Source organism: Gymnodraco acuticeps, unplaced genomic scaffold (assembly GCF_902827175.1).
Source record: "Gymnodraco acuticeps unplaced genomic scaffold, fGymAcu1.1, whole genome shotgun sequence".
NCBI lineage: Eukaryota > Metazoa > Chordata > Actinopteri > Perciformes > Bathydraconidae > Gymnodraco > Gymnodraco acuticeps.
The window spans coordinates 201868-273956 of record NW_022989799.1 but is presented as its reverse complement, the minus strand read 5'-3'; the positions used below and the strand labels follow the sequence as shown (position 1 = coordinate 273956).

The window sequence follows — 72089 nt, the reverse complement described above, 5'->3', positions numbered from 1 at the left end:
GTCAAGTGTTCATACTGGGTAGTTAGATTTCACTAGCAATCTGCTGATTTTAAAACGTCTGTTTACCAATGTAAGTTATTGTGATAAAGTATTTTTGGGACCTAATAACCACTTTCTGACCTTTAAGAAGATTTGCCTAAACGCCGGCTCACTCCCTGGGGTTGGGGGTGGAGAATGATATATCTATGAATGACGTATCTATGGCGATGGTGTGTTGCTCATGTGTTCACCTGCTTTGGACCCATTCATGTGTGTTATAGTGTCTGGTCGCTGTCTGCAGTGTACATGTAGTACCATAAACTGATAAATGATTAGTCAGCTGTTTTTACACCTGTTTCTTTCTGCCTACTTTATCTCTATCTATCTCACTTTACTTATCTTAATCTCTCTTCCTCTCAGTTTCCTTTTTTTCCCTCTCCAGGTCATCAAATAATCACACAGTTGGCCAGCAATGGTTTAACACTGCAGTGTTCTCCAAAGTTTGGAGATGTATTTGTAGGTCAGCCCCAATGCACAGGGCAGGTTGTTAATGAGCCGGGGAGAAGATCCAACTTTTCAGTCGGCTGTCAAACAGAACTGTATCTATGTGTTATTTGCAAGATAATTCCAATGCTTGTTGAATAGATTCAATAAATATATTCAAGAAACGTTGGGACTTTTGTTGCTGCCATGTTTTCTAAATCCTAGTCACAGAACATTTGACAGACAGAAAGACAGAGTTCATGAAAACATGGAGGAGAAGTCATGGGGGCCATAACACTCAAATCAACAGTGCTAGTGTTAGGCTACAATGGTTCCATCATACGCAGCATCTTATGCATTGGTCAACTCTGTTTCACTTTCAAAATGAAACTACAGCAACAGAGAGGCTTATTACTCCATAATGACTGAGTCGTTTGCTTTTGTGTGAGTGGCAGCACTCCACAGCTGAACTATATTTAATAATCACACAATGCTCTGATGGGCCATAAACTGAGCAGCTGAGGTCAAGGCCCATACACTGCCTGGTGGCCTCTTGGTGTTCTACTGATGGTTTCCTGGAGCCTACAGGTGAGATGGGGTGGTGTTGGGGGGGGGGGGGGGGGGGGTGGCTTAAGAGCAGCAGCAGTCCAGATGCAGGTCAGCAGCAGATTGAATAGAGCGTCAGATTCAGGAGAACATGTTAAGTTGTTGGTGTGGAGGGGTAAGGCATGCTATCTGTACTTGTAGCTTGAGTTGACTGCCTGAAATAGCTCACAGGCCTGTGCTCCATTCGTTTTAAACAAAGGGAAATCCACTGCTTAAGCCACTTATCAGCAACTTACACAGGTAGTACGTTTAAGGACGGAACACACAAGCTGATGTGATGAGTGTCTCTCAGCCTGTCCTTCCAACACTTCTGTTTGGGTGTTTGAGTCCTACATGGCACTGACACCTAGAGTTTTCAGGAAAGCCAGATAGACATGTATGCTGTACATAAATAACTAAAGATGAATTGAATCCAGCACATAGCTGACTTTAAAACATTATAGACTTTTTTTAAATAAAATGCACAAATAAGAGATTTTATTGGATAATGGCCGATTATGAAAGCTTTGATTTCTCGCCGCCTATAGTGTGGAAAAAATATGAAGTATCTTTCACATTAATGGAGCCAGCGTCTCACAGCTATTAGAACAACTCTTTCTTCACCACTGATGAGTTAGCAAAATACTTTAAATTAATTATTTTGTTTCTTATTTACCATTCAACCCTTTACTTAAACTGCTGGCACATTTGATGTTGTCCCTGCACCAGCCTATACAGTTAACTGGTTCAGTTCTGTCTCTGCCTCAGCCAGCACCAAGCACAATTTGTAGGTTTTTCCATAAGAAAATACTGGTTAAGTCTGCTTTTATTAAGTTTGATCCAAAACAAATCACCAGATGTGAACCCTCTCCAAGCACCAAACAGCTGGACTTTGGTCACAGGTTAAGAGGTGGTCTTGGTCCAGATCAAGCTGAAGGTTTTACAGGCATCTGGTCCAACCTCAGAGTCAGTTGAAAAAGGCTTCCCAAACTTCAGACACTTGTAGAGTTCTGTAGTCCGCTCACATCTTTGCAATGCAAACCAAGATTTACTTGAACGGCAATAAAACAATGTAAAATAATTAGGGCCGGGACTTTAACGCGTTAATTAAGATTAATTAATTACACAAAAATTAACGCGTTAAAAAAATTAACGCATTTTAATCGCACTTATTTTTGCACCGTGGAACGTTTCTCACTGGATGAGTTTCAGGCGTACCGATTATACTGGAGCACCAACTAACGTTCATGACTTCAGACAACAACAAACCACAGTGAACAACAGTGGGAAATGTTGTTTTAAAAAACGGACGGATGGAAGCGTCGATAAGAGCACGGTTGTGTGCAAATTATGCAAAAAGGAATTCGCATATCACCGCAGCACATCAAGCCTCAAGTATCACCTCAATGCAAAACATATAGCAGCTAGCGTGGAAGCTAGCGTGGACGTTAGCCTCTTTTATCGCGTTCACACCAAAAAGAGCCGGTACTAAAATGTGTTAATGAGAACCTTTTTACCCCCACGAAAGTCCCTGCTAGAGAGCAGAGAGCTGCTAGAGAGCAGGGACTTTCGTGCGGCTCTCTTGTGAGAAAAGAGCTATATTTCTGATTGGCTGGGCGGATTGCAAACCACGCCCCGTAAAACTCCCAAAAAGTTTTGTGAAGCCGCCATTTTATTATCCTCGCATTAGCATTATTAGCATTAGCCCAGCGCAGAAACGCAGAGAGACTAACTTATGGCAACACAAAATAAAACATGGGAGCGGTGGAGATGAGGAGGTGTCGGCGTTCTGGCGATTTACTCGGAAGGCTGCTGGGACTCCCAGCAGCTTCTACTGAAGCCAGTCCCTAACTCCGGGGACTTCCGGCCGGGGACTTTGGGCGGCAGTATACGCCGTGAAGTGGTTTGCGGCCTGCCAGTAAACCCAAAGCAGAAGAAGAAGAAGTGACGTCAGCGGCTTCATTTGCCTAATCCACCCCCAGGTTCAAAGAGTTCTCATGAACTAAATTCTCATGAACCTTTGTGGGAAAAGTACTGCGGTGTGAATGCGCCTAATGGTATACTAAAATCCATGTGAAAAAAAATTGCTTCTCACTGTTCTTAGGTCAAATATGTATATGCGATTAAAAATGCGATTAATTTCGATTAATTCATTACAAAGCCTCTAATTAATTAGATTAATTTTTTTAATCGAGTCCCGGCCCTAAAATAATGTAATGTAATGTAATGTAATAATGTCAACATGTCTGTACCTTCAGGTGTGTAAAGGCCCTGAGTTGATTCCATTACATTTGCAAACTCTAAATGTGTTGCAACCCCAAGCAGGTGTTTTCACTTATTCAGGATAAAAGACAATGAACCAAAAAGTGTGTATCTACATCTTCATAAAAAAAACAGCATGTGTGTACCGTGTAATGATTCTGAAATAATTCAACTTCACTATTGACCACTCAAAGATGGGTGGAAAATGTATTACTATTGCTTTTCAATTTCCAGAACTGTACAGTAAAATAATCGCCTCAAATCAAGATCAGCTGATTAGCAACTGTTTAGTACTGTGCCACATTACCTTGAGTCCCAGAGTGGTAAATAGACAAAAGTGTTGGCAATTATAAAAACGTGATGGGAGAATGTGAAGAGCTGTACATAAAAATATAATGATCTTGGTACTTCATATCCATTATGTGAATTTTTGAAGAATGCGCAGGGGCTTTTTAATCAATTGCTTCTTCGATTTGTTTTGTGTCGTTGCAATAACCTTCCCTACTATTAACACTACACCTCCAACAACATGCTGTATGGCAGTGCTTTAATGCTTCATCACATTCTAGTTTGGGCCTAGAAGTGAATGGAGAGTTGGATTTATAGAAGTACAAGTACTGCTCTTTAACACTGATATGTATCTGTCTTAGAGTTAGGAATAATTTCATTTTATAATAATTTGATAATATTATCAGCATTAATTGAATTACTTAGCAAACACAGACAGCTTGACCAGTCAAGTGGTATTCAACCAATCACTCTGATCTGTGCTGCCCACTCCAATTAGTGTCACAGAGAAGTCAGCAGCTGATAACAGTGTGTGTTCTTTAGGGAGAAAGCACCAGATCTGCAGGGTAAATCTGTGCCATTAAAGTGAGATAAGGCTGTCATAGTAGGCGTTGGTATAAACCATGCCAGAGGTGCCAACTGGTGCAGTGTGAGAGGCTATTTTCCTGAGAGCAGTGTTTGGTTTATGATAAAGTCAGGAAGTCCTTGACAGGAAGTCATTAAGCTCCTTCTCATTTTCCCACTAGAACCACATTCCTCCGTGCTGACATGAGCCTCTTACCCAGACAGCTTCACGGTCTGCTGCTGGCTCTGCCCACCGGGACCGGAGTCCGCCTGGTTCCCCATCCTGCGGGTCCGCACCGGGCCGCCGAGCTCCGCGTTGAGCTCCACGTTGTATGTGTGCCCCGCTGCACCGTGACGCGTGGAGATGGAGCTGAGCCGCGCCGGGCCGCCGGCTCCGGCTCCCGGGCCGGGCTGCAGCACGTACAGCCGCCTGAAGCCGCGCTGCTCCGCCGGCACACACACCGAGGAGAGGAACAGACCCAGAGAGAACAGCAGGCCGCATATAATCCAAGCCATATCCACACCGAACACTGAGTTGTTTAAGTTTTGGGGAAAAAATATGTCCGAGACTTTACTTCTTACACGTGAGGAAAACGGTTATATTCCTGAACATATTCCTGTAGGTATACCTCCTCCCGGTATGGTAAAGCAGTAACGGCTGGTGAATAATATAAAAACCAGGCGGGTACCGTGTAGCGCTCCTCGGTGGTCGTCGCTCCGCTCTCTGTCTCCTGAAGGCCGAGCTGCTCTTCTGCAGATCTCCGAGAACTCCAGGAAAGTTCCTCTGTTGGAGGTGAACAGACTAGGAGCAGCCAGCCTCCAGACGTGACGTCGGGGGGCGGGGGGGGGCTACACACTCACCCCGACAACATTTGCTGGGAGTTTTTTGGGGCCCAAGGGTGTCAGAGGACCCAAACCAAGACCCCACCCACCCCAGCACACACACACACACACACACACACCATGTATACATCACTTCAGGGGACATTACATTGACTTACATGCATTTCCTGGAGACTTATCCTAACCTTAACCATAACCAACACATGCCTAACCCTAACCCTTAACCTTACCCTAACCCTAATCCTAAACCTAACCAAGTCTTCACCCTAAAATGAATGATTCCCTTCATGGGGACCTCCAATTTGTCCCCATAAGGGAAGCCAGTCCCCACACGCGACTATGTAAACAGATTTAGGTCCCCACAAGTATAGTAATGCTAGACCACACACACACACATACCATGTATACATCACTTCAGGGGACATTACATTGACTTACATGCATTTCCTGGAGACGTATCCTAACCTTAACCATAACCAATACATGCCTAACCCTAACCCTTACCCTTACCCTAAACAAGTCTTCACCCTAAAATTAATGATTCCCCTCATGGGGACCTCCAATTTGTCTCCATAAGGGAGGCGAGTCCCCACACGTGACTGTGTAAACAGATGTAGGTCCCCACAAGTATAGTAATGCTAGGCCACACACACACACACTTTCTTCAGTCACTTTTCTGTAAATTGATACAGGCTCAGGCTTGGGGAGTAATGGAATGTAACGGGATAACGTAGTTAGAAAGGTAAAAAAGGTTACTGTATTCCCTTACAGTCACAGAAAGAAGGTGCAGGCTATCAGATTTCTGATGCCTTTTTGTAAAATGGGGATTATTAGCAGGGTTAAAATGTTACGATACATTCTAAAAAAAGAACAATATATTACAAAGCACATACATACATTGCAACACTAAATGAATTAAAACATATGTATCTTCTAATGTATTAGTTCAAATAATGTGTTTGGGTTGAAATGTTGCCAAAATATGTTTTCATTAAGCTAATACATCACCGGCAGGGGCTCAGTCAGTAGGGCTTGGACTGGGAGCCGTAGTGTTGCCGGTTCAAGTCCCTGACTGACCTAAATATGTATGGGATTAGTTTTGTATCATAAAGATAAAGCAACACTTTCTCAGAATAAAGCAAAACTATGAGTTTAAAAGAAGAAAAAAACTGAGTCAAGCAAAATAAAATATATTTCAAAAATAAAAATAAAAGTTGCAAACAAATCATTTGTGTAATCATGTAAACTATAAGTATTTTTTCTTTGTTTTAACATAGGTTTTTGTTTGCAGTTCTTGTTTCTTCTTTCTCAATGATCAGACTTTTGCTCTCGCTGCAGCTCTTCTCATTTGCGCTCATTCACTTTTTGTTTGAGATGCTGACACAAACGTCCCAGGTGGGCGGGACTTTCAGGGGTGCGTTGGCTACTCGGTTTTTGAGTGATAGCCCGGTCCTCCAGCGATTGTACAGTGCAGCTGCGGTGCGGTAGCTGCCTGAGCGTAGATAGAACACCCGCAGAAGAACCAGCATTTCAATTATTTATTTTACTACAAGTGAAAATATATGTAAGTATTGATCATTTGTTTTGTTTGTGCTGTACTATACGGTCTGTTTCTATATTGTGTTAAGTGAGAAGTAAAGAAAAGTTGTGCTATGAAAGTTAGCTTTTGCTAACTTTAGATCCATAACAATGCAAGCTAAGTATAGCCTAATAGCAGGGACAGTTAGCTACAAAGCGAGCAGTGAGTGAGCGTTCAGACACCGGCGCACACACTCAAACGGACTCATGTGCCTGACTCTACCAACAGGCTTTCATGATTCTGTTTAGATATGCAAGTATAAGCCATGAAAGCTTATTTTATTAACACGCTAATTTGATATGAAAATCAATGGAGGCTGAGTTAACTTTGTAGGAAAACCTACCGTCCATGACTGCCCTTGAGCTGTGTTTTATTTGTTAACTTCATATTTTTCATTTCCTAAAACATTTATTTTCCTCTCATATTTACAGTGTGGATCATAGAGACAGCGTGGCGTCCAGAGTCTTATCCCGTTTTCCCACTTTCTCTGACTGAGGGGACAGCATCAGATCCTAGGAGGGGGGCATGAAGAAAGACCTGCACCATCTTCATCCATGCTGGTCGTTGCTGTTATCACTGGCTCAGTGTCATTTCATTTGACCAAATGTCTTTACATATACATTTAATAGATATTATTATCCACCTTTTGTTTTATGTCCTTTTATTTAAAATATTCTTTGAGACTTCATCTTCTGGTTCAAATTTCAATAAATGTAATTTGTATAATCTCTCTTTTGTCTTTATTCCACATGAAAATGTTAGAGATTACATTCAAATCCGTTTGTAGCTGCTCTCGGCAATAATCACAGCAGAGTCTCGACGGATGCAATTTCTTTGATGGTCTTTCAATCATCGTGAAAACTAAAATATATACAGACATAGAACAAGTACAAATCATTGATTAAATCACAAATATATATTCACGGATCAAACAAACACTTGTAATACAGTCCCTGTAACGTACCTCGCTCCGCTCACCGAGGGTGCAATATGTGCGACGTTAGGCATGGCAGTCCTGAGCCAAGGAACAACACACACAGTTTCAATTAAAACCTATACAAACCGATTATATAACACAATGTTCGTGGCAATTCAGTAACTTACATGTATGTTTGAGAGGTCCGTAGCACAGGCTGGACCTCGTTGCCTGGGAACAGTTTAAATCAGTTATGATTCCGGGGTTCGCAGCGTCACACCCATACCTACGCCCGCCCCTAACCATGCATATTAAAATAACGTAGCGGTCAGTTACACTCCCACCATATCCTGTCCTGATGAACAAACTTAACGAGGTAAACAAACTGGGTGAATCATACAGGATTTCTAGACCGTCAAAAAACAAAACACACTTAAAGGTATGGTGGTTCACACACAAATAAGCTTTGTCGCCTAAGCAAACATGTTTACTAGTATGTCTGATGCAAGTGTATTTTAGCCAATTATTCACCTTCAATGAGTAAAACTAGCTTCTGAATGGGACGTTCTATGATTGAGGGTTTGGAGGTGTAATCTTGGTTCTTTGTTGATTTCCGATCTCCAACTTGCACCTTGACTCGACGAACCAAACCATCGGTCCCTTCAGTTGTCTCGACCACTCGACCTAGCTGCCACTGATTCCTTGGAAGCATGTCTTCCTTGATCCTTGCAACCACCTTAACGAGCGTAGTCCATGAAGAGAACCGACTCAGGCGACTTAGAACGTCCTGCTGCTCGCTGACTTGAGTTGCGAATGCTTGAATCGATTTAACTTCTGGATCACCAACTAGCAGCTCAGTTGAAGGGGTAGGTGATGGAAGCGCCTTCTGTTCCCATAAAAACGTAGGCCCTAATAACCAGATAGTTGAAGTGATGTCCGCTGCATGAAGACCTCTGGAGGCATGGTCAGCTGGGTTTTGTGTTGTATCAACGTAGTGCCACTGGGTTGCTTGTGTATTATCTCTTATCAGTTTAACACGATTTGCAACGAACACATGAAACCTTCTTGCTTCGTTGTTGATGTATGCAAGCACCACCTGAGAGTCAGTCCAGAAGTATTCTTCGTCAATTTTCATCTCAAGCTCAGTTTTCAACAAAACGCTCATCCTGGCTGAGGTGACCGCGGCTGAGAGTTCAAGTCTGGGAATGCTGGTGATCTTAGTAGGTGCGACTCTTGCCTTTGACATTACGAGACTGCAATGGATTTCGTCTTTGTCATTCTTGTACCTGAGGTAGGAACATGCACCGTATCCGACATTGCTAGCATCTGAGAAGTGGTGCAGTTCTACTCTCACAATTTTACCAAAGTCTTGAGGGTGGTAGCATCTGGGTATAGTGACTTCCTTTAGCCTTTGAAGACCGTTCTTCCACTCCTCCCACCGTGAACGTAAGTTCTCAGGAAGTGGATCATCCCATCCGATGCCTCTGCGGCACAGCTCTTGCAGAATGCACTTTCCCGTCAGGGCGAAGGGAGAAACAAAACCGAGTGGGTCGTAAAGAGAGGCAACGACTGACAGAAGGCCACGGCGGGTTGGTGGCTGGTCCTTTGGTTCGATGTTGAAGCTGAACGTGTCGTTTTCCATTGAATGCCAAGAATGTGTCCTTCTGTTGTTGCATCAGGGTTAAGATTGAGAGGGTCAGTGGTTACTGCTCTTTCTAAGGGGGCTATGCAGGACAGTGCTTCCTTTTGATTTGAGTTGAACTTGTGAAGACGTAAGCCTGCATTTTTGCAGTTCCTGCGCTTGGACTATCAGTCCTTTTGCCGCTACGACTGATGGAACACTGGTTAGCCCATCGTCCACGTAAAAGTTATTCTCGATGAAAGCTGATGCTAACGGGTAGTCACTTTTGTGGTGCTGAGCCAGGTATTTAAGTCCAAAGTTGGCGCATCCAGGGGATGAGGAGGCACCAAAGAGGTGGACTGTCATTCTATACTCTTGCGGTTCTGTTTCCAGCTGTCCGCCCTCCCACCAAAGGAACCTCAGGTAGTTGCGGGCTTCAGGTGAGACGTGGAATTGGTGAAACATCCTTTCGATGTCACAGATCACTGCCACTGCTTCCCTTCTAAAGCGACAAAGGACTCCCACCAGTGAGTTGATTAGGTCGGGACCTGTGAGTAGAGTATCGTTTAGAGAGATACCGCTAAACTTTGCTGAACAGTCGAAAACAACTCTTAGTTTGCCTGGCTTCTTGGGGTGGTATACCCCGTGATGAGGAATGTACCAAACTGTCTCTCCTTCGGGAGCTGTGGACGCTAGCTCTGCATCGCCTTTGCTAATTATTTCTTTCATGAAGGCAGTATAATGATCGTAATAGTTTTTGTTGGCTTTTAACTTTTTCTTAAGGTGTTGCAGCCGGATAGTCGCCAGCTTCTTATTGTTTGGTAGTGATGGTGGACTAATGTCCTTGAAAGGAAGAGGCATCTCGTAGTGTCCGTCTTCCTTCTGCCTAATGTTGTCACTAAGGAGTTGCATGAAGCGAACATCATCTTGGGACACATACTTGTCTTCGTAGCATTTTTCATTGAAGTCTGATTCCAAGAATTTCAGCACGTCGGTGGCTGATGGTGTTGGCATCTCTTTCACTGTGACTCGATGTACGAAGCTTTGGTGTCCCTGTCTATCCAAATGGGGATTGGCTGAGCCAATGATGCTCCATCCAAGCACGGTTCTTTGTGCGAAAGGTTCGTTTTCGCCTCCTGTGACAACTTCCAAGGGAGCCAACGCTGATGGGCAGTCATAACCAATTAGCAATCCTACCTCGCAGTCTTGAAGTGGTGGTAGCTTGTTTGCTAAGTGTTTGAGATGAGGCCATTGGAGTGCTGTTCTTTTAGTGGGGATATGAGACCTTTCAACTGGTATGAAGTCTCGTGTGTAGGTCTGCTGTAGTTTGACATAGGCTTCAGAGTTGAGTCCCCGAACTTGAAGACCACTGGCAGTCTTACTTGCAATGACTGTGTTAGCCGCTGTCATTGTACTGAGTTTCAGCTGCACTGGTTGAGTGTCCACGTCTAGTTCAGTAACTAAATCTTCCAAAATGAAGGTTGAATCACTTTGTGTGTCCAGTAGGGCATAAGTGAGAATTTCTCTATCTGGATCCATTGTTGACGACACCAGAATTGGAACAATGCTAGAGGTGGCAGAAGTATGCTGTGTCAGTGCATGGGACATAACTTTGTGGATCTCCTTACTAGTATGTTCTCCTGTGGCAGCAGAATATTTGCCTGATGTCTCTGCAGGTCTTTTGTCTGTTTCTATGTGTAAGCAGGTTGGGTGACGTCGACTGCATGTGCTGCAGGTGTGTCGCCTTTTGCAGTCTTTGGAAATGTGCCCCTTTCCTAGGCACCCGAAGCAAAGGTTATTTTCGTGAATCAAAGTTTTCTTCTCGTCTGTAGTCTTTGCTGTAAAGGTTGGGCACCTTGCAATACCATGTGTTTCCTCCTTACAAACTAAACAAGGTGGCCATGGTTTTGAGTTTGAAGTTACAAATGTCTCTGAGGTGGGTTCATTCATTTCAGTACTGGTGTTGAGTGCTTTCGTTCTCCTGAGAAACCTCTCATCTGTGGTCTTGGTGTTTTTCATCAGGAGGGGGAATACGATGGGATTACAAGCTATTCTAGCTTCCTTTTGTGTAAACTCTGTAAAACGTGCAAAACTTGGATAGTCTCCAAATGTGTCTAACTCTTCAACAACAATCCGACTCCACCTGTGAACCATCCACTCAGGCAGTTTTTGGAGAAGCTTGTGATTTTCCTCGCAATCATTTAGGATGGACAGGCCCTTTACATGGGGAATAGCTTCAACACAACCTTGAAGGAAATCTGCAAACTCTCTGAGTGCTATGGGGTCGTTTAAATCTATCTTGGGCCACTTCATGAGCTTGTCTCTGAAAGCCTTTTGGACAATAAAGGGGTTTCCATATCTATCTTGCAAGACTGCCCAGGCACTGTGATATGCATCTTCTGAGTTTCTGTAGAAAAATCCTTCTACAGCCTTGCGCGCCTCCCCTGCGAGGTAACTCTTTAGATAGAGCATCTTTTCACCAACTGGGAGGGGCTTATTTCCAATGAGGGCCATGAAGGACATCTTCCAGTCTATGAACTTCAAAGGATCGCCAGTAAACGTTGTTGGTTCTGGGACAGGTAGACGATTCATAGTAAAAGAGCTTGCAATTGCCTGGGTTAGGATGACTTCTTCCTGAGACGTTGGCGCTTCAGGCGGCGCAGGATGAAGCCGGAATGGCTTTGCTTGTGGATTTAGTGGGGGGGGGGGGGGGGGGGGGGGGGGGGGGGGGGGGGGGGGGGGGGGGGGGGGGGGGGGGGGGGGGGGGGGGGGGGGGGTGGGTGTTTGTGGTCGGTATTTCGGCCACCATGTTGAGATGTGTGGTCGACCTCTTCTTCACAACTTTCAAACCCATCAAAATGTCTGTACGCTCTCACTCAAGCTGCTGCTACTTTTACTATATTATCTACATGTAGCTGTTGTAACCTTGTTTTTTCCTCTTCTAGCTTTAACTTCATTTCAGCCTCCTTCTGTTTGATTTCTGCCAGCATTTGTGTTTCCTTGAGTTTCCATTCACTCTCCAGTTTATCGAGTCTTGCTTGTTGGCCATGTAAACTTCGTGTAGCTTTTGCCTGTTCTTGTTTGGCTGCAAGGTCTGCTTCTGCATCTGCACGTTTACTAGAGGAGCTGGAGGTGTTACTTGGTTCTCGTGATGACTGAGATTACAGTTTCTGTGTTCGTGTTTCCAAAGACAGAGCCATACTCATTCTTATTTAGCGCCGCCCTCACTCTCTCCTTCTCAAGTTGGTCGTTGAAGAACTCATCTATATTCTCTTGCCTTTTACTGAGTAATTCACGAATCTCAGCTGTAAGAGTGACACATGCATCCATTTTCTTGGCAATATCTGGAGTAGTGGTATGGTTGCGTCGAATGGGCTCATAATGTTGCTGTACTATGACATATTTGGATTCTGTGTCCTCTGTGCATCTATTTAGGTCTTCAGCTGAGCAGAAATCTTTCAGTCTTAGTCTAACCTCTCTTGCTGTCTGCTTCCAGAGTCGTACGCTTTATTGAATGCCTTTTTGTTTTTCTTAGCTTCATTTTCTTGCAACTCTAGGGCTTTTTGTGTTAGACTTCGTTCACGAGAGCTGGACCTGACTTGTGTCTCTGGGGGTTTGTCTGTTTCTTTAGCAGGTAGTGACATTTCGTTGCCCTTTTCCTCTGTTTGTGCTTTAACTATAGTCTTACAGTGTTGTATGTCTAAACTCAATTTAAGTGAATGGTGACTTTAACTTTACCTTTAACTATATACCACTCACATCAGACATTTACACTTGGACACGCTAAGATGAGCAAAACATGAATGATACAAAATGTCACAAACAATAGTACTGCTAATGCTCTACAGTCAGACCATTTTTTACCCTTTAAACATTATTACACGTTCGGGAATTAAGTTCTCATGAAATGACATAGATGGTTAAGGGCCCTCTTTAACTATATAGCTCTCTGCTTTACGACTGTACGATATGATATGGCTGTTCTTGAGCTCATTAATTGTGCATACAATGAATTAGCTTAGCAGACAGCTTCAAATCGATTTACCACCTTAACATTGACTATTTTCTTATATTTATTATTGGCTTTAACTTTTAGTCCGCCAAAGTCTCCTACTGCAGCATTGGCCTCCGTACGTTGATGTGCAGGACGTCAGATGATCTCGTATCCGCTGGCTGAGCCGGCACGACGTGGTGAATGGCTCGTGCAGTCGAGTTTTCACTGTAGCTGCCCTCGGCAATAATCACAGCAGAGTCTCGACGGATGCAGTTTCTTTGATGGTCTTTCAATCATCGTGAAAAATATATACAGACATAGAACAAGTACAAATCATTGATTAAATCACAAATATATATTCACGGATCAAACAAACACTTGTAATACAGTCCCTGTAACGTACCTCGCTCCGCTCACCGAGGGTGCAATATGTGCGACGTCAGGCATGGCGGTCCTGAGCCAAGGAACAACACACACAGTTTCAATTAAAACCTATACAAACCGATTATATAACACAATGTTCGTGGCAATTCAGTAACTTACATGTATGTTTGAGAGGTCCGTAGCACAGGCTAGACCTCGTTGCCTGGGAACAGTTTAAATCAGTTATGATTCCGGGGTTCGCAGCGTCACACCCATACCTACGCCCGCCCCTAACCATGCATATTAAAATAACGTAGCGGTCAGTTACACCGTTGATTATTCATATCTTCCTCAGGCTAGGAATAGTATGTTGAGTTTTTAATGCTAAATGTATATCATTTTCTCACAGGATATAGCATGAGACAACACAGTGTTTATCCATTGTGTATGAATGCTTCAGCTCTTCAGACCAACATAGTGAGATGTGAGCATGTTCCTAATTGTGTTGGTATGCAGCCTAGGTCTGGTCTGTTTCATAAAGAAAATCTGCCACTTTTATATTGCAGAATTTGTTAAATTAAAGCAGTCTTTAATTGTTTGTCCTAAACATAGCAATATATGCTTTTGAAATGTCTTTGAAAAAATAATAGTATACAGTTTATATTGTGTATTGTAGTGCCGTGAAAAGAGAGTCGGAGGCGGTGTATTAAGAATGGAGTTCCAATCTTTATTATCCATTCCTTTCAGAGAGGTTAACACATGCACTGCTCTGCCTGATGAGCTAGCAGGAATGGCAGCTAAAGCTACAGGTGTTCCCCACTAAAGGGTCCGTGTGGCAACACAATAAGCAAGGTGAATTATGTCCAATAACGTGTCACCACACAAGCCCCCCCAGAATTCACACATAAACAAAATCAGCATGGCGGGGAGGAACGACACGCCGACCCCCACGACTCCTGAGCACGGGAGTCGGAAAAGTGACTCCCGCCTGTGCGGCCCCCGGAAGGGGAGGGACCGGAACAACAGGTCTTAAATCCGTGACAGGGGACGAGGCCGGGGGGCGGCCCCGTCGCGGAGGTCGAGCCAGCACCACAGGCTGGTCCAAGTCCAGGTGAGCAGCCTTCACCCGGTCCACCGAGACGTGCTCGGCCTTGCCACCCAGGTCGACCACAAGGTGCTTGTCCCCGTGCTCCAAGACCCGGAAAGGCCCATCATAAAGGGGCTGCAGGGGGCCTCTGTGCGCATCGTGCCGGATGAACACGTGCTCCGCCGAGCGGAGCTCTGCGGGAACCTGGGACACCTGAGTACCGTGCTGAGTAGTAGGGATCGGAACAAAGGCCTCAGCGGCGTCACGCAGGAAAGCCCGCTGGGCCGACTCCTACCAGGGAGCTGATGCATTTGGGAGGAAATCCCCCGGAACTCTCAGCGGCTGACCGTAGACCATCTCCGCTGTAGAACACTGCAGATCTTCCTTAGGTGCGGTCCTCAGGCCCAGCATCACCCAGGGCAGCTTGTCGACCCAGTTACCGTCCGTAAGGCCGGCCTTGAGGGCCGCCTTCATGGAGCGATGAAAGCGCTCGCAGAGACCGTTAGCCTGAGGGTGGTAAGCGGTAGTCCTGTGCAGCTTAACCCCCAAACCGCCTGCCACAGCGTTCCAGAGCTCGGACGTGAACTGAGAGCCCCTGTCTGAGGAAATGTTTGACGGGGTGCCAAAACGACACACCCACGTTGCAATGAAGGCCCGGGCAACGTCTGCGGCTGATGTCGAAACGAGCGGAACCGCCTCCGGCCAACGGGTCGTCCTGTCCCTCATGGTGAGGAGGTAGGAAAACCCCTGAGAGGAAGGCAACGGACCAACCAGGTCAATGTTGACGTGATCAAACCTCCTCTCAGGCACCAGGAAACGTTCCAACGGGGCCTTCGTGTGGCGGTGCACCTTAGCGCGTTGACAAGCCACGCACTCCCTGGCCCAAGTCCTCACGTCCCTTTTCAGTCCTTGCCAAACGAACTTCGCCGCTACCAAACGGACCGAAGGTTTAACGCCGGGGTGTGACAGGCCGTGCACAGCCTCGAACACAGGGCGCCTCCAGCTGGCAGGGACGACAGGCCGCGCCAGGCCCGTAGAGACGTCACACAGGAGAGTAATGCCCGCGTCGCCGAACACCACGTCTTCCAAGCGCAGCCCCGCGCTCTCCACCTTCAGGGCCTGGACGCCGGGATCTGTGACCTGGTCTGCCGCCATGCGAGTATAGTCCAGGCCCAACTGGACGGCACCGATGACGACCCTGGAGAGGCAATCAGCAACCAGGTTCGACTTGCCAGCCACGTGCTTAATGTCCGTAGTGAACTCCGATATGTAGGACAGCTGCCGCTGCTGACGTGCCGACCAAGGCTCCGCCACTTTTGACATGGCAAAGGTGAGCGGCTTGTGGTCGACAAACGCCGTAAATTCACGGCCTTCCAGCATGAAACGGAAGTGCCGCACGGCCAAATAAAGTCCGAGGAGCTCCCGGTCAAAGGCGCTGTATTTGCGTTCTCTAGGCGACAGCTGGCGGCTGAAAAAGGCGAGCGGCTGCCAAGCGCCCTCCACCCACTGCTCGTGCACTGCGCCGACCGCGTAGTCTGACGCGTCCGTGGTGATGGAGATGGGAGCCGTAGATGATGGGTGTGCCAGCAAAGCCGCCTGAGCCAACGCGGTCTTGACCTCAGCAAAAGCGCCGTCCGCCTCTGCTGTCCAGTCGATCTCCTGGACGGGGGTCTTGCCTTTCAACGCTTCATACAGCGGCCGCATGATGTGTGCGGCCCGGGCGATGAAACGGTGGTAGAAAGTCACCATCCCCAGAAACTCACGGAGCGACCGGGCTGTGAGCGGGCGAGGAAACGCCGCAACAGCCTCCACCTTCGCTGGCAAAGGTGTCGCACCGCCCTTGGTGACGCGGTGCCCCAGGAAATCGATGTCCGACACCCCGAACTGGCACTTTGCAGGATTGATGATTAATCCGTGTTCGTTGAGCCGTGTGAAAAGGGCTCGGAGGTGGGACAGGTGCTCCTGCACTGAAGCGCTGGCGACGAGTATGTCGTCGAGGTAAACAAACACAAACGGCAGGTCCCGCAGCACCGAATCCATCAGGCGCTGGAACGTCTGAGCGGCATTCTTGAGTCCAAAAGGCATCTGCAGGAACTCAAAAAGTCCAAAAGGCGTTATCACTGCTGTCTTGGGAATGTCCAGGGGGTGCATGGGCACCTGGTGGTATCCACGCACCAGGTCCACCTTGGAAAACACCCCCGTACCGGCCAGATGCGCCGAAAAGTCCTGAATGTGCGGCACCGGATAGCGGTCAGGCGTAGTGGCGTCGTTGAGTCGGCGGTAATCCCCGCACGGGCGGAACCCGCCGTTCGATTTGGGAACGACGTGCAGGGGGGAAGCCCAAGGACTGTCGGAGCGGCGGACAATGCCCAGGCGCTCCATGGTTGCGAACTCCGCCCTCGCTACAGCCAGCTTAGAAGGGTTCAACTGCCGGGCCCTGGCGTAGACAGGAGGCCCTCCGGTAGTGACGTGGTGTTCCACGCCATGCTTAGTGGTAAGCGCAGAGAAGGTGGGGTAGCGACAGGTCTGGAAACTCGGCCAACAGTCTGAGAAACGTGTCTGCACCTGACAGCGAGCCTGACAGCCCGTCGTACGCTGCGCTGCCAAGTGTGCACACGAGGGAAGAAAACGTTAAGGCATCAACCAAACGCCTATTCTTAACGTCCACTAAGAGTCCATGAGCACACAAAAAATCCGCTCCGAGGAGGGGAAAAGAAATGTCCGCTGTCACAAAATCCCAGCTGAAACGCTGTCCTCCGATGCACAAACACATAGGCCTCACGCCGTACGTGCGAATGGGACTGCCGTTAGCCGTCGTCAATCGCGGTCCGTGCCCCCCACGGGCGACGTCTTCACTCGACGCTGGAACTACGCTCCGTTGAGCGCCCGTGTCACACAGAAACAGGCTCCCCGAAACGCTGTCGCTGACGAAGAGGAGCCTGCACGTGCCGCCGACGCTCAGAGCCACTACTGAGCGCCGGCCCCTCCGTTTCCCGGGGGTTTGTAGCTGCACGGAGCGATGCATCTCTTCGCCCTTGTCGCGAAACGTGCGTGGTAAACGCACTCTCCGGCGTCTCCACGCCGGCTAGCCACAGCCGTGTCCGGCCTCCGCCACGCTTTCTTGACTGCCGGTGGGCCGCTGAGCGTCGCGGCTAACGTCTCTGCCCCAGGCTGTTGCGTAGCCAGGAAAAAACGATCCGCTTCCTCAGCCAAAGCACGGGGCTCCGTGACAGGCGTGTTGGCCAGCGCCGTCTGTACCCGGGGAGGCAAGTGACGCAGGAAAATCTCCGTGAATAAAATACGGGGATCTTCCCCCCCTAGCAGATTTATCATTTTCTCAAGTATCTGGCGGGCCCTCTCCTTAGCAGATAAGCTAAATGTCTTAAGGAGAAGGGCCTTAATCGCCTCATATTTGCCATGATGTGGGGGGGCTGCGATGAATCCCACCAACCTGGACGACGTGGAGCTCCCCAGCGCTGCTACCACATGGTAGTATTTTAGGTCCCCGTCACGGACCTGTCGGCAGGCGAAATGTGCCTCCACGTGTGCGAACCATGCCTCCGCGGTGTGCTCCCAGAATTCCGGCAGCTTTATGAAAACATCGCGCTCAGCCATGTTCGTTAATTTTCCGGAAACTTTCTCGGAAAAGTCAGGGTCACCAGTGTAGTGCCGTGAAAAGAGAGTCGGAGGCGGTGTATTAAGAATGGAGTTCCAATCTTTATTATCCATTCCTTTCAGAGAGGTTAACACATGCACTGCTCTGCCTGATGAGCTAGCAGGAATGGCAGCTAAAGCTACAGGTGTTCCCCACTAAAGGGTCCGTGTGGCAACACAATAAGCAAGGTGAATTATGTCCAATAACGTGTCACCACAGTATCACCTTTAGCTTGAAAATACATAGATGTGTTTTTTTAATCTATAAAATAAACAGACAGACACTTTATCAATCCCATATTGGGAAATTATTTGTACAGCAGCAGTGTGTTCAACTTCAGGTATTAAAATATTTAAAGTTGGAATAAAGTATAAACTACACAACACAAGTGTAATGCACAGCAATCCATAAGATAAGTCCGATATGTTCATGAAACTCCCCAGGAGACACCGACACTAACGTGGCCGAGTGGACTCCGGAGTTTGCTGCATGAGTTGCACTGTATGATCTGTGGTGTAGTGGGCTGTCACTCAAAAACTGAGTAGCCAATGAGGAAAAACCCCTGAAAGTCCCGCCCACCTGGGACGTTTGTGTCAAAATCGAAAACAAAAAATGTGGGAGCGCAAACGAGAAGAGCTGCAGCGAGAGCAAAAGTCTGATCATTGAGAAAGAAGAAACAAGAACTGCAAACAAAAACCTATGTTAAAACAAAGAAAAAATACTTATAGTTTATATGATTACACAAATGATTTCTTTGCAACTTATAGTTTTATTTTTGAAATGTATTTTATTTTGCTTGACTCAGTTTTTTTTTCTTTTAAACTCATAGTTTTGCTTTATTCTGAGAAAGTGTTGCTTTATCTTGATGATACAAAACTAATCCCATAAATATGGAGTGTGGACTTCTACTTGGAGAGGTCCCAGCTCACCTCCTGCGCTGCCGTGGTGCCCTTGAGCAAGGCACCGGACATCCCCCCACTCCCATTGCTCCCCAGGCGCTGTATAGCTGCACACTGCTCCTAGTACTAGACTCCTGGTAGGATGGGTTAAAAGCATTTCACTGTGTGTGCTCTGTGCTCTGCATGTGTGACCATTAAGCTAGAGCTTGTATATGGGCTCAGAACAGTCTCATAATACACACATGCACACAGAAGGATTCACACTTGTATTTCATGATCCACACTTGTGTTTTTCAATGCACACACAAATGTGTTCCGTTTCATGTAAATAAAATCCAAATGCAGAAAAAAGTTTGACATATGTATTTTTGATCCTCACATATTTGTTTTCCGTTTAAAACCTCTGAACCTGCTACAAACCGCTTTCTGTGCATGGATCGCTGTGCATTCGTGTGTGGGTTTTTTGAGACTCCCCTGACGGTCAGCCGATTCCTACTTGTAATTTTGTCTATCTATAGCCAATCAGATGTCTCCTTTATTCTAAGCCAATCACATGAGCGCGCCCCCACGAGGGTCTGATTTCTTGCATTCATGACACTTCATATACACATTTTTGCGCAGTCCGGTCAGCTCGCTAAACAGAGGGCGGAGCATCAGGTGATCATGCAGAGCTGGTGTCTCCGTCAGACTCAGCAGCTGATCTGATCTCTCTCTCGCGTCCGGTGTCAGTACCAGATATGTTCGGGCTACCAGATATGTTCGGGTGTATTTCCGTCGCATCCGTCATCCGTCATATCCGTCATATACTCACCTCCCTCTGCTCCCAGCGCTCTGCTGCCACACACCGGCCGTCTGCGGAACTGCAGCCGGAGGAACTCGGGACAGCTTGTTATGTGTGGGGTGCTATGGTGGGGTCCCATGTACTTGTGCACATAAATAATGTTTCTAATTATTTACAATTAAAAAATATATATATTCTGCGTTACTTTAGCCAACACTTTTATAAGGCCACTAGATTAGATAATTACGAAATGTGTAGATAGAATACATATCTTTCAGGTTGTTATTTTGTCATTATGTTTAATGTTTTATTTACCTTTTAGTATTTTTATATAGTATCTGAACTTTGGAGAGGAGTTGGGAGACACACGACACATCAAATCACATCTACAGATCAAGGCGAAGCGAATGGAAGTACTCCTAGCGTGAAAATGTTTGTGAAAACGTGTGCAAAGTCTCCGAAAATCCTAAAAATAAGCTCATATTTGAATTCCCCATAAAAAAACACATCATTCAATAAAAACAAGGCCCCACTGATCATCTACTCTCTGAGACGATTCCAGGGATGTCTGGCTTGAGTTTCGACCACCAGGGAAAGTGGACAAAAGTGCCCGAGATCAGCCACTTAATTTACCCAGGGCCTAGTGCTTGGCTTTGGGCATGAAAATTCAGGAAACTCCCCTGAGTATTTTATTAAATATCTGAACTTTGGAGAGGAGTTGGGGGACACACGACACATCAAATCACATCTACAGATCAAGACGAAGCTATTGGAATTACTCCTAGCGTGTGAAAATGTTTGTGAAAAACGTGTGCAAAGTCTCCGAAAACGGAGCAGTGGCTGTGATGCTAGCTTTGCGGCTAGCGGTTAGTTGTTATTGTTTGAAGTTGTTGCTATGGAAACAACATGACGGAGAAAAAATGTATATCTTCTACATATAATAACGGACAAAGTAAAGAATAAAGTGTAGGCTATGCCTGTTTGAAGTTGTTGCTAAGGAAACAACATGACGGAGAAAGAGTATAATCTTCTACATATAATAACGGACAAAGTAAAGAATGAAGTGTCGGCTATGTTTAAATGTTCGGAATTTGACCGTGATGGCCCTCTTGAGTTGCCGTAAAATATGACGAATATGACGGATGACGGATGCGACGGAAATACACCCGAACATATCTGGTAGCCCGAACATATCTGGTACTGACACCGGTTGTACTTCACTCGCGTTTATGTCCATATCGATCAGATCCAGCTCTCCTGATCGGCCTTTATAGAGAGCACCGATCAAACTATTAAGAGTGAATATCGGCCGATAATGACCGGCGGGACTCCCCCCGTTGACAGTTAACTGTCGAGCACTGGCTTCGTAGTGCATTTGATCGATTAGGCTAAACTAACCTGTAGCTGCTCCCTCCACACTCACAACAACTTCATACAGACATAAATAAAGCAGATGTATTCGCCATACAGGAAACACACATTTAAAACGGATTTGCCTGCCGTTTTTGTGTACACAAGCATTCATCAATGGTTCGGAAAGTGGCGCTGTACCTTAATAATATAAAGGCTTGTATTTGCGTGCATATCCTGTTCGGAAAATGGCAATGTACTGAGAGTGGAGGTGTCCTGAGATTAGCGCCTGCAGGCAGGCTCCATGGACCTGTCAGCTCCGAACTGCGCAAAATGTGTACATGAAGCGCTACGTCATGAACGCAATAAATCTACCCTCGTGGGGGCGCGCTCATGTGATTGGCTTAGAATTGAGGAGACATCTGATTGGCTATAGATAGAAAAAATTACAAGTACGAATCGGCTGACCGTCAGGGGAGTCTCAAAAAACCCACACACGAATGCAAAGCGATCCGTGCACAGAAAGCGGTTTGTGTTTGCAGGTGCAGAGGTTTTAAACGGAAAACAAATATGTGAGGATCAAAAATACATAAGTAAAACTTTTTTCTGTATTTGGATTTATGTATATGAAACGGAACACATTTGTGTGTGCATTGAAAAACACAAGTGTGGATCCGGAAATACAAGTTTGAATCCTTTTGCGGATCATGAAATACAAGTGTGAATCCTTCTGTGTGCATGTGTGTATTATGAGACTGTTCTGAGCCCATACTTGTACTGGCATATGATTTGATTGGCTGACACTTCCGTCGAAGCTTCAAAAGTTGACACGCTCAACTTTTGAAGTGAGCAACGCGAAGCGACGGAACCACAATGCAGTTCGGCAAAGCGTGACGTCACCCCATTCAAAGTGAATGGGCAGAAGCGTTGAAGCTTCAACGCACACCGCCGTGTGGACGGGCCAGTGAATATTCTTATTGAAAGGCAGATTTTAAACACCTTTAGAGGCTTCTCAATTCTTAAATTTCCCCTCCCCTCCTCGACTCCCCTCCTCGACTCCTATCCTCGAGACTTAGTCCCACCCACAGGAGATGCGAGCGGAGGACTGAGTCACCGGTCATTTTAAAGAGACGTCCATTAATGATGACAGGAGGCACAGCAGCCCTCTGTCTGATGGACAGATGTGTTCATGACCACTTATATATTTACTTTGATTCATTCACAGTGCGGTATAATGAGACAATAACAGATACGGACACACACAAATATATTTATATAAATATATACAATTTAAAGTATGAGAGCACTCTCATAATAACATAACACAATCAGAGACTGGATATATCCCCCCTCTCCCCCCTCTCTCTGGTCGCTGAAATGGGGAAATAAAATTACGGGCCAAAAGTTGTATTTACAAGTATTAAAAGTAAGCAGAGGACACCAAACCAACTGAGACCCGTCTGTCCGCCGCATCTACGCACTGTACAACCAGTGGCGACTGGTCATTAGGGGCAGGTGGGGCACAGCCCCACTTAGTGTCAGCAGAAAGTATTAAAATAATGATTACAACAAAATGCAAAAAATAAATTAAAATATATTTTAAGATCATGTTTAATCATCTGATTCGTCTGTACATTGCGGTTTTAGTATGTGTTCTTCTAATTAGTGTCTACAGTGTGTGCCTATTGAGCTGTTTGTTTAGAGCCATGTGGGACAAAATCCGATCCTGCCCCTCCCTCTCACTGTCTAAGTGAACGGTGATTGTAAAAACTACACTGCGCATGCTCAGAGTATTTTCCTATTTAATGTGTGTGGCAAAAAATAATGACCATAGGGGCATAGAGAACCGCAATGACGCGTCCTAAAACCCGGAAGTAAGTTAGCATTTTTACCACGTCCGGTTCCTTCGATAAAAAGCAATGCAATTTCTCCATAGGATTTTGGAAAATAGCTCCAAATAAGGTCTGTGTTTGACACAAATTGAAGAGACGGATCACAATTTGTTCGACGACATTAAATACATCAGCAGTGATCATCAGCTGGTGATTTTTGAAGAGTTTACGTGTCTGAAAAACGATGGTTGTTAACAAGTGGCTGAAAAGGACTACAGAAGTTGTCCAGGCCGTTTTACGTCATTACACCGAACACGTAAAACACTCCCGGGAATTTTGTTTGCCCTGTTCTGCTTGAAAGCAAGTACCTGCCTCCTGCAAACTGTTCAAACAAACACTTCAACTTGTACCATTTACAATCTGTATGTTTGAATATGGATCTTAAGTTGGCGTGACGTTGAACCCCTGCTGTAGTTCCTTTATAGCATAACGTTAGCATTTTGCTTCTTGCGACTAGATTTATGCTTCGAAAATTATAAAAGTAGAATAGACATGTGGATATTATCGTGATCCGTCTCTTAAATGTGTGTCAACCACAGACCTTATTTCGAGCTATTTTCCAAAATCCTATGGAGAAATTGCATTGCGTTTTTGACGAAGGAACCGGAAGGAGTTTACATCCGGGTTTTAGGATGCGTCACTGCGGTTCTCTATAGAGTTGCCCAGAGCCCTAGAGATACTAAGAGTTACGACACTCCCATAGACCTCCGTTGTAAAAAATGGCGGCGCCTACTTCCGGGGTATGGACATCGAAATAGTTCCAAATATTGTCATTTGGGCGTTGGACCTCATTCACTTCACGGTGCGTCGATTAGTTCCAGAGGTAAGTTGCTGAAATATCTAACTCTTTTGAATTGTCAACTGTCTATATTGTATCAGAGGCCCTTTATGATGCTTATACTGGTCTTCATTTGTATATGCACAGCGTAATTATCTATATTTTATCTTGGTTGTTACAACCAATTTTGCTAGCATTGCCTGCTAGTTAGCTAGCTCGACTTCGTCAGCTTTGAAGGTAAGATTTCAGTAATGAATCGCTAGCAGCTTATATATCAATGATGCTGGGTAACTAACAAGCAGGATTTAGATTGATTATGTGTTTTTTTTGTTATTTTGGTTTTTATCTGCTGAATCAGCTTCCCTGTTCCCAGATGCAGCTCCACGCTAGGGGTGATGGACATCTCATCCAAGGTGAGCAGTGAGCACACATTTCTTCTCCATCTCACTCATGCCATCTGCCTTAAGCCTCAGCATATCAAACACCTCCCCCAACACTCCTGGCTCCAGTTTGACGTGCTGCATCCTCCTCTGAATGGTCCTGATGTCAGGCAGAGGCATATTCATGGCTTGGAGGGTTTTATATCCTGTAGTGCCACAACAGAACCTTAGTTGTATTTCACGGTTTCTTTCCTCTACCGTATCCCACCTTTTTTTGATTGCCCAGTGCTGTAATTTGGTCTGTGTTGAAGATTTTTTTAAACTTTAGATTAATCAAATTGTGTTTTTTTTAATGCGGAATTAATCCTTTTCTGGTTTACCAGAGCCCTCTCTGCTCTCTTTCTTAGTAATCTCTCCCTTCTCAGTTGCCTCATTAGATCCTCCACGTGAGCCCGGTCACAACTGGCCCTTGGCAGTCTGGTCCCTGGAGCACCTGACCCTGGCAAACTGGCCTCTTCATAGCTGACCCCTGACTGACTGGCTCCTGGCACACTGATCTCTGGTAAGGTGGCCTCTTGATTGTCGGCCCCTGACATACTGGCCCCTGGCAGTCTGCTGACATCTGTCTAACTCTGTCTGTTATGTCCCTTTCATTCCCTTGGAACTCCACATCAATATCTCCCTGAATCTCTGTAACAATAACAAAGCAATCTTGCTGTTATATGTGTATGCTGCCTTTACATGTGCACCTATTGTCATTTAAGGGTACACTACACTCCTATAGTGACATTCATCTAAGTTCGTCCATTGGCAATGTTAAAGTATGAAGAAATCTATAGATTATCTACATGTGGTATATGAGTCTTCAGAGAATCCCTGAACCCTGGTAGTTTTGAAGCTGTATAATCTGAAGGTTACATTAGGAGTGTAGTCTATCCTTGAAATATATAACATGGGAAACATTGTTAGCTTCATATATCATACCAATGTTTGATGTGCCATAATAGGTGTGGTCATCATTCCTGACATTAACAGCTGGAGGCATACTCCTTGACGTAGATTTCCTCCTTTTCGGCTGAGGCCGATGTATAAATACTGTTGGAACAGCATCTGGCCTCAACCTCAAATTTCCTCCTGATTTGTTGCCAATATATTGGTCGTCTTCAAAGTGTACCTGTAGGTAGGTAGGTTTGATCAGTTTCCACTGCACACTTCAAATGTCATTGAAGAGTCATAATTCTCTACACTTGGAAATATGATGCCCTTTAAAATATTAACAAGTCATGTCACCTCTGTGAACATTACTTACATGACAGAGTTGTCTGCTGTTGTTGTCCTCTGTCAGACACAGGTTTTGTCTGTTGACCATTGCCATCCATCTCTTCCTTGGCTCTACATCCTTAGGGAAGCCATACATCCGGAATCCCTTCTCGGATCGATTAGAGCATCCAAATGCTGCACATCCAACCATGGTATGACAACTGATCTATTAAAATGCAATATAAACAAAAGTGCCATAATATTTGTTGTGCAAACATTTTAACATGAATATTGCTATGTCCTCTGTTCAGTCTGCTCCCAACTGTATTCTCTCCCCTTATTCACCACTGTTCCTATTCTTGCTCTGCTTTTTAGGGCCCAGGAAACAGATGAAGAGGATGTCCCTTTCACAAAGGAACCTTTTTGTTTTTTTCAAAATGGTTAGGCTCCTGGATGCCCTAGAGTTCTGTATTGCTTTTTTGTAAATAGTATTGCTTTTTTGTAAATAGTTGCTTATCCTAACCCTTTTTTGTAAATAGTATTGCTTTTTTATAAATAGTTGCTTTTTTGTAAATAGTTGTTTGTAAATATTTTTAAAATGCACCCCCCCCCCCCCCCCCCCCCCCCACCCCTAAAATTGTTGTTCGCACAATTATGCTTCTGTTTTTCACTTTTTGGTGTCCATTGTTCAGCCGCTGTATTGGTAAGCAACAATTTGTTTTGGCCAAAATGTGTTATTCACACTCCTGACTCCAGTTTGATGTGCTGCATTCTCCTCTGAGTGGTCCTGATTTCAGGCAGAGGTTTTTTATTGTCTCGTCGCTGGATCACCTCCCCCTGGCAAAGTGGCCTTGTCATTTTTATTTTTATTGTTGACAAACCTGTTTTTGTTGCTCTGTTGAACCATGTTTCAACAGGAGCTTCTGTAAATAGTTTTGTAAATAGTTTGAATATTTATCATAGTAATCATTTTCAGTCTCCCACTCTCTCAATTTAATTTATCGTTTCTTTGCCCCACCATATGTTTTGTTAATTTGGTCTGTGTTGAAGATTGTTTTACACTTTAGATTAATCAAAATGTGTTTTTTGGCTGAATTAATCTTTTTCTGTTGAACCCTAACCCTCTTTGTTCTCCTTCTCATTCATTTTACTTTGTGTTGTTCTAACACACATCACTTTTTCCATACACTGTTCTTAATACTTGTTCACACATTTGTTCATCCCTTTTACTTTGTTCTTCCTGTTGTTCTTGTTCAAACACATATATCAATTGTTCATCCACTGTTGTGGTAACATGATATTCCTAGTCTTAACATGATCATGCTACCCATGCTAACATGAACACAAGCGTTTCCCTCCAAAAATGTAAAACGTATCTAAGTAATAGGCTACCAAGCTTTCCGTTGTCACCCTGCCTCTCCAAATGCAAAACTGTCAATAAAAAGTATGCAATAATGCAATTACAGCTGAAAAAGTACTTGGGTGTGTGTTTTATTTATATATATTTACCTTTCAATAACGCAATCGCTGCTGTCTGTCTGTCCCATAGAAGAACATGACAGCGCAGCGCAACTATACTACGGACGTGACTGCCCTGGCGCCTCATTTATAACGCCATGTGTAGGATTCACGTGGGAAGGTTGCTTACGTAGTAGAAATCCAAAAAATAGGTACAGAAATGTTCCGACATTTTCCGATTCACCAAACATTGCGTACCGGCGAGGAAAGTGCGTACAGCACTTCCTACGCCTGTTTCCCTTTATAAATCACAATCGACTCGAAATGCGGTGCAGCTTTTGCGGGCTTCACGTAACGCCCATATTTGCCTATAAATAGTCAAAGAAACGCCCATTCATTCATTCATTTTGACTGACTTTATGAAGAAGATAGCAGGAAATGACGACAGAACAGCTAAAAAAGACATCTCACACCGTGTCAGATTTTGGTTATTTTGGGGAGGTCGAGATAAATCATATTGTTTGGTGGATGCCGTTTGAACCAGAGTAGCAGCATGGAGGTCGGATCGTCACCAAAATAAATAAATAAGTGGTCCGAAAAAGGTTCATGACAAAAACAATACACATAGCCTTCCTCAGGCAGTAGGCTTGTTTGAGACACATTGCGGCTCGCCTCGAAAGTAGACGAGAATAGCCAATCGCAGCCGGGGGAGGTCTCAAAAAGCTAGCCTGAAGTCGAACAGCTCGGATTCGGCTTCGTCTTCTTCTTCTTCTTCTCTCGGTTTTTTGGCGGATTGCAAACAACTTTAAGGTGCATACCGCCACCTCCGGAGTCGGCTGTCAGGATGGCGCCAGTGTATGTGGCTTGCCGTCTGTCGCTCGCAACCTGGTTTATGTTTATACTGTTTATGTCACTTGTCACTGATACTGTAAGCTCCCTACTGGCGTATGATCGTCAAACACTCCTGGATATTCGCCTCTCTGCCAAGAACCTGTGGGAGTTTGATCGTTGTGATCAAAAAAACGTTCTGTCCCCCGTTCCTGTCTGGGATACCTGCTCACTTATACCGGGCTCCGCCTCAACCTCCTCGTGGGAAGCGCCGCAGGCGCCGGGGCATCCGCGGAGGCCAGCTGGTGAAGCTGAAAGCTTGGTTGGCGCTATCCTCGTCCCTCCGGACTGAAAATGGAGCGGTTCAACGACTCGTTTTTTCTCGGCGTTTACTGGATCCTATCGACCCTTGGCTGGTACCTGTCGTCGGCTCTGCTGAGGAAACCCACCCCCCCCCGCCGCTGTCATTCCCGTCTAGGCAGACGTGGAGTGAATCCTCTGAACCTGCGGCCGCTGGATCGGGCCCCCCGTGCGGCTATTGCTCCGGCTCCCACCAAGATGGCACTGGTTAATGCTAGGTCGATAGCAAATAAAACTTTTATTCTTAACGACTTCTTCATCTCCCGTGGATTGGATTTCCTTTGCGTGACGGAAACTTGCCTGAACGTCGGTGAGTCCAGCGCCTTCTCTGAACTGTTACCGTCTGGCTGTAGCTACCTGAATTCCCCGAGGATAACTGGTCGAGGAGGAGGAATAGCGATTGTTTATGAGTCAAACTTTTATTGTAAACAGTTGCCGGCCTCGTTCCCTAGTTTTGAACTGAACTCATTTGAGTTGGGCCGCTCTGATCCGGTCCTGTGTGCAGTGATTTACCGTCCCCCAAAGTACAACAAGGACTTTATTAATGATTTTTCCGATTTCCTGACCAGCATTATGCATACATATGACCGGGTTCTTATCTTGGGGGATTTAAACATACATGTTTGCTGTCCTAACAAACCGTTGGCTCGAGACTTTTTAAATCTTATTGATGCCTTTAATCTTGTTCAATCGATTTCTGGCCCCACGCACGAACACGGGCATACTCTTGATCTTGTCGTGTCTTATGGTCTATCAATATGTAATGTTGAGATATGCGACCCAATCTTCTCCGATCACATGCCTGTTCTATTTGACGTCACTATCCCTTGTTTTGTTGGTAAACAGTGTCCACAGTCTGCTCATTTTCGTCGCATGCTTAAACCCTCCACCGCTGTTCAGTTTTCTGCTGCCTTCAAACATTTTGTGGATGACAGAGCATATCCTATTACTGGTGATACAGAGGAGTTACTTTCTTTCTTTAACTCCTCTTGTCAAGACATCCTTGATACTATTGCTCCACTAAAAGCTGTTCGCCCTAAAGTTAAGTCTGAACCATGGTTAAATGAGTCCACTCGTACTGCCAGACAGGAGTGCAGAAGGGCTGATCGCAAATGGAAAAAAGACAGGCTGCATGTGTCTTATGATATCTTAAAGGGCTTCTGGGGCCTGTACTACGAAGCTGGTTCAACCTAACCTGGATATGTTTGAGTTAGCCGGTTGGCCTAATCCAAAACATACGCGCTCTCGCTAAACTGTACTACGATGCGGGTTATCAAGTGGATCGCTCAACCCAGCCGTGTCCTATCTAGTTAGGTGCGCGTTCACATGAAAGGGGTGGTATCTGGAGCATTCGACCAATCACAAACATGGAGAAGCGTACTGACAGCGCAGCGTCATACTTCCTGAATGAAAAGTGAACTTTAATAGGCTACTAGTCAAAAATGAAGAAGTTAAACTTTAAACATCCATGACTTAAACGCTTTATCCAGGATAAAAGCCACATAGTCTGCACCTGCAAGGTGAATACAGCTGGCAAAAGAAAAAGCGTTTGAATGCGTACATTAACAGGTTTATGATATCACTGCCCCGTCTAAAACACGATTTGACTTTAATTACATTTGTCTCGAGTGTTTCGTCAACTTAATGTGTTGCTTAAAATAATACTTCTGCATACAGTAGGCCTATGTGACACTGTGAGTGTTGCACGGCCAGATACGGCTCAGCTGACTCAGATAAGAAAATATGATACATTATGAAGTGATATGCCGCGGACTGTACTTAATGTTACTCTGATCCGGTTACTTATGTTGTGGCAGATATGTAAGTAAGCTTTCTTAACGCTAATGTTATAATAGTCAGATTGCTCTGAAGATGGGAGGTGATATTCTATTCATGTTCACGTTCACACAGTCGGTGATTTTTGCCGGCCGTCTTTCCTCCAACGGCAGCTTTTCTGTATTTCCTTTCTCCTGTAATATGACTTGATCGCTTTAAACTCCTCACACTGAGCTCTGATTGGTCAGCAGGCAGTGCTTTCACTGAGTTGAGCTCTTAGCCTGCAACCTAACCTGGTCCCGACCAGGTTAGCCGCTAAGCATAAGTTACCATGGAGATCTAGCCTGCTAAAAAGAGAACCAGCTTCGTAGGACCGGAAAGCCGGAGTTTTCCCTGAATTTAGCCGGCTAAGCGAAAATCCTGCTTCGTAGTATACCCCCCTGGTGTAGATATCAGAAAGTTGTTAAAGCGGAAAAAACACAGTATTTTTCAGATGTTATACGTAATAACTGTCATAAACCCTGTGTTCTTTTTAGCACTATAAACTGTATACTAAATGTCCCACAATCCATCAACTTAGTAACCTCCACTGAGACCTGTGAGGCTTTTCTTCAGTTTTTTATTGACAAGGTCGCTGCCATCAGAGCAAACATCTCACTTCCTTCCCATGATCCATCTGTCATGGATACTTGCTCAGCTGCTATGGGTCAGTTTGAGCTTGTGTCACTTCCTGCTCTAAAGGAAATTGTTGCTCAATTGAAACCCTCGGGTTCTCCAAGCGATGTTGTCCCTACGCGATTTTTCAAAGAAATCTGGGACATTGTTGGACTTAACGTTCTTCATATAATTAACAGCAGCCTGACTACAGGAATAGTACCAAAGTGCCTAAAACATGCTGTGGTCCAGCCTTTGATTAAAAAACCAAACCTGGACACCTCTGTTTTTGACAATTTTCGACCTATCTCTAAACTTCCTTTTATGTCCAACATTTTAGAAAAAGTGGTCCTGAAGCAGTTGAAGTCCTTCTTAAATGTGCATGGCATTCTTGAGGTATTCCAGTCTGGGTTTAAACCCCTCCACAGCACTGAATCTGCTCTTTTAAAAGTGTTTAATGACCTGTTTTTAGCTACTGACTCTGGGAACAGTGCTGTTCTTATACTTTTAGACCTGACAGCTGCCTTTGACACTGTAGATCACAGTATTCTCATTTCTCGCCTGCAACATTTTGTGGGAATCAGTGGTACTGCTCTAGACTGGTTTAAGTCGTATCTGTCTGAAATAAGTTTTAATGTAAATCTTAATGAATTTACTTCCTCCTCTGCTCCTCTCCCATACGGGGTACCCCAAGGCTCCATTCTTGGGCCGATTTTATTTTCCCTGTATCTGCTCCCCCTGGGCGCTATCATTAAAAAATATAGTGTCTCATTTCATTTTTATGCAGATGACTCGCAAATCTACATTCCCCTGAAAATAAATGACCCAAACCCTCAGCAACGCCTGTCTGACTGTCTGCAGGACATCAGAGCCTGGATGGCCTTGAACCTTTTAAAATTCAATGAAAAACAGACCGAGGTGATAATATTTGGACCCAGTGGTGGCCCCAATGCCCCGCCTGGGCTGGATTCTCTTGTCCCATATGTGAAACCCATTGTCACAAACCTGGGTGTACGGATTGATCGTGATTTTAAACTAGACAAACAGATCAATTCTGTGGTAAAATCCAGCTTCTTTCAGCTAAGAGTTTTAGCAAAGGTCAAGCCTTTCCTTTCTTTTAATGACTTTGAGAAAGTAATAGATTGTTTTATATCCACTAAACTGGATTACTGCAATGCTCTGTATATTGGAGTAACCAAGGCTTCCTTGTCACACCTACAGCTGGTCCAGAATGCTGCTGCACGCCTCCTTACAAGAACAGGCAGGCGTGAACATATTACGCCAGTACTCGCCTCTTTACACTGGCTACCAGTCCATTTTAGAATACAGTTTAAAATGTTGCTGTTCGCATACAAGGCCCTGAACGGTTTAGCCCCACCGTACTTGGCAGATCTTTTAAAACCATACACAACCACACGGTCACTGAGGTCTGCTGACAGACTCCTTCTGGTCGTCCCTAAATCGAGGCTAAAGCAGCGAGGAGACAGAGCCTTTGCTGTTGCAGCTCCAAAGTTATGGAACGAATTGCCCCTCCAGGTTAGACTTGCTCCAACTCTGCCTGTTTTTAAATCTCGCTTAAAAACCCACTTATTTTCCTTGGCTTTTACAGGCCAGGTGACACTTGTGCTGTAAAATGTGGTTTTTATTTATTTATTTTTTACCTTACTAGTGTTTTGTATTGTTTTTACGTCATGTAGGAGAGTTTTTTCAGTCGGTGGCTTCTGATCTTATGAGGGGCCGTACAGGCCGTAATTCATACTGGTCCTCTCACGCACATACATTCTCCTTTTACATACATATATTTTTACTCTTACATACATACATTCTCCTTTTACATACATATATTTTCACTCTTACATACATACATTCTCCTTTTACATACATATATTTTATAATATATGCATGTCTGAAGAGAATATATGTATGCAAGAGAAGAATGTATGTATGTGTGAAGACAATATATGTATGCAAGTGAAGAATGTATGTATGTGTGAAGACAATATATGTATGCAAGTGAAGAATGTATGTATGTGTGAATACAATATATGTATGTGAGAGAAGAATGTATGTATGTGTGAAGACAATATATGTATGCAAGTGAAGAATGTATGTATGTGTGAATACAATATATGTATGTGAGAGAAGAATGTATGTATGTGTGAGAGAAAGTATAGTGGAAACGGAAGGAGTATGGTTGAAACGGAAGGCAGGTCATTCTTGCGCTGTGATTGGCTCAGAAGGTCGAGCGGGGCGGGCTCATGTTCAGAACTTCTGATTCAAATCAACATGATGGAGGGAGAGGGTTAGGGTTAGATGACTCCGTGTATCTACGGACCACTTGTTTTTCTTTATTAAACAAGTAAACGGAAGAGTGTCTGCGAGGCGTTTTTGCTTTTTGTTTTTTACCTTACTAAATGGTCTAATGGTCATTGTAGCGAGGGGGGGGGGGCGCGATACTCGCGGAAGTGATTTCAAAACAAAAGCACTCGTTTGCTTGGAACGTTGAACATAATTATAAACAAGGGGAAACAAGGTAAATTTAGCGATCACAACGAAAACGGCCAAGACACACATTGAGCCCAGAAAATGAATGTTATTAAGGCTGTAAATATAATAAGCATGTGTCTAAAATGGACAACATTGTTAGGAGATTTAAACTATACAGCGATTCTGCACTGCGGGCACTCAGCCGTCTCTCGCGTTTGTCTTTTCAAATCAGCTGCTCTTCATATTTTACAAATATTTTTTACAGAAAGTTCTTAATAAAACTGACACTGTTGGACTCGAGGGGAGAAGAATAAATGGACAACATTGTTAGGAGATTTAAACTATACAGAGAGCCGTTTTTTCAGATCAGTAGCTCTTCATTTTCTTTTTACAAATATATTTTACCACAAGTTCTTCATAAAACTGACACTGTTGGACTCGGTACTAGTTTTGACTGCTACTAACAATACATTGAAGTACTTTTACTGTGTACTTTGTGAGAAATACTCTGTCAAAGTCCCCTCCATATAGCACATAATCTAATGCATCAGTCCGTCCCAGGAGGGAGTTTATAAACCAAAGAGTAACCGCCCTTACGGCACGCTCTGATAAGTAAGCGAACACACCCGCAAGGACACCTGGCCAGGGATGTGACAGTTTCAGGGGTTGACAAAATGTTCCTTAAAACCCCTAATGCTTGCTGCAATCTACGCGATTCATCTCCCTCCATCATGTTATGTTGATTTGAAATCAGAAGTTCTGAACATGAGCCCGCCCCGCTCGACCTTCTGAGCCAATCACAGCGCAAGAATGACCTGCCTTCCGTTTCAACCATACTCCTTCCGTTTCCACTATACTTTCTCTCTCACATACATACATTCTTCTCTCACATACATATATTGTCTTCACACATACATACATTCTTCACTTGCATACATATATTGTCTTCACACATACATACATTCTTCTCTTGCATACATATATTCTCTTCAGACATGCATATTATAAAATATATGTATGTAAAAGGAGAATGTATGTATGTAAGAGTGAAAATATATGTATGTAAAAGGAGAATGTATGTATGTAAGAGTGAAAATATATGTATGTAAAAAAAAAGGTCAATGGAAAGATCATATATGACCTTGAGGCTTTGCTCAGCTACTGGTGGGGGGCAAAAGATGAATGGAGCTCTCTGCCCTCTTTGACAACGAGCTCAGACAGACATCATCATTGATGTTAAAAAGTGAACAAGTCGGTGTCGTCCAACGTCTTGGAATGGTCTCACAGCCCTTAAGCCCTTAATCATTACACTACACAAACATCTCCTTGGACTGGAGAACAAAATAAATCCTGGCCTGGATATCTTCCTGTGCTTTACAAACTGCTGCCATTCAAGCATTCAGAAGAAGAGGGTGCAATTAAACAACATGACACCAGTACAGATAGTGCCGTCTTTGCTCCACACTGATCTTATGATATTACAAAGAAAGTTAAACTAAAATAAAACTTTTTGAGAGAAATATGAAACAAGACACCGACACAGAACATGTCTTCTATGCCTTGACCATGCCGTGGTTCCAGCTGCTGTAGAACTAAATGATATTACATTGCAGTTTTGGGGGCCTCAGACGTTCCCCTGCGTCAGCCAATAAGGCTCTATTGTAAATCATGTTGGTATTTCTAAATCAAAGAATTTAACAAAGAAGAATGTTTTCACTTTCCATTTTAATTTAATCTGCATGTGCAGAACAACATAATAATTATACATTCAGTATAATCACACCACTCCAGATGTGGCACTTACAAATGCGGCACTTACAGATGGGATGTTAGAAACAAAACTGGACAAACCGTGGAAAAATTGTTTGGATCAACAGAAATAGTTTTTATTTGCATGACAATTAACTCAACAGCACCGTTTAGAGCAAACTGCAGGCATTAACCCTTTTCATTCACTTCGTAAGTGTAATCTCCAGTAGTGCTACAGAAGAGGTAACGGGTGCTTTACTAAAGGTTCCTTTTCATAACTGAACATCCCATCAGGTCAAACATATAAATCAGGTAGAGGCTTCCTGCGAGGTGCCACCTGCTCCCCAGGAGAGATCAACATCACTTGCCCATTATCGGCCGTGGCATCAGGCGCCATTTGTGGTTGAGATTGTCAAACGACCCTGCTGAGTGACAAACACCACACAAGTGTTTCTTTATGTAAAACACCCACAGGTTTAACGGAATGTTCTCTTCACTGGAAAGCTGAGCAGGTGAGTCTTGACTTTGGGCCTGTGCCCAATGTTGTTTAAATCGTTTCCAATGAGGATAGTGGGTATGACGCCAAAATATTTTCGGTACGTTTCAGAAGAAAGCTGGTGACATCACAGTAGAAGCTTGTTTTAGTTTTTTTTTTAGCTTGTGTCTTTGAGACAATACAAAGGCAAGGTAAGGCAAGGCAAGTTTAGTCTTTAGTCTGGATTTAAAAGTAGTAAGAGTTGCAGCGGACCTGCAGTTTTCTGGGAGTTTGTTCCAGATATTTGGAGCATAATAACTGAACGCTGCTTTACCATGTTTAGTTCTGACTCTGGGGACAGAAAGCTGACCAGTCCCTGAAGACCTGAGAGATCTGGATGGTTCATAATCAGGGCCGCCCCTGGCCAACTTGGGGCCCCAAGCGACATTGTGAGATGAGGCCCCCCCCCAACCGACAGGAGTGAAACACATTATTTTGGAAACAAAGTAGGCTACTTTGCAAATATAATTCCTGTTTATTATTAGTATCAACAGTTACTTTTGTATACAGTGAGGTAAATGGTAAATGTGCATGTACGTCTGCATTTCCTGCCAAATACTAGCCTCAAAAAGATTAAAATATAATGAATGCAAATAAACTACTTCTACTAATAATAATAATCATAATCATAATCAATAATAATATAAATACTATATTATTTTATTATAATTTAGTTGTAATATAGTCAAGACAAAACATGCTTATGACATACTCAAAAACTGATATTTCTTAAATCTGTATTCATAGTTCCCTCTGTCAGCAATGTATCAACAACTACACACACATTTCTATCAGTATTTCTCTGTGTTGTGGTTGACATGATGACTGTTAGGAGTTAAGGGGAGAGGCTGAGCGTCACCATGATGATGACTGTTAGGAGTTAAGGGGAGAGGCTGAGCATCACTATGAAATGTGCAAATTGACATAAAAATGAATAAAAGGGGAAAAAATGCTCCATGTTTTTTTAGGCTGTAAACTTTAACTGTTATGTAAGCCAACTAGACAGACAGTGTATCACTCTTCCTCCTGTACATTAGCAGATAAAAGGCATAACATACTTGAATGAATGTTAAATAAAGAATGCTGGAAACAACTGCATCTCCATTAGCCTATATGCTATGCAGAGACTGCCTTCTTCATGTCGTGAATTGCAGCTGATGTTTTAATATGGCAATTTGACTTATACAACATTCGCAAGTTGTACATTTGACTCATACAATAACCCACCTTCGAGTGATGCTCTAGTTTCTTCATGTTTTGTTTTTTTCCCCTCTTGCTTTGCGCCGGACTGAAACTGTCTTTTCACCGACATCTCTTCACCTGCACTAGTGGCCGTATCAAAGCCGTGATTGGTCAGATGTCGATTCATTGCAACGGTGTCGGGTTACAGACGTGCTCTCATTAGCCGCTTTCACACTGCAGGACTTGCCGTACTTTAGTGCCGGTACTAAAGTAACACGGCACTGAATCAGCCAGGGGGGTAGTGCCAATCGCATTCACACCGCAGTACTTTTCCTGAGGCAAGATTACGCTGACGTCACTTCGTCTTCTTCTTCTCTGGGTTTACTGGCAGGCCGCAAAACCACTTCACGGCGAGTACAAAAAAAAACGAGAGAAGAAGAACTACACGGGGGAGGGGGTATAAAGCCCAGGCGTTTGTTTACTTTCCGACCTCAGACATGATGGAGTTCATAAGGGTAATTTACAAATAAAATACCCCATTATAACAATGGACTTTATCTTTATGTATTTATTATATATTACCCCCTCAGGCTGATTTTGGAAAAGGACATTAACCCTTGTTTGGTGTTTTTCCCTTATTTATCTAAACAAATGACATGATAAATGACTTGTGTTTATGTGTGTAAGACTTGTGTTTCTGCCCCTGCCATTGCTGCACAAGGTTGCAACATTGTAGATAAATTCAACCACCGACACCTGTCTGCTCTCACATTCTTCTATTCTGCAAATTTGGGGTGGGACACAATAAATAAAGCTTTGCCAGTTTGTTTGTTTTATTGCACAGTCAAGACATAACAATAACGGCATCACGCTGTTTCAGGTGTATCGTATGCAGACCCGGCGTCATGGGCGGGCCCCATGGGGCCGGACCCGCCCATCCAGGATTTGGGCCCGCCCATTCAGGATTTGGGCCCGCCCATTCAGGATTTGGGCTCGCTGTTTTAATCAGGGCTGAATACAACATTTTAACTGTTTCATTATTATGTTCAGTGGCGGCGCTACAGCCATACCAAGAAATGGCTTAGCCCCACCATGAAAAAAAGATTTTAAAGTAAGCAAAATAAAGTCCGCCAACTCGCGCGGAGTAAATTGCACAGACAGCAGTAAATACCGAAGACTAGAAACGGTTTGAAATTTGTTGTCACGTAGTGATCATCTTCTCAATAGAACATCTTTGATAATGTCTTCTGGCCAATCAGAATCACCATAACGGCGTGGTGTTGTTGCAGGAAGTCCCGATGGAGAATACTTTTGCTGTAGTACATCTCTATATACATCGATACAACATTACGTGTTGATAGAAATCAACACATAATTAAATGAGACTCCACGGTTTGATGATTCATAGGTGTGTGGGCTGTCTTTCATTTTGACACACAGAACAATGGGGGCTATCCACCCTTATCCACAATGTAAAGTAATTCACAGCCTCTTCCCTCTTCTCTCTGTGAGGAGCAGCAGGTTCAGCTTTCAGAACAAAGTAACACAAAACTAAAATGGCATTCATTTTTTTTAAATATGTCGCGTAGTAATAGATTTATTTATTTTTATTCTCAAGAGAGTACCAGAATGTGTATTTTATGTTAGTATTTCAAAAAATCTCCTGGGGGAGAATCCCCCCAGACCCCCCTACAGAGGTTGGGTTTTCAGCATGTCAACTCTTTCACCTGTGGGGAAATTGCAGGATTGGCTCCAGGTCGCCCTTTTTATTTACTACAAGACAAATGTGCCTTTTTATTTCATACAGTTCAATTTGGATTGAGACAGGGAAATAATCTAAACCTCACGCGTGGCGTTTCACTGTCAAGGGGAGCGTGTATGTAATTACATTGCAAATACTGACTTGAGCCCCACCACTGTATGGGTTAGCCCTACCATAGATTACCCAACAAAAACACTCTGGAGCCGCCACTGATTATTTTTATTGTTGTTATATTTGTAGGGCTTTGTGTTAACTGTGATGGTTATTCTCGCGTCCAGGAAAGAGAAGCTTAAAAAGGAGACTAAATGGAGTCTCTGAGATGTTTTCAAATTGGTACTTTAATTAATAAAAAGGCGCGGTACAGTCACAAACAGGATATTGTCCGACAGAAAAGCAGCTGTCTCTGGCCCTCGCTAGCAGAGAAAAGAGGCCGAACCGCTCAGGTGCTGCTCTTATATAGCTTCTGTAGGCTCCTCCCTGCGGGCCGGCCCTCCACATCTTAATGTCCATTGTTACGTTTAAACAGAGGATTCAGGCATTGTACATTCAATATATACTTAAACACGCCTCTTCTCCTCATATTGTCTTTCATCACTTTTCCTTTAACACATTCTAAACGTTGTAGTTAATATTCTAAAAAATACAGAAAATACTTCACGGCTGGTTTGGTTTCTGGTCATTCCGGAAGTTGTCACATCTTACCCACGTCTGTAAACAATAACTGTATTCAAATAAACTATACCTTCATTTAATATTCAGCAATAATAATACGTCTATAGTTGCAGTGTTAAAATCAGTAGGTTTCGGTGTGCATCACTCCATGTCATTTCGCTACTAAATTAACCTCTATAAGAAATGGTAAACTAGCCACATGCTAACCGGAGATGAAGGATTTTCAGAATAAAAGCTTAACTGGTTGTGCACAATAATTTTCTGGTTTTTCAGTATAAAACAGCATTTAAACTGAAGGTACATTTAAGGTACATTATGCCATCAAAACATTGATTTTAATTTCTAACATTTGTCCTAATATTTATTTTTGTTTTAAACTATGTTGAAAGATTAGTTTAATATCATTTTTTTTATTTTGCTATGAAATTCTGAATGAAATTCTGAATGAAAGGCTGCGCGCGCGACTGGTTTTTTGCTGGGTTGATTCGTGTGGGGTCTTGAGTGAGATGCGGCACAGCAGCCTGTCACTTCACTCTTGCTAGGTTAGTTTGGCTATTATCATTTATATGTATCTGCAACAATGGATATCAGAAAGTGGTTCATGAAAGGAATATGGCAACTCAGCGCCAGATGCAGGCACATTAGAAGACATCAGTTACGTTACCAACGAGTTAGCAAGCCAGCCAGGGACAAGGGAGGCTGGCAATCAATTATATTTTGAAGAGAAATTGACTCTCAAGCCGGCTCTCTCACAAACTCCTGCTCTGTGCGCAAGCAGACCGCTGCACATGCTCTCTGCCTCGCTCAATATCTCTCTCTCTCCCTTTCTCTCCATCGCTCAACCTTACTCCACCTCTCCACCCTGTGTGCTGCCCAAGTTGGCACAGCGTTACAAATGTGCCACAAAAACAACCAATGGATGTAGCCTATAATAAGACTGTCAACAGCCTTGGCAACCTAAACCCCCCCCCTTGACAAATCTCGAGATTTCCCGGGAAACGTACGTTTCGGGGTGGGCCCGCCCTGGTAAATCAAATGCCCGCCCAGAGACGTATGTCTGCCGCCGGGTCTGGTCGTATGCATGTAAATTGAAGTTAAATAAAAGTGTGAAATGTAAAATAAAGTGTAAGTAGTTTCAAAACAATGTAACAGTGGCAATATAGCAGCAGACACACCTTAGTGCAAGTTAGGTGTCAGTATTAAAAAACAGTGGCAATATATATATATATATAATAACAATAGAAAATCGTTACCACTCTTATTATTGTGGTCTTTAATTTTTTTATAGTCCTGCCTGAGTTTCTTTATTTTTACCCGGCATCCGTGTGCACTGTGCACGATTCCCAGCTTAAGTAGCTTTTGCGAACATCGTGTGGTCATAACTGCTTTAAAGTACAAAAAAACTACTCGCTCAGTTGTGGATGTGGTTTTGTAGCGAGGAAAAAAATGGCTGCCTAACAAAAAAAATTCAGAGTCTTTGCAATTCGCCCAGCCAATAGAAATAGAATAGAAATTGGCACTCTTTTATCACCAGGTTCGTACCACCTCTCTAGCAGGGACTGAAAATGGCCAAAAGAGTTCCCGGCACTGAGTAGTCCCGGCGGTGTGAACGCGACATTATTGGTACTAACGGAACTAAAGAACCAAAGTACCAGGGAAAGTCCTGCGGTGTGAATGCGGCTCTTCTCACCTCTCACTCTCGTGGGGGGTGCAGGGAGAACTGAGCGGAGAACTGCGCACAGCAGCTGAGGCCCTCTGGGCGGGGCCCCCTGCGCAAGGCGGGGCCCCATGCAGCCTGCGTGATTGGCCTGTAGGGAGGGGCGGCCCTGTTCATAATTTAGCAGTAGGTCAGAAATGTATTTTGGGCCTAAACCATTCAGTGCTTTATAAACCAGCAGCAGTATTTTGAAATCTATTCTTTGACACACAGGAAGCCAGTGTAAAGACTTCAGAACAGGAGTGATGTGATCCACTTTCTTAGTGTTAGTGAGGACTCGAGCAGCAGCGTTCTGAATTAGCTGCAGCTTTCTAATAGATTTTTTAGTGAGACCTGTGAAGACACCATTACAGTAGTCCAGTCTACTGAAGATAAAAGCATGGACAAGTGTTTCCAAATCCTGCTGTGACATTAGTCTTTTAATCCTAGATATATTCTTTAGGTGATAGTAGGCTGATTTAGTAACTGTTTTAATGTGACTGTTGAAACTCAGGTCAGAGTCCATGACTACAACTAGATTTCTGGTTTTATCTGTTGTTTTGAACATTGCAGACTGAAGCTCAGCGCTAACTTTTATACGTTCTGCCTTGGCTCCAAAAACCATTACCTCAGTTTTATCTTTGTTTAATTGGAGAAAGTTCTGACACATCCAGTCATTGATTTGTTCAATGCACTTACTCAGTGTTTGAATTGGAGCATACAGTAGTCTCCTGGTGAAATTGTTACGTAAATGTGTGTGTCATCCGCATAGCTATGGTAACTTATTTTGTTGTTTTTCATTATCTGAGCCAGTGGTAGCATGTAGATGTTAAAGAGAAGAGGCCCCAAGATGGAGCCTTGAGGTACCCCACATGTCATATTTGTCAATTCAGATGTGTATTTACCTATAGAAACAAAGTTGTTTCTGTCCTTTAAGTAGGATTCAAACCAATTTAGAACTGTTTTCGAAAGTCCCACCCAGTTTTCTAGTCGGTCGAGTAATATGTTGTGGTCAACAGTGTCAAACGCAGCACTGAGATCTAATAATACTAACACTGAAGTTCTGCCACTGTCTGTGTTTAAGTGGATGTCATTGAAGACATTACATTACATTGCATTTAGCTGACGCTTTTATCCAAAGCGACTTACAATAAGTGCGTTCGACCAACAAAATACAAACTTGAAGAAAACAGAATCATATACAGTAAGTACATCAGGCTTCATAGAGCAACAACATTTCAAGTGCTACTCAACTGGCTTTAGATAAGCTAGCCCTTTATTAGTATATAAGTGCTTTGTTAATAGTTCTATCGCTCGAAGTGGAGTCGAAAGAGATGAGTTTTCAGTCTGCGCCGGAAGGTGTGTAAGCTATCTGCTGTCCTGATGTCAATGGGGAGCTCATTCCACCATTTTGGAGCCAGGATAGCAAACCCACGTGTTTTTGCTGATGGGAACTTGGGTCCCCTTCGCAGCGAGGGTGCAGCGAGCCGTTTGGTTGATGCAGAGCGGAGTGCACGTGCTGGGGTGTACGGTTTAACCATGTCCTGGATGTAGGAAGGGCCAGATCCATTCGCAGCATGGTACGGCAAGTACCATTGTCTTGAAGTGGATTCTAGCAGTTATCGGAAGCCAGTGAATGCAGCGGAGGAGCGGCGTGGTGTGGGAGAATTTAGGAAGGTTGAAGACCAGGCGAGCCGCTGCATTCTGGATGAGCTGCAGAGGTCGGATGGCACATGCAGGTCGACCAGCCAGGAGGGAGTTGCAGTAGTCTAGGCGTGAGATGACGAGAGCCTGGACCAGAACCTGCGTCGCTTTCTGGGTCAGCTGGGGACGCATCCTCCTGATGTTGTAAAGCGTGTATCTGCAGCAGCGGGTTGTAGCAGCGATGTTTGCAGTGAAGGACAGGTTGTTATCTAGGGTCACACCCAGATTCCTTGCAGTCTGAGTCAGGGAAACAACAGAGGTGCCAATGTTGATAGTTAGGTCAAGAGTGGGACAATCTTTTCCCGGAAGGAAAAGCAGTTCAGTCTTGTCAAGGTTGAGCTTGAGGTGATGATCAGACATCCACTGAGAGATGTCAGCTAGACAAGCAGAGATGCGTGCGACGACCTGGGTCTCTGAGCGGGGGAAGGACAGAATGAATTGGGTGTCGTCAGCGTAGCAGTGGTATGAAAAACCATGCCGGCTAATGACTGATCCGAGCGAGTTTGTGTACAAGGAGAAGAGGAGGGGACCAAGAACAGAGCCCTGAGGGACCCCTGTAGTTAATTGACAAGGGTCGGACTCGGACCCTCTCCAAGTAACCCTGTAGGTGCGGTCTTTGAGGTATGAGGTGAGGAGGGAAAGTGCAGAGCCTGAAACTCCAAGTTCTTGGAGAGTGTGAAGGAGGATCTGATGATTCACCGTGTCGAATGCAGCAGACAGGTCCAAAAGGATGATGACAGAGGAGAGGGAGGCTGCTTTAGCAGTGTGCAGTTCCTCAGTGACAGCAAGGAGGGCAGTTTCTGTGGAGTGACCTGACTTGAAACCAGACTGGTGCGGATCCAGAAGGAGGAGAGTTGTTTAAAGACAGCGCGTTCAAGTGTTTTAGACAGGAACGGGAGGAGAGAGACAGGCCTGTAGTTTATAACATCAGACGGGTTGAGAGTGGGTTTCTTTAGGAGAGGGTTTACTCTTGCCTCCTTGAGACTGTTTGGAAAGTGACCAGAAGTTAGAGAAGTGTTGATGAAATGGGTGAGAAACGGTAGAATATCAGGAGCGATAGTCTGAAGGAGGTTTGAAGGGATAGGGTCCAGAGGACAGGTGGTAGGGCGGCAGAGGTAATGAGGGTAAGAACCTCACTTGGAGAGAGAGGGGAAAAGGAGGTCAGTGTGTGGGTGAAAGGAGGGTCTGGTGAGTAGAGGTGAGTCAGAAAAAGAAGAGCGAATATCATCAACCTTTTTTTCAAAGTGGTTAACAAAGTCGCTTGACAGAAGGGAGGAGGGGGAAGGGGCTTTGGGGGGGTCCAGGAGGGAGGAGAAGATGGAAAATAGTTTTTTGGGATTGGAATAGGAAGATTGGATCTTATCTTGAAAGAAAGTGCTTTTTGCCTGAGAGATCGAAGCAGAGAAAGAGGAGAGGAGAGCCTGATAGGTTAGGAGGTCGTCACGGTGTTTGGATTTCCACCATTTCCGCTCTGCTGCCCGAAGGACGGTTCTATTAGCACGCAGTGCATCATTTAGCCAGGGAGCAGGAGGGGACTGACGAGCCTGCCGAGATGTGAAAGGACAGAGAGAGTCCAGAGAGGATGAGAGAGTAGAGAGGAGAGTTTCTGCAGCAGAGTTTGGAGGTAGTAGTTGGAACGAGTCCGAGGAAGGGAGGGCTGAGAGCACCGATGAGGCAAAGGTAGAGGGGGAGAGGGAACGAAGGTTACGGCGGACAGGTGCAGGATGAGAAGAGATTAGTTTGTTATGTTTGGAAAGGGGTAGAGAGAATGAAATGAAGAAGTGATCGGATGTGTGGAGCGGGTTTACAGAGAGGATAGAAGTAGTACAGTTCCTTGAGAATATGAGATCAAGAACATTGCCAGCTTTATGAGTTGGTGGGGACGGAGACAGTGAGAAAGGAAAGGCGGTTAACAGAGATGTTAGTTCGTCTATCTTCCCTGTCTGGAGGTTGAAGTCTCCGAGAAGTACAGCGGGAGGACCAGTTTCAGGGATGTGTGAGAGGAGATTATCTAATTCCTCCAAGAAGTCCCCCAAGGCGCCTGGTGGACGGTAGAGAACAACAATGGTTAATTGTATAGGATGGGGTACTGTGACGGCATGGAATTCAAAGGTGGAAGGAGTGAAGTTAGGTACCTTGAAGAGGGAAAAGCTCCATTTGGGAGAGAGCAGGAGACCAGTGCCACCTCCTCTGCCAGTGGGTCTGGGTGTATGGGAGAAGGAATATGCTGTGGAGAGAGCTGCTGGGGTGGATGTGTTGGATGGAGTAATCCACGTCTCAGTGAGAGCAAGGAAATCCAGAGACTGCAGGGAGGCGTAGCCAGAGATGAAGTCAGCCTTAGGAACAGCTGACTGGCAGTTCCACAGGCCGCCTGAAACTAGATGTTGGATCTCAGTGGAGCATGTGGGATAGACGAGAGCAGGCCGGTTATATCGATTACGAGATACACGGGGCCAGTGATAATTGCGAGAAGACACATAAACAGGAATGTAGAAAATACACATGATTATAGCATGAGGGGCTAAACAACCAAATAAAAGAAAACACCAGCGATACTTTAGCTCAATCAAAGTAGGATTTGCCTCCTCTTTGCCTCCCTCGTGATTCCCGCAGGACTCCAATGTCTTTGTCAGTCTTACTCCCGCAGGACTCCAATGTCTTTGTCAGTCTTAGCCTGTCTGACGCTGACGCTCCAGGAAAGTGCTACCTAAAATGGACACCTGATTGCTGAGTTCTCACAGCTGTGGGGCCACGTCCCTTTAATTAGTTAACTCTCTGCAGCTGGTGGCCCTCAAAAGGAAATCTAGACTGGCTCCCTCCTGACTTGTTATTGTATTTTAAGTGGCCCAATGGTTTTACAATTACATTAAACCCTAAGTTATAAAGTTATGAGTTTAACCCTTAATACAGTTACACCTACTCAATAAAGCTCTTAGTATTCTACAAATGTTTAAATCAAAGTTAACCCTAGCAGTCAGTTAGTTCAGTTTTAAGGTTTCAGTCAAATTACTTGTCCCAAGTTTATGCCTGACAGATACTGTAGCGGTTTTGAGATTTAAAATCACAATTTCAGTCAGATCAACTACAGAGCATTGATACAGAGTACACACACTGAAACAGAGAAGTCTAAAAACAGAATGTTACTCACACAATTCTAGAAGTCTCCAGTTGCGTTCCTGTCAAAATCGAGTTGCACACTTTACAAGAGCAGTCTCAATGCTGTGGTTTGGACGAAAGCCTGACTGGAAAACATCGAAACAACTATTTAAATGCAAGAAATTACTCAACTGTTGAAAAACAACTTTTTCAATGATTTTACCTAGAAATGGCATGTTTGATATGGGCCTGTAATTGTTCATTACTGAAGCATCTAGATTATTCTTTTTTAAGAGCGGTTTAATGACTGCAGTTTTCAGGGCCTGTGGAAAAATACCTGAGTGAAGAGATTTGTTTACTATATGAAGTAGATCTGAGGCCATGCAAGGAAAAACATCTTTGAAAAATCCTGTTGGAATAATATCAAGGCAGCAGGAGGAGGATTTCATTAGTTGAATAATGTCCTCTAGGTTTTTATCATTAATCTGATGGAATTGTGTCATGGTGTTTGAATTGATATTAGGTGGACATAGGGACAACACATTTGCTGTACCTGATGCAGAGGCACTGACTGCTTGTCTGATTTTCTGAATTTTGTCAGTGAAAAAGGCAAAATCATTGCATGCCCTGGTGGATAGAAATTCAGAGGCTACTGACACTGGGGGGTTAGTTAGTCTGTCGACGGTAGCAAACAAGGCACGTGCGTTGTTTTTGTTTTTGGTAATGATGTCAGAGAAGAAAGACTGTCGTGCGTTTTTCAATTCCAAATTATAAAGGCCAAGTCTCTCTTTATAGATTTCAAAGTGAACCTGGAGATTTGTTTTTCGCCACCTACGTTCAGCTTTTCGACACTCTCTTTTTTCTGCTCTCACGGTCATGGCCTATCTCCATGGAGATATTTTCTTCCCAGTCACTTCCTTTACCTTAGTTGGAGAAATGGCATCTATAACATTTTTAATTTTTGAATTAAAATGATCTACTAGCTCATTTACTGAGATGTTAGCAGGGGCAAGTGTGGAAGAAAAATTCTGAGTAAACATTTCCCTAGTATTTTCAGTTAAATATCGCTTTGTGGTTATCTCTTTTTGAACATTTTTGTTTACAGAAATAGAGCTCTCAAAGAAAACACAGGAATGATCAGAGAGTGCAACATCAGTCACCACAACCTTAGAGATATTCAGACCCTTTGAGATAATTAAGTCCAGAGTGTGCCCCTTATTGTGCGTGGGCTCCGTCACATGCTGAGTCAGTCCATAGCTATCAAGAACACAAAACAGTTCTTTAGCCCCTCTGTCCTGGGGGTTGTCAACATGGATGTTAAAATCACCAACAATGACTAGACGATCAAAGTCAATACACACTATAGACAGCAGTTCAGTAAAGTCATCAAAAAAGCTTGCACAGTATTTGGGTGGTCTATAGATATTTAGGAACAGAGCTCGAGAGGAGCATTTCAGCTGAAGGGCCACATATTCAAAAGAAGCAAAGTTCTCATAAGATGTCTTCCTGCATTGAATGGAATCATTGAACAAAATAGCAACTCCACCCCCTTTCTTATGCATTCTTTCCTGACTCAAAACTAAAGTTGGGAGGGGTTGATTCGATAAGAACAGCTGCACTGTTATTTTGTTCAATCCAAGTTTCCGTTAAAAACATAAAATCGAGATTGTGCTCAGTGATAAAATCATTGATTAAAAATGTTTTTCCTGCCAGAGACCTGACATTTAATAAAGCTAGTTTAAGTTTGTTAGATACACTATCAGTAAGATGTTTTGTGACAAGCTGTGGCTGAAATGGAATCACTGCTAAATTTGATAAACTCACACGAACGTTTGAGCACTTCCTGTTTCTAAGCTGATTCACCGCTCTTAATCTATTACCTATCAACACAGATATCGGCATCAACACAGATATCGACCAAAAGGCCCATTTATTTGAGCAGATGGTCTGAGAAGATCCTGGATATTGCTGCCAGTGAGTGTTGTGCTTCTGTCGCCTTGCTGTCAGACTGAGAGCTGAAGCTCCTTCATTCCAAATATGAGAGCAAGAATCTTCTCGTGGAAGTACATGGTAAAAAACTATTGAAACAAATATATTGTAGCACAAACCCGTTATAAAATCCAAAGGGTCGATGCTAGTCCGTTACACAACAGCGGTGATGAGTTGTCCAGATACAGTTGTGAAATTAACAATTTAAAATAAATGCTGTGATTTTTTTTTGGTATGGAACGCCAGGAGTAGGCTCTCCTTATTGTCCGGCCATGCTCCTTTTTGACAGAAGATGCTCCATGTGGCCACTCCTCCTGCTCAGCTGAGGGCCTCGGGGCAGGGCTGCAGGGCCCTCAGGATGTGCTCCAGGCTCCACTGCTCCTCCTGCAGGGCGTGCTCCTCCAGGGTGAACTGGCCCTGCTTGGTCCGGGTTAGCTCCTTCACATGAGCACATGACGACAGAGCTGCAGCACACAGGCACACACACAGGTGTTAGCAGGGCTGGTTTCTGATTGATTAGTCAACTACATCACTCCAGTTCTGAAGTCTTTACACTGGCTTCCTGTGTGTCAAAGAATTGATTTCAAAATACTGCTGCTGGTTTATAAAGCTTTGAATGGTTTAGGCCCAAAATACATTTCTGATCTGCTAAATGATGAACCATCCAGATCTCTCAGGTCTTCTGGTCTGTTTTCTGTCCCCAGAGTCAGAACTAAACATGGAGAAGTTCACTTATTATGCTCCAAATATCTGGAACAAACTCCCAGAAACCTGCAGGTCCGCTGCAACTTTTACTACTTTTAAATCCAGGCTGAAGACTTCTCTATTTGCCGCTGCTTTTAATTGAACTATTCCTATCTTATACTGCACTGTAAATTGTATTCATGTATTTTTTTTAATGTTTATTTTATTATCTTTTACTGTTTTTAAATGCCATTTTCTTAATGTCTTTCCTTTTTGTAAAGCACTTTGAATTGCCTTGTGTTGAAAGGTGCTATATAAATAAACTTGCCTTGAGGAGTAAATGATTCAATCTCTCGAAATACAATCTCACCTTTTCCCAGGTCATCCACCAAACTTCTGACATAAAATCCACCACCGCACTCAATATCTGTCAGAGAAACAACATGTGGGAAATACAAAAAGGGAAAAAGAAGGAAATGACATTAGATAACAGAAAGTCATAAGTCAGTATTGCGGAGATGAAGAGAGCGTGTGCTGACCCAGGGTGAAGAGCGGGGCGGTGAACTCCTGCAGGGTCAGGTTGTACACGGTGACAGCCCGCGCTGGTTTGGCCTCCACCTTGTGGCCCTTCTTCAGCAGGACAGACAGGCGCTGGCCGTCCTTCTTCAGTGCAGAGTAGCTGGGGTTGACAGAAATGTATAAATCGCATCATGCTGAAGGGATGAGCTGCAATTAGAACATATCAAATACACATTTTAAAATCCTTCAACTAGTATACGAAGCTCTGAATGGTCTAGCATTCTTTTATGTCCTCTATCGGTTATATCCCTGATCAAACACTAAGGTCCTCTGCAGCAGGCTTTTCAAATATTCCCCAAATTCCCCCCCAAAAAACACCTAACCTGAAACTATACGAGGGTGAAACAGCTGGAAATGTACTTTGATCAATTAAACGATCTGTATTTATTTATATAGGCCTTTGTTTTGCATTTATATTTCTAAATGCATAGTATTTCTTAAGGCAAGGCAAGGCAAGGCAAGGCAAGGCAAGGCAAGTTTATTTATATAGCACTTTTCAACACAAGGCAATTCAAAGTGCTTTACAAAAAATGAAAGAGATTAAGAAAATGGCATTTAAAATCAGTCAATTAAACATTAAAAGAAAAAAAGTACATGGATAAAAGTTACAGTGCAGTCTAAGATATGAATAGTTCAATTAAAAGCAGCGACAAAAAGAAAAGTCTTCAGCCTGGATTTAAAAGTAGTCAGAGTTGTAGCGGACCTGCAGGTTTCTGGGAGTTTGTTCCAGATATTTGGAGCATAATAACTGAACGCTGCTTTACCATGTTTAGTTCTGACTCTAGGGACAGAAAGCTGACCAGTCCCTGAAGACCTGAGAGATCTGGATGGTTCATAATTTAGCAGGAGGTCAGAAATGTATTTTGGGCCTAAACCATTCAGTGCTTTATAAACCAGCAGCAGTATTTTGAAATCTATTCTTTGACACACAGGAAGCCAGTGTAAAGACTTCAGAACAGGAGTGATGTGATCCACTTTCTTAGTGTTAGTGAGGACTCGAGCAGCGGCGTTCTGAATTAGCTGCAGCTTCCTAATAGATTTTTTAGTGAGACCTGTGAAGACACCATTGCAGTTGTCGAGTCTACTGAAGATAAAAGCATGGACAAGTTTTTCCAAATCCTGCTGTGACATTAGTCTTTTAATCCTAGATATGCTCTTTAGGTGATAGTAGGCTGATTTAGTAACAGTTTTAATGTGACTGTTGAAACTCAGGTCAGAGTCCATGACTACACCTAGATTTCTGGCTTTATCTGTTGTTTTGAACATTGCACACTGAAGCTCAGTGCTAACTTTTATACGTTCTGACTTGGCTCCAAAAACCATTACCTCAGTTTTATCTTTGTTTAATTGGAGAAAGTTCTGACACATCCAGTCATTGATTTGTTCAATGCACTTACTCAGTGTTTGAATTGGAGCATAGTCTCCTGGTGAAATTGTTATGTAAATTTGTGTGTCATCTGCATAGCTATGGTAACTTATTTTGTTGTTCTTCATTATCTGAGCCAGTGGTAGCATGTAGATGTTAAAGAGAAGAGGCCCCAAGATGGAGCCTTGAGGAACCCCACATGTCATATTTGTCAACTCAGATGTGTATTTACCTATAGAAACAAAGTTGTTTCTGTCCTTTAAGTAGGATTCAAACCAATTCAGAACTGTTTCCGAAAGTCCCACCCAGTTTTCCAGTCGGTCTAGTAATATGCTGTGGTCAACAGTGTCAAACACAGCACTGAGATCTAATAATACTAACACTGAAGTTCTGCCACTGTCTGTGTTTAAGTGGATGTCATTAAAGACCTTTACAAGAGCAGTCTCAGTGCTGTGGTTTGGACGAAAGCCTGACTGGAACACACCAAAACAGTTATTTAAATGCAAGAAATTACTCAACTGTTGAAAAACAACTTTTTCAATGATTTTACCTAGAAATGGCAGGTTTGATATGGGCCTGTAATTGTTCATTACTGAAGCATCTAGATTATTCTTTTTTAAGAGCGGTTTAATGACTGCAGTTTTCAGGGCCTGTGGAAAAATACCTGAGTGAAGAGATTTGTTTACTATATGAAGTAGATCTGAGGCCATGCAAGGCAAAACATCTTTGAAAAATCCTGTTGGAATAATATCAAGGCAGCAGGAGGAGGATTTCAAAAGTTGTATAATGTCCTCTAGGTTTTTATCATTAATCTGATGGAATTGTGTCATGATGTCTGAATTGATGTTAAGTGGAGATAGGGACAATACATTTGCTGTTCCTGATGCAGAGGCACTGACTGCTTGTCTGATTTTCTGAATTTTGTCAGTGAAGAAGGAGGCAAAATCATTGCACGCCCTGGTGGATAGAAATTCAGAGGCTACTGACACTGGGGGGTTAGTTAGTCTGTCGACGGTAGCAAACAAGGCACGTGCGTTGTTTTTGTTTTTGGTAATGATGTCAGAGAAGAACGATTGTCGTGCGTTTTTCAATTCCAAATTATAAAGGCCAAGTCTCTCTTTATAGATTTCAAAGTGAACCTGGAGATTTGTTTTTCGCCACCTGCGTTCAGCTTTTCGACATTCTCTTTTTTCTGTTTTCACGGTCATGGCCTTTCTCCATGGAGATATTTTCTTGCCAGACACTTCCTTTAACCTAGTTGGAGCAATGGCATCTATAACATTTTTAATTTTTGAATTAAAATGATCTACTAGCTCATTTACTGAGATGTTGGCAGGGGCAAGTGTGGAAGAGAAATTCTGAGTAAACATTTCCCTAGTATTTTCAGTTAAATATCGCTTTGTGGTTACCTCTTTTTGAACATGTTTGTGAACAGAAATAGAGCTCTCAAAGAAAACACAGGAATGGTCAGAGAGTGCAACATCAGTCACCACAACCTCAGAGATATTCAGACCCTTTGAGATAATTAAGTCCAGAGTGTGCCCCTTATTGTGCGTGGGCTCCGTCACATGCTGAGTCAGTCCATAGCTATCAAGAACACAAAATAGTTCTTTAGCCCCTCTGTCCTGGGGGTTGTCAACATGGATGTTAAAATCACCAACAATGACTAGACGGTCAAAGTCAATACACACTATAGACAGCAGTTCAGTAAAGTCATCAAAAAAGCTTGCACAGTATTTGGGTGGTCTATAGATATTTAGGAACAGAGCTCGAGAGGAGCATTTCAGCTGAAGGGCCACATATTCAAAAGAATCAAAGTTTCCATACGATGTCTTCCTGCATTGAAGGGAATCATTGAACAGAATAGCAACTCCACCCCCTTTCTTATGCATTCTTTCCTGACTCATAAAACTAAAGTTGGGAGGGGTTGATTCGATAAGAACAGCTGCACTGTTATTTTGTTCAATCCAAGTTTCTGTTAAAAACATAAAATCGAGATTGTGCTCAGTGATAAAATCATTGATTAAAAATGTTTTTCCTGCCAAAGACCTGACATTTAATAAAGCTAGTTTAAGTTTTTTAAACACACTATCAGTCATGTTTTTTGTAACAAGCTGTGGCTGACATGGAATCACTGCTAAATTAGATACACTCACACAAACGTTTGAGCGCTTCCTGTTTCTATGATTCACCGCTCTTAATCTATTACCTATCAACACAGATATCGGCAAAGCTACTGGCAGGCAGGGCCCCGACATGTCCTGGAAAGAGTTGAGAGTGCCATACGCCCTTGAGCCTGGACCCATCACATATCAGTAAGAGTTTGTTGTGTTTTGTACACACACATCCTTATCAGGCTTCGGAGACTGCAGATGCCCCCTCGAAGGGAGGGGAGGTGGTCGACGTAGGCACGGTGATGGAGACGGGCGAGATGGTGCGGGGGTAGAGGACATGCTGCCAGGGGGGGGAGGTGGTTGACGTAGGCGCGGTGATGAGGACGGGGGAGATGGTGCGCGTCTCCGCGGTGATTTTGGTGGGCTTCGTTGAGGAGCGGGGGTAAAGGACATGGTGCCAGCCCTGCGTATCGCCTTCGTTTGGTCTTTGAACTCCAGGAAGGAATCGGTGCCAACCCTCTGTATCTCCTTTGTGTGTTCATCGATCTCCAGGAGGGTGGGCGAGGGTGAAAGGGTGAACGGAGTATCCTCAAAGGCGTTGACAGGGGGGGGGTGACGGGCAGTGGAGACTCCTCCATTTGTCTCATAGGTCTCCCATAATCAGAACATTCCTCAGGCGGGTGCAGTGATAATTCTTCAGGGTTTTCTGTGTGATGTGTTGTGTCTTTCTCCTGTTTTGATTCCTCTTGCCGCTTGTCCTTGGCAGAGGGAACAGATTGATGACGCAGGCAGTTGAATATGTTAGAGATAAACAATTTCACTCCTGACTTGTTCAGGCAAACTCCATTTGCCTTGAAAAGATGTCTGCGATCCCAGAAAAAGTTAAAATTGTCAATAAAATGAACAGAATGGTCAGTACAGGCCGTTGAAAGCCAGGTGTTCAGTGCAAACAATCTGCTGAATCTCTCCACTCCTCTTCTGACTGGCGGTAGAGGGCCACTGATGAACACCTCTGCATTTAGAGAGCTGGCAGTTTCCAACAAACATTTAAAGTCTTCTTTCAGCACTTCTGACTGTTGTTTCACAACATCATTTGTTCCAATGTGCAGTACCACATTCTTCACAGTCGGATGTTCAGCCCCAATATGCAGGATCTTCTCAGCCAAGTCAGAGACCATATCCTTGGGAAAACAGAGTACTTTGGTGTTGTTCTTATTACACAGACCTTTTACATCTCTTACAGCAGAGTCACCCCACAATCAGAGTTTCAGGCCCAGTCGTTAGCTTTCCCTCTAGCCTTTTACTTTTAGAGTAGCTATTGGTCCTTACCCTGCTGTGTGAAGAGGACAGGTTATCCAGGTCATCAGATCTCCGGTTCTCGGTCAGCGGAGCGTATCTGTTCTGGATTGGCACACTTGGTGGTTTAGGAGGATTGTTTGTAATTCTCCCTTTAGCAGCTGTCCACTGCTGTTTCCTAGTATGAATAGGGGTTGAAGAGGCGCTCTTCCTGGGTGATAACAATGCAGGCCAGCCGGTCGCATCACAGATTTCGGAGCTCTGGGCTCTGCCTGTTATCCGTCCTCCCAAATCCCATGGAAATGATTTACTCTTAGGCTTTGCACCCAGAGAGCTCCAGGGAGGACTACCACTTGTAGATTTATTACCCGGTACACAGCCCTCCTGTTCCTTGGAATCCTTGTAGCTGCTAACTAGCTGTGAGTTAGCATACCCTTCTACATTATTTTGCAACACTGGTAAAGTCGTGTCATTCCCACGACATAGTCCATTCACTTCCACGTTAACTTCCAACCGTTGAATTTTCATTTCCAACACAGCCATCTTCTGTATAAGTTTCTGGAAGTCATCTGTAGAGAACGGAGGCATTTTGCTACCAACTAGCTAAATAGCAGTAGCCTACCAGGCTTTAGCTGTTGCTAGGCCACGCTATTGTAAGACTGACGTCGTCGTAAAAATGTTGAAATATGGCTGAAACCCTCCGTCTATTTACGAAGATGAACTGTCCCAGTGATAAGTTAATGTCCAGGAGCCGCTGCTCGAAGTTTTCAGAGAATAAGAATAGGAAAATCAGCATAAAAAGTAAGCAGAGGCAAGAGCAAGCAGAAAAGCGTCTGCACTGTAAGAAAGATAAGCAAGCAATTGTGTCTTCTTTCTGTCTTGGTTTTACTGAGTGAGTTATCTATTGTTTTTAATCTTCTGCTTCCCATACTTTTGGGGAATTATGTTTGTATTATGTAAACGTGCTGCATGTGTGATAATGTGTTTTATCCTCCATCTTAAATTGAATGTGTTATTTTCTGTTGCAAAAAGTGCTGGACAAATAAAGCTTATGACTATTTACAGAGTTATATGTAGCTACATGAAGGGATCCTGCTGGTGGCAGGAGGTATTCAGTTTCACAATACAAATCTAAAGTGTGACCTCTAGAGGCTGCGAGGTTCACATCTTTTCTTCTGATGGTTTGATCTCTTCTTAGAGACTACGCAGAGTTCAAAACACTCATTGCTCCTATCAAAATCTGAAATTATATTTCTGTGGAATCTTGAATATCTTTAGCAGCATTTTACACAGGAAATGAAGTCCTGTTTACATCAAAAAATAATAGGGCCATTTATTTGCATGCCGTATGTACATTTAAATTAAAAAAATGTTTGAAATATACTTGTGTAAGTAAAGTAAATGTTGGCCGAGAGAGTTGTGCACTAGGTCAATATAGTATAGGCACATAGTCAATAGGTGTGTCTTTGTTTTAGTACAACATTAATGTGTAAATATGTTTATGTCTTATCTATAAGACAGTAGTCCAGACTCTAGAGTCCAGTCCCACTTTTTTCTTATGGGGACAATAAAGTATATCATGACGTATTACATATAAGGCTCTGCAGCAATGCAACATTTATTACATCTGCTTCACGTTCAGTTTTCTCCAGTGATAAGAAAACTCATGAAGGGTCTATGGTGGCTACATGACTTTAGGAGCATGAACATGAAGGGTCTATGGTGGCTACATGACTTTAGGAGCATGAACATGAAGGGTCTATGGTGGCTACATGATGTTAGGAGCATGAACATGAAGGGTCTATGGTGGCTACATGACTTTAGGAGCATGAATATGAAGGGTCTATGGTGGCTACATGACTTTAGGAGCAGGAACATGAAGGGTCTATGGTGGCTACATGACTTTAGGAGCATGAATATGAAGGGTCTATGGTGGCTACATGACTTTAGGAGCATGAACATGAAGGGAGGGTCTATGGTGGCTACATGACTTTAGGAGCATGAACATGAAGGGTCTATGGTGGCTACATGACTTTAGGAGCAGGAACATGAAGGGTCTATGGTGGCTACATGATGTTAGGAGCATGAACATGAAGGGTCTATGGTGGCTACATGATGTTAGGAGCATGAACATGAAGGGTCTATGGTGGCTATACATGACTTTAGGAGAAGGAACATGAAGGGTCTATGGTGGCTACATGATGTTAGGAGCAGGAACATGAAGGGTCTATGGTGGCTACATGATGTTAGGAGCATGAACATGAAGGGTCTATGGTGGCTACATGACTTTAGGAGCATGAATATGAAGGGTCTATGGTGGCTACATGACTTTAGGAGCAGGAACATGAAGGGTCTATGGTGGCTACATGACTTTAGGAGCATGAATATGAAGGGTCTATGGTGGCTACATGACTTTAGGAGCAGGAACATGAAGGGTCTATGGTGGCTACATGACTTTAGGAGCAGGAACATGAAGGGTCTATGGTGGCTACATGACTTTAGGAGCATGAATATGAACAGTGAATGGCATTTCTTTCGTCTCATTAGATCAGCAGGTTGAACCCAGTTTACGCTAACATTTACAAATGTAACTGCTATGACTACATCTTCTCAGATAGGAGGCTTCACTCACAATGGAGGAACTTGCATGATGTCACCAGTGAACGTTTTCAATTTCTCCTCAACTTCCAACCAGGTTACGTGTTCTGTGGACAAACATTTTATAAACATATTTCACTGTTTATATGAAAAGTGCAAAAAGGGGGGGATAACAACACAAATAGACTGCTGAATTGGGATAACTGCTCCTTTGAAATTATTATACATATATCAAATCAATATTTACCAAAGTCTTTCTCCATCACCACACTGCCAGTGGCATCAAGAGTGTCTGTTGCTTTGCCCAGTTGCCCCACAGCAACATATTTCTGAAAAACAAACTATCACTATTAAACATGTCATGCTACTCATTTTAAATACCTCATATTAGGTCAAAAGGTAGGCGCTAGTTAACCCAGTTTATCTTTATTTTGTATAATATACCTATAATATCTTTATATAAAATGATATGAATATCTGGTAGGGTTTAAATAACTTTTCACTAGGGATGGGTATCGTATTTTTCCATACTCTTATCGATACTTTTCAATAATTTGGTGCTAAAAATTATAGACATGAATGCAAGATGTGAAGATTAAACAGTCATTTTATTGTAATTTTCTTGCAGAAATAACTGTATAACGTATACATTAGCTTCTCAGAAGCAGAGAAAAATAATAATAATAACTTAAAGGGGCCTTTAAGAAAAAAACTGTAGATCCTACACATCTACTGGACGTAGATTATAAAAGTACAATATACACTTCTCGCTAGAAATCTAATAAAAAAGCATTTTAATGGCCAAACTATTCCACAATTTAGGATTTTCCAGAGAGGGTTATTTGTGAATAAACGACCCTCCGGAGCGTTTGCAATCGACGGGAGCATGTTGTTTCTTACACGACCACTAGAGGTGCTACACTTTAAAACGTGACTCTGGGTCGTATTTAGCTGCTGAACAATCAACCTATATGGTCGTTTTTTGTAGGAGGACAGGCTGTCTGCATAGCAGTATGAATAGCCTTAAAAAAAAAAAAACACTGCGGTAACGAGAGTCATGTATCTGACCCAAATGCCCTAAGTGAAGCCGTTAGTCTCATCTGACTGACCCAAGGGTTGGTGCTGGTGTGACAGGGAGGCTTCCAAGTGTTCAAAGCAGAGGTCAAGCTTTCAGTTCATGGCTCGGTGGGGGGAGCAGACCCACGTGAGACAGTATCAACGGCTGTAATATTCAGTTTTCAGTCATTCTCTCTGGGAGCAGGAAATGGTGTCCATTCTCGGATCAGACCATTAATGTCATGTAGAGCAGCCATAGCATCTCTGTGACTGCACTCAGCCGGACTTTAGCAGGGTAGAACTGGGTGACTCTTAGTGAAGCCGTCCAAGGCCATAGACAAAATGGAACCACGTACCAACAAAAGGGACACAAGGTCATCAATGTCTCTCTTTACCTTTGGCCTAATAATAAAACAAATTAGTGGGAAAAATGTGGAACACTAATCCATCATAATGTGAAATTTAGAGTTAATTTAAATAATTATTTATGGGTTGAAGTCAAACTCAAGTTAACATTAGAACTAAAGTCAGTCAAAATTGGACATGCACGGATCAGAATCTAAGCAATACACCATTTTCCCAGCTCTGTAATGAAAAGGATAACAAGATTAGGTACATTACGGGAGTGTTAAAACACCCACACATGCACACGTATCTTATTCTAGTAGAGATTAGAGGACAGGTCTAATGTTGTGAACAAAATTATCAAGTCAAAGTTATTTTATTTATTGTATCTTATGTACCACATTTAATTTAATAATTAATCTTAAATTACTAATAACTCTAAAGAAGGCAACAATGTACAATGTGGATAAGGGGAATACTCATCCAAAGAGTGAGTGTGTGTGTGTGTGTGTGTGTGTGTGTGTGTGTGTGTGTGTGTGTGTGTGTGTGTGTGTGTGTGTGTGTGTGTGTGTGTGTGTGTGTGTGTGTGTGTGTGTGTGTGTGTGTGTGTGTGTGTGTGTGTGTGTGTGTGTGTGTGTGTGTGTGTGTGTGTGAACAGCTTGTCTGCCCAAGGTTAAAACATTTGGGACAGCAGTGAGATTGTTATGAGGAACAATGTGTTGCTTAGACTGAACTCGAAGGAAGCTAGACTGGAACATTTTAAATAAATCAAAACACTTGTATTAAATACATTTGACATTTAGCTTGAGCTGGGTTCAATACTTTCTTTATGGTATTTCAATTGGGCTCGAGTAGAACCCCTATGGATTTGGCCTGCAACACAAAGTGATACTGATCTCTGTCTGTTATGATTTGAAAGTCTCATGATTTAAAGTGTAGGCCTGTGAAGGAGAGGCCCTTGGAAAACAACATCTATTTTTTTAACTAATTACTTATTTCAAAGAGATTGCAACATTATACTTTTTAAAGAATTGCTCAATTAATTTAACACATTTATTATGCACACAATAAAAACTTCAACACATATATTGATCCTGGCTTAACCAGCAACCTTTACTCTTTTGTTCATAAGCTCAGTTTCAGAAAACCTGTCAATAGTTTAACAACTATTAGAATTTTAGTAATGTCTATGGAGACCAATTGGTTGATACGAGAAATAATTTGAAGCAGTTTAATAAAGAATGTTAAACTATTTTTAAATCTGTAATTGAACTTCAACTTATATTAATTATCTGATTCCAGTGGCCAGTTGGAACAGATAACCAACAAAGTTTCCATTTTGCAGCAACAGCGCAAAAGGTTTCAACAACAATTAGTATTATGTCTGAGTTTACCCACATGGAAGGAATATATATGAACCTATATATTTTTAATATATGTCACATATATGTTTAACATATATGTGACATATCTGAAATTGGACCCCTACATATATGTCTCTGAACATATATGTACATATCCATATATGCACATATATGCACACACATATATGTACATATATGGGTGCATTGTATATGCACATATATGCACATATAGGTTTCACATATATGCACATATAGGTTTCACATATATGCACATATAGGTTGCACATATATGCACATATAGGTTTCACATATATGCACATATATGTAAAACATGTATGTGCATATAAGTTTCACATATATGCGCATATAAGTTTAGCCTATATGTGCATATATGTTTATTTACACCTTCAAGGTTTATACATATCCTACCTACATAAAAAAATACAACACACAAAATGTATAAGTCATTAACATACATTTATTGTCAATAAATGTCAATTATTTTGTCTGCTTTTGGCGAGCCCTAAGCTCTGTCAGCTTGTTGTTGATGGCTGTACCCAGCTGGCCCTTCGTTGTGTGTGGCCACTTCTTCATTGTTGCCTCTACAGAGAAAAGAAATGGACATAATGAGATGACAGTGTAAAAATGCTCCAAGTCTTCTACAGACTCCAAGCATTCCACTCCAAAGTTTTGCCAAACCACCTGGTGTAGTGTACACGAGCTCCCCTGTGAGTTTATTGGCAGATAAAGCCCAAATCCTTTATTCAAACAGATGATCTATTTTATTAGTGATTTGTTTCATATATCATTACTATTATTTTTGAATTATCTGAAAAGTCAGTGCATTTACAGCTGCTAAGTTTACAATTATTAGTTAGAATTAGGTAAAGTTTGGCTTTTCAAAATACTGTTTTTAAAAAAAATGACATCACATGAACTTCACTTGTATACAAACAACAGAGTCACAGGTTGTTTACCAGAAGAGCAATAAGATATGCATTGCAATCAAGAAAATTAATTAAAGACATGATATGGCACAAACACAGTACAAAGGGCATGGTCATTGATTAAGGGTGAAGATGCTGGTTATTTAACACTGCAGAGGAGAACAATTAGTGTCATGGGGTTATTAACGAATACATATTCTATAACACAGAAGGCCACCACAGTGGAAGCACACTAGCCCAGAAAATGGGTTCTATTAGAAGAGAGCTGTGATCAAGAAGTGAGCAATTGAAAAGTTAGTGATCACCCTACAGTAGGTGCTAATCCGTGCAGATACCATTAATGGGTGTCCTCACTTACCTGATGCTGATCCTGATCCTACCATTGATAGCTAATAAATAGTGAAACAGGGATGGTTAAAGTAGTCAACTTGAGGCATCTCTATTAACTTTTATTTTCCTTTCTAAATTCATTCGTTTTTACTCACCGATTATGGCCGCCTTTTTTCCTGGGTCCAGGGCTTCCAGCTGCTCCCCATCACCTCGCTTTGGCTTGCCACCTAAAGTAATATTTCATAATTATTATTTTGCAAATGAAAAGTGGGTAATCCTGCTGATCTGCAGCAGCTAATGTTTACATACTAATGGCCCACACTTTAGGCTAGAGTGGTTGTCCAGGGACAAATGACACTCAAGGTTCCTTGGGGGTGTTCCAAATAGACCCATACACATTTGGTTTCCAATCATACACTCTGAGTTATGGGGGTCCTTGAAATGATAAAGTTTGAGAACCACTGGGCTAGAGTGTGGGACAATTGTAAAAAAAACATTACTCTCAACAAATTGCAGCAGCGAAAACAGAGAGTAAGAAAATAGTTCAGTTTTTCCATTCTTAGGTGAATCAGTTTAGAAAGAAAAACACATGTGTAAACTGCCTTTCTTTATTAATGACAGGATTGATTTAAAGAGATTTTGAACAGTAGCTTTTTTTTTTACCGTTGAGGTTGCTCTGAAGCAGGGTTTCAAGGGGAAATGTGCCGAGGAGGAGAGTTCGCACCATTGCTGTGCCAGAGGTGGTATGGATGGATGCCTTCCACGCATCTCTTTTGCAAAAGACTCCTGACCCCTTCACAATTTCAATCTGAAAAATACATCACATATAAATGTATTAGTAGGCCTACAACTTTCACAAATATATTTTATGGAATATCACAATTGATTATTAATTAACATTATACAAACTAACATAGTTTGTATAGATCAGTAGTAAATAGTTGTCTACTGCACAAGAATGATAAAGGCACTAAAGTAACAAATCACTGTCCTAAACTTGATCTAACATGGGCACGCACGGTAATGCATCAGTTTTGCAGTTACCCATCAAAAACATAACCACTGTCCAGATAACATTTTCATGTAACCTATACCTTAAGAATATGCATCTACTTACTGTCTCTGGGGCTTCGGTTTTCTCTGGAGCTTCGGTTCTCTCTCCATGGATCTGTAAATTAAACAGTGACATGACAAAATGTATACGGTTAACTTTTGCAGTGGTAATAACTGGGCAATATGGACACAAATAACCCTATACTGTATACGTTGTTTTATGTCAAATAGCAAAAATATCCAATCTATATGTTTTCCCGCCTCCCGCCTTGAGAGCTTATAGATACATTTTTGACTTGTTACTTACTTTGTTGTTATTTCCACCATCACCACCACCATCATCATCGTCATCACCAGGCTGCTTCTTCTGAGGCTCTGCAGCTGCCACAGTATGTTGAGGCTTTTTACAATTGAAGCAAGATGAATTAAAGGGGGATGAAATTATTTTGTAGTTAGCTTTCTATGACATATGACTAATTTGTCCAAGGTTTTTGTCCATTGATTTGATTTCCATTATGATATAATACACATGTGAAAGCGGAGGTTCTTGGCCTGTTGGCAATGAACAATTTGGCACTGATGAGATTAGCCCTGGACAAACACACATTTGTAGACTATTGCCTCCTACAGAGTCACACCATAAAATATGCACCCTTAGAACAAGAAAAATGTTACTCACCTGCAATTGTTTTGAGGTTGCTGCACACTTGTTAGAGAAGGAAGACAGTATGTTATAATTTTTGAACAATTAAAAATACAAACAGCAGGTGAATTGCCCTAATCAACCTAACATCATAAAAATCTCCTCCTCTGATTAAGTAACAAGTAAAATAAAGTGATACAAATAAGAGGAACTTACTCTTCCAGCAAGCGAGGCAATGTCCTCCTTCATTTGAGGAATATCTAGTGTGAGGTTGTGACAGAAGGGAACACATTAAATCACACCCATTACAATCATCAGATCACCATAGCTGCAAGCAACTTGGATGCTATTTGCATCTAAGTTGTAACACGGTCCATTGACAGCACATTTACTAAACAGAAAAGTCCTATCCGATTGTATTAAACCAATATTGCAATACAATAATACTTACGCTTTATTATGAGGTCTTTCAAATGATCATTTTCATTTTTCAGGGCCAAGTTTGCATCCCTCAACTCCTGAATTGTTGTCTGGAATTGCTGCATTTTTTTCTTCTCCCATATTGAAGTGTCTTGCTCCGCCCGCCCGCCCGCCCGCGCCACACACACACACACACACACACACACACACACACACACACACACACACACACACACACACACACACACACACACTAGGGCTGCTCGATTATGGCAATAATCAAGATTATGTTGGTCAATAATTAATATCATGATTATTAAATACGATTATTCATTGACTTTGAAAACATCCATTTATTGAACTTTAAAACAAATAATAATTTGAACAGTATCTTTTTAACTGTTGATTACCCTGAACGTATAATTCAACTGAAAAACCAATACAAAAATTAATTAAATAAATGATACATTACTAAAAAATTCATTAGATCAAATATGTTGTGGTGCACTGTCACAACCTAGCAAAGCAAAATAATCGTTTTTTCCAATTATGTTGTTTTCGTAATTGTGGCAGGCCAAAATCGTAATTGCGATTAAAATATGATTAATTGCACAGCCCTAACACACCCACACACACACACACACACACACACACGCACACACTCAAGCACACAGACACATACACACTTTTTGTCTAACACGCTAACACAGTTCTGTACTGTTATGCTGTTGTGTTCAGTCATTGTTCTTATGTTGAACATGAATACATTTACTTTGTAAGTGATTATGGGACGTATTTCTTCTTTCATATCAATTTTCCTTCATACTTTATTGCCGTGAAATAGGTCTTAAATTCTATTCAAAGTGGTCTTAAAAAGGTGTTAAGTCTTAAATTTGAGTTGGCGAAATCTGCAGGAACCCTGTACAATAAAAAGTCCTGCATTCAAAATGTTACAAGTAAAAGTAGAAAAGTATTAGCATCAAAATATACTTAAAGTACCATCTGCAGAGGGATCTAGATTCAGGTGTTCTCTTCCCCATAGAGACTGCCTCGCTGCACATTATCCCTTGCATAGAGATATATTGTGGGTCCCTTACAACATGTTGTACACAGTGGAAATAAACATTCTGGTCACCTCAACATCAGGGATCTTATACATTAAACTCCTTCTGAATCAAACCGTCACGGTAGCCTTACCTTACTGATCCCTCTTCAAATAGAAAAAAACACGTTACTTTACCAGCAGAGAGAAAATGGATTATTAAATTATGAATGTGACTAATAAAGAGCAGTTTGATTATTAAGTATTATTCTGTTGATCGATGTCATTAGATTTGGTGAAAAGCACATAATGACTTGTTTAAGACTCGTTTTGTCAAAGTTTAGGACTTGGACTTGACTTGAACTTTCCCATCCTTGTTAGGGAAATAATTATCATAGACGCCAAGATGTGACATACAGGACAAACCTTGACGTCTGTTTACCTCCTTTAAGGACACAGGCTGTTTCAGCCAATAATGTTATTGTTCCCATTCTGTGACCGGTCAATACTGGGTCACAGATGGTCTGTATTGTGGGTACACTGGGACACTTCCTTCTCTGTTGTTTGAGGACTCCAGGGCATGACATATCCAAGGCCATAAGTGGCGGAAACTGGTAACTTAGTGTGCCCAAACTATCTAAAGCTATCTTATCAAAACATGTTGATGACTCTCTGTGGAACCAGTTAAATGGGCTGGCAAGGGAGAGGCTCTCCAGAATTGACGTGGCAACCCACCCGTGCAGTCTCACCGTGACTTGTGATGTGAATCCTCCGGCCGTAACTCCAAATAAACCTCCAGTGTTTGACATCAAAAGCTCCTGCTCCACCGTGTCTCCTTCCTGAGTCGGTGACTCCCACTGCATAGCTACACAGAAATTTCCCTTACAATCCTGACTTGAGACTTGACTTGGACTTGAGCGCAAAGACTTGAGACTTGACTCGGACTTGCAAAACAATGACTTGGTCCCACCTCTGCTATCCAATAGCCTATACTTGATCTAACCTGCTTTTTCGTCTCTGGTCCAGCTGGCAGGAATGTCAATGCTATTTCTTTGTGCGAACTCAAAAGCCAGTTCACGGCATTTCATGACACCTATGCCATGAAACATTGCTGCTAGTGTCTTAATATGGTCAGCCAGCTCTTTCTCCATGTTCTCATTGAAGACTCGTTTGGCGACTACTGTTCTTTCATAGCCTGGCTTTGTTACTTCTCCTATTTTTTTCTTATCCATATATCTTTTTATGGTCATCCTGCAGATCTTCATCTCCTTTCCAACCTGACGTATGGTCTTCCCCTGTTGCACCTCTTTCACTGCTCTTTCCAACTCCTCAAGAGGAGTTGAAACCCTGTCTGTCTTCCTTTTGTATTTGCGTGGCATGATGGATTTTGGTCTAAAATTAAGAATGTCACATAGTTTTAGTGATCAAATGTAAGAATACAATGTACAATAACATACAATAAAGTAATATATAGTAAATAATCATAAGTTGGGGTAAGTTGTGCCACTGGCACAACTTAACCCAGGCCCTTTGGCACAAATCACCCCAAGCCCACCATTTTGAAAAAAATGCATCCCCCAGCTGTTTTGAGCTAGCATCATGCTAACTGTATAGACTCATGGTGTAGCTTACTAAAGCACTAAAACATGTGTGAACTGTTTTCAAAGTTGTCTAAATTGTTCAAACACAGCAATCAAAAAACCTTGATCATAGAAATGTTACTTTGGAGGGCAAAAAATTGTTTTTTTAACTTAAATGTGCTTACCTCTCAAGCCATGTGTCTCCCTTCTTTGCAGGATGATTGAAATGGATGCCTCTTCAAAAATATGTGGTCACATGACCAACTTCTTCTATGGTTTTCTAGATAACAGGGGTGGCAATACTTGCCCCTTGGCACAAATTACCCCACTCTCCCCTATGCCTGAGAAGGCAGATATGCTTGTTTTTCTCAACAAGAACTGTTCTTTAAAAGTTGGACTGTTGTAGTTTCAGTGGTTCTCAGGTTACAGTTACATAGCAGTGAATATAAACAGACTGATTCATGTGAATATTACTGTAAACTAACCTGTGTAAAAGTTTCTCGAATAAATGTAATTATTTTGGTGGAAGAAGCATGTATCATTTTTTTACCCTAACCCTCAAATAATCGGAATTGAGAACCGTTAAGAACCGGAATCGAAAAGTAGAATCGGAATCGGAATTGTGGAAATTCAAACGATACCCAACCCTAGTTATAAGTTACCAAAATCAATCAAATGTAAGTAAATTGTGCTTGATACAACAGCCTACATCACAGCTTTCCATAGGGTTTCATTTATTTTCTTAGCAGCTCATTCCTTCAAACAGAAGCCTTAGATTGCTTATCATAAGAGGAAATAGGAAGGGTATATTTCAAGGTTATTATTTAAATAAGTTATTGGGCTTTTTTTCTTATCGTTTTTTTGTTAGAACATATTTTCAACTTGAATTGACTGAAAGTGGGTTTATTAACACATGAACACTACTGTGTAACATATGTTTACAGATATATTTAAGAAGTACAATATAAGACAAGCTCAAGTTTCATTTGTGGGCCGCATTCCATTATACCTTTTGAATTTGCTGAGGGCCGATTAAAAATGGCCCGCGGGCCGCATTTGGCCCCCGGGCCATAGTTCGGACACCCCTGATCTAATGTATAAGGAAATACATCAGGCTATGCCAAATTAGAGACAGAAAGTGTGGCCTGGTTTGTAATGTGCCATCTTTAGTTATAGAGCTTTTTGGACAATAATGTCCAGGACTGAAGAACAACTTAATGCTGCAAAGAAACTCTCTGCTACGGAGCACCCCTGGTGACATTGGTGAGAAAAATATGAATACGTGGCCAGGTATTAATAATGCGTGGCCACGAGTTAATAATGCGTGGCCACGAGTTAATAATGCGTGGCCACGAATTAGTTATTATGTACCCACGCATTAGTAATTTGTGGGAACACAATCATTATTACGCAATAACTAAATCCAGATAGTCTATAGAAACTGATGACTGAGTGACAACAAGTCGAGTAAAGTTGGAACGATATTGGCAGATTCAGATTTCACGGATCAATAACTCATGAACAAAACGTTGTTCAGACACAAATTACGTCTCCTAAGTACCGTGGTAAGGTTGACAACGAACTACAATCACATTTTGATCAAAAAAAGCCAATACGTGCTGTCCTCCAAACTGGAGACATTACATTGGTCTGTATCTGCAGCCGGAGAAGAAATGAGTCCGTCTGCAAAGTGCAACTCCGAAAAAAGAGAATACAATAATATTCAATCACTTCACTATTATACAGTATATTTCTACCAAACTCACTACACACATCAATAGTCTCATGTTGCTCATACTACAGCAGAGAGTTTGGAAGAATGTGCTTTTGAATAATTTTGGTGAATATTTATAGTGTAAAATCTTCAATAAATATGGCATCATCTTCAATAACGTTACTATTATACAGTATACATTTCATAAACGTTCATACTGGGTAGTTTATTTAGTTTTAAAAAAATTATCCAACGAGTTACAGACCACTCTTTCCCAATGTAAGTCAATGGGAAAAAGTGTTTCCGGGCCCAGCAACCTAAAGGAAGTGTAGTACCGCCGTTTGACCAGCACGAATATTCTCATCAGACTCCGGCGCACTTCCTGGGGGCTTGGCAAACTCTGGGGAATAGCCGAATAACTCTCTATGTTACAAGGATGACCTTATTTTATCAACCTCAAACAGAAGCCGTTTGTTCAACAGTATTATCCCACTTAACGTCTATTTCGTTTTAACCTTTATATATACAGTCTATTATTTTAACTTGGAGGCTACGATTAGCATCGTTAGCAGCGATGTAGCTACCACTCGCTACACGCTAACCCAAGCCTTAACATTCATTACGTAGCTGATTAAAATCATTAACACATAAATAAAGCACTCGAATTTCACTTACCGCAAAACCGCATTCATGCACCGTCTGATAATTTATGCAAAAACGTTAAGACCTAATATAAATAATAGGGTCGTGTTAGAAAACAATTAACTCACAGATCCATAATCATGAAGGTGGAATCTAACTATATCGATAATAAAATGTATGGAGCCAGGGGTAGAAACATGTTTTTTTCCGCAGTAAAATTGGGCATTTTAACATGGGGGTCTATGGAAATTGCTCCTTTCTGCAGCCATCGCCTATCGGCCAATATATGAACTGCAGTGTGTGGCACTTCCGTATTGGCGTCCCGGCTATTCCCCAGAGTTTGCCAAGCCCCCAGGAAGTGCGCCGGAATCTGATGAGAATATTCGTGCTGGTCAAACGGCGGTACTACACTTCCTTTAGGTTGCTGGGCCCGGAAACACTTTTTCCCATTGACTTACATTGGGAAAGAGTGGTCTGTAACTCGTTGGATAATTTTTTTTAAACTAAATAAACTACCCAGTATGAACGTTTGTATAGCCCTTATTAAAAACATTCGTTCCTCAAGTTGTAAAAATGTGCTAATAACGTTATTCTGAGAGTTATTTCCCTCTGCATTATGAACGCGCATCTAACCCACGGGACCGCGCCGCCCGGCACGTTCATGTTACGTGTTCAGTACATAGACTGTATATATAAATGGACGTAGTGTCCGTGACGTCACCCATAGGATTCTGCAGAGTTGCCGTGAAGCCCTTAGTAGGCGGAGTCGGCCACTAACGGCTCGACTGTGACGTCAGAGTCTAATCCCGCCTGCTCCAAATAAGGGCAAAGAGGCGGGACCTGCTGCCTCCGAACTGGAAGTAAACAGAGCTAGCTCAGGCTAAGAAGCTAAGCTAACATGAAATACATGCATACCAAGTTACTGCTAACAGTGTAGTTCCCCTATATAAACATTACATTCATAATCAAATGAGACAATCTGCAAGAGAATTAGCTATATTTTGTTATTCTTAATGCTTGTCATTCACACGTTGAGAAAAGACGGACTCCACCGCCCGGACCTAATGGAGCCGCAGTGTGCTAGCTCCGGGACGCCGGCTGGAGCTAGCCCCCTGCGGCTCCGTTAGCTCCAGCGGCCACCACTGGGATAATTGGGTCACCTATTAACATTTGCTCCCGTTTAGCATTATGGGCGTCATAGCCATAGACTTTAAAATCTTACCCAAGGCTGAATCATAAACTAAAATGTATATGTATGCATAAAGGGTTACGTCCTTAGCTGGCTAATAAGTAACAAGCTAAGCTACCAAGCACACAAACACCTGCGAACGGGGTTAACATGTATAATATTATCATTTTAGACTTCTTGGAAGTTTTGTTAGTACATTCAAGCGCACAGCACGACATTTTAATTGTCTGGTATTTGTAACAATATTCCCTAAAAGGCACAATCACCACGAACACGGCTAAAGCTAAAGGGTCAAGTACAGTACTATGACTAACTAACGTTGTAGCCTCTATGGTTGTAGCCTAGCAGAGTGGACAAGTTGCTGTTAGCTGACAGTGAGGCATGAACGTGTCCATCAAAGTGACCACGCCCTAATTTATGCACAAACTTTAAGACCTAATATAAATAAAATGGTCGTGTTATAAAACAATTCACTCACAGATTCATAATCATGAAGGTGGAATCTAACTATATCGATAATAATATGTATTGCATCCATGGGTAGAAACATGTTTTTTTCTGCTGTAAAGTTGGGCATTTTAACATGGGGGTCTATGGAAATTGCTCCTTTCTGCAGCCAGTCCCGAGCGGCCCATGTATGAACTGCAGTGTGTGGCACTTCCGTATTGGCGTCCCGGCTGTTCCCCAGAGTTTGCCGCTTGGTTCAGTACTACATCAGTTTCTCTTTACCCATGGATGCACAATAACAACGGACCATATCGCCTTACTGCCAGCCCACAGAGCTGTAATAATTGATATATTGCACGTTTGCTGTAATTCATCATTTGTAAAATATTATACTACTCACTAACACTAAGAAAGTGGATCACATCACTCCTGTTCTGAAGTCTTTACACTGGCTTCCTGTGTGTCAAAGAATAGATTTCAAAAATATTGCTGCTGGTTTATAAAGCACTGAATGGTTTAGGCCCAAAATACATTTCTGACCTCCTGCTAAATTATGAACCATCCAGATCTCTCAGGTTTGATTGATTGATTGAAAAGTTTATTAACAGCTTGTATATTGGGTACAGTACAGTACAGCTCAAAACATACAATTGTTAAGGGGATGCAGACCAGAGAAAGACTTTCGTCTTGTTTACATCAGGGTCCCCCATTTCCAATTCATCATGTCATTTAAGACATATAAGACATATTTGACATACAGATGGCTTATTTACTATTTACATACAGGTGGTTTTTTTACATACAGATTGCTTATTTACAATTTTCATTTTAGATTTCGTTCTAATACATCCTAACCGGACATTTAAGACATACCAAGTCTACAGATATACAGTTAGTAACAGAGTCTAAAATGCGAGTATATACATAGATGGGGGGGGGGAAGCTGTCCATTGAACGACAGGTTGAGATTTGTACCATTACCGGGGCCAGTTTTGCAATGCTCTCCCCCGAAGGTGCTCTTTAAGAGAGGTTTTGAAGGTAAGTATAGTTTTACTTTCCTTTACAGTTGTGGGAAGAGCGTTCCACCTTGATGTGGCATAATTGCGAAACGTGTATTCCCCCTTTTTTGTGCCAAATCTGGGTTTCACATGATTTGTGGAGCTCCCTCTGGTGTTATGATCATGGTATTCCTTGACCTTTGGGAATAATTTTGACATGTACATGGGTACCATAGAGGTGTAGTGGATCTTGTAGACCAGGCCCATTGCAAGTAGCTGTACTCTGTCGTCTACTCTAAGCCATCCTAGGTTGTCAAAGTGGGCAGAGGTGAGGTGGGTTCTAGATGAAAGGTCAAGCAGTAGTCTGACCAGTTTATTTTGCGATGTTTGAAGTTTTATTTTTAGCGCCTTGGAGGTGCTATGGTACCATGACATGCAAGCATAGTCATAGTACCCTTGAATGAGTGCTCCTGCCAGAGTTTTCAGGGTGTTTTTGTTTTACCAGAGAGGAGATCCGGTATAGGAATCTAGTTCTTTGATTGACTTTTTTTATTACATTGGATGCCATTTTGTCACAGGAGAGGTTTGCCTCAAGAATAGATCCTAGGTATGTAATTTCCTTTTTACTTGTGACAATAATGTCACCCACTGCAACTGAGAAGTCGTCGGATTTGCTGAGATTATGTTTCGAACCGAAGAGAATGGACTCTGTTTTACCCAGGTGTAATGATAATTTATTATCGGCGAGCCAGGTGCAGATTCTGCCGAGCTCGGAGCTGAGGGTTTTTTCAACCTGCAATCTGCTCCTGTCAGAGACCAGCAGGGCTGAGTCGTCCGCGAACAGGAACAAGTTGCAGTCACATGCTGGTGACATGTCATTTACATAAATTAGGAACAGTAACAGACCTAATATGCTTCCTTGTGGAACACCACAGCTCACTGGGAAGGGGGGGGGGGACAGAGTACCGTTTACCTCCACCATCTGTTCTCTCCCCTCCAGGTAGGATTGCATCCAGCTCACCGATAGTCTATCAAAACCAATTGCTTTTAGCTTGTCAATCAGAATGGGGTGATTGACAGTGTCGAAAGCCTTTTGTAGGTCCAGCATCACCATGCCGCAGTATTTGCCCTCGTCCACCTCTTGTTTGATGTGGTCGCTCAAATAAAGAAGGCATGTGTCAGTGGAGTGGGATGTTCTAAAGCCAGATTGAAATTCATAGATTAGTTTCTTTTCCGCGAGGTACTTTTCGACCTGTTCATATACTATTTTTTCCATGACTTTCGAGATGGAGGTAAGTATAGAAACAGGGCGGTAGTTGCCTGGGTCCAATTTGCTGCCCTTTTTGTGCAGGGGGGTTACTCTTGCAATTTTGAAGTCTTTGGGTACTTTTCCCTGTTTTATGGAGAGGTTAATTATGTGAGCTATGACTGGTGAGCTGGCGGTTGCTGTGTCTCTGAGGAATTTGGAGGGGATATTGTCATGGCCAGTGGCCTTGTTAGGTTGGAGGGCGCTCAGTTTAATGAGTACCTCTGCTGTTGTTACCCTTGCAAGACTGAAATCATCTTTGCGTACCCCTAGGTATTTGTAGTAGGTCATGATGTGATCTACCCCAAAAAGCCCTGAGTGGGAGGGTAATTTATTTACAAGAGTTGTGGCTATGTTTGTGAAAAAAATGTTCAAGTACTTGGCCACATCCAGTTTGTCTGTGATGAGCCTGTTATCTGTCTTTATGTTTAAGATAGAAAATCTCGTTTTGAGTTTTTTACTGCAGCCAAGCTGGTTATTGAGTAATTTCCAAAGTTCACAGGGTTTATTTTTGTTTTCCTCAGTTTTGACATTGATGAAATTCTTTTTGGCAGTTTTGATCATGGAGCTTACGTCATTTCTTAGTCTGTTTCTTTCAATTTTTAGTTCAGTCACGTGGGCCTGGAGTTCACTGCTCGTGCTTTTGGAAAGCATTGACTGACTTTTATGAAACTCACGAGCATTTTTTGTCTCTGGTTTTCATGGCAGTCAGTATGCCGGAGTGCATCCACGGCTCAGCGCGATCTTTTACCCTGGTTGTTCTTAGGGGGGCCAAATCATTGAGTATTGCAGATAATTTGTTTTTGAAACCAAGCCATGTTTCTTCAACTTGTGTACCAGTGAGCTCATCTGACCAGTCCAGGCTCTCC

The 72089-nt window shown here is 42.8% G+C and overlaps 3 protein-coding genes across 7 annotated transcripts in view; all 3 read right to left on the bottom strand.

The window, feature by feature from the left end:
* The window catches only part of ltbp1 (latent transforming growth factor beta binding protein 1), a 177754-nt gene extending 172782 nt beyond the window's left edge, over positions 1–4972 (bottom strand). For 2 of the 4 annotated variants that reach the window (XM_034223113.1, XM_034223129.1), the window contains exon 1: positions 4379–4972. In XM_034223113.1, coding sequence (XP_034079004.1) covers positions 4379–4677 — 299 coding nt within the window. In that variant the 5' untranslated portion in view covers positions 4678–4972. The remainder of the gene's footprint in view (positions 1–4378) is intronic. The other 2 variants (XM_034223121.1, XM_034223137.1) reach the window with 1 other exon arrangement.
* Positions 4973–47721: 42749 nt separating this feature from the next.
* LOC117551422 (probable tRNA pseudouridine synthase 1) lies at positions 47722–58945 on the bottom strand. Its single transcript, XM_034224323.1, has 6 exons — positions 58940–58945; positions 56392–56473; positions 56179–56251; positions 48731–48870; positions 48562–48618; positions 47722–47971 (listed from the first exon to the last, which is right to left on the bottom strand). Exons 1-6 carry the CDS (start codon positions 58943–58945, stop codon positions 47826–47828), a joined length of 504 nt encoding a protein of 167 aa, XP_034080214.1. The 3' UTR covers positions 47722–47825.
* Positions 58946–59314: 369 nt separating this feature from the next.
* On the bottom strand, positions 59315–62449 carry LOC117551456. Of its 2 annotated transcripts, XM_034224366.1 has the most exons (9): positions 62334–62449; positions 62099–62142; positions 61919–61945; positions 61547–61639; positions 61304–61354; positions 60850–60994; positions 60342–60413; positions 60215–60245; positions 59315–59511 (listed from the first exon to the last, which is right to left on the bottom strand). In XM_034224366.1, the coding sequence occupies exons 1-9, from the start codon at positions 62425–62427 to the stop codon at positions 59433–59435; spliced, it is 636 nt and encodes a 211-aa protein (XP_034080257.1). In that variant the 5' UTR covers positions 62428–62449; the 3' UTR covers positions 59315–59432. The 2 variants fall into 2 exon arrangements, with proteins under 2 accessions (XP_034080257.1, XP_034080261.1); XM_034224370.1 differs by lacking the exon at positions 60215–60245 and having other exon boundaries at positions 59322–59511.
* Positions 62450–72089: the final 9640 nt, after the last annotated feature.

Excerpts from the sequence above, each read along its gene's own strand:
- LOC117551422 (XM_034224323.1), bottom strand. Across the intron at positions 48,871-56,178 it reads ATCATGCAAGTTCCTCCATT|CTACTCTGCACTGAAGAAGG; the intron begins GTGAGTGAAGCC and ends TGTCAACCCCAG. Across the intron at positions 47,972-48,561 it reads GGTGGATGACCTGGGAAAAG|CTCTGTCGTCATGTGCTCAT; the intron begins GTGAGATTGTAT and ends TGTGTGCTGCAG.
- LOC117551456 (XM_034224366.1), bottom strand. The coding sequence starts at position 62,427 with ATGCAGCAATTCCAGACAACAATTCAGGAGTTGAGGGATGCAAACTTG. Across the intron at positions 62,143-62,333 it reads GAAAGACCTCATAATAAAGC|ATATTCCTCAAATGAAGGAG; the intron begins GTAAGTATTATT and ends ACCTCACACTAG. Across the intron at positions 61,640-61,918 it reads CAACCTCAAAACAATTGCAG|CCTCAACATACTGTGGCAGC; the intron begins GTGAGTAACATT and ends AATTGTAAAAAG.